Source organism: Mauremys reevesii, linkage group 20 (assembly GCF_016161935.1).
Source record: "Mauremys reevesii isolate NIE-2019 linkage group 20, ASM1616193v1, whole genome shotgun sequence".
Lineage (NCBI taxonomy): Eukaryota > Metazoa > Chordata > Testudines > Geoemydidae > Mauremys > Mauremys reevesii.
The window spans coordinates 23,627,916-23,694,815 of record NC_052642.1 but is presented as its reverse complement, the minus strand read 5'-3'; the positions used below and the strand labels follow the sequence as shown (position 1 = coordinate 23,694,815).

Here is a 66,900-nt window from a genome sequence, read left to right as displayed (position 1 = left end):
GCAACATAGGTTGTTGTGAACACATCAAGCCTGGCCACTGGTCTTTATGTTGGCTTCCCATAGAATACTGAGTCAAGTTCAAGGTCTCGATGTCTACCTGCAAGGTGCTCAATGGTGTGGGACCAGCATATTTAAAAGATTGCTTAAATGAGGGCTATGGGCGACATCTCCACTCCTCGGTCACAATGGGACTCGGTACCACAAAGGTAAAGCCGGTGTGTGCACCAGACAGAGCTTTCTCATGGGCTGGTTCAAAACTTCTGCAATAGGTATGTGGCTGGGAACCCTGAGGGGCCATATTTTGAGATGAAATTGGTGACCTGAAGGCTTTCTGCCAGACAGCATGGTGCTGAAAGACAGGGGATCCACCCAGGAAAAACTGAGAATCCAAGTTATCTTATTACCTGGAGGTGGCTTTGATGTTGGTGCCTATTTATTTCTCCACCCTATGAATTTTATCCTGAGACATGATTCCAACTCCTCTGACTGTTTCTTCTCTCCAACTTATTATCATCATGATTGGAAGACTAAAGGTATGTATATGCTGCACCAACAAAACCCCACATCAGCGAGTCTCAGAGTCTGGGTCATCTGATTCACGGAGCTCACCCTACAGGGCTAAAAATAGCACTGTAGATGTTCTAGCTTGGGCTGGAGCCTGGGCTCTGAAACCTGGCAATAGGTGAGGGTCTTAGAGCTCAGGCTCCAGTCTGAGCAGCAGTGTCTACACTGCTCATTCTGGCCCCAGAGCATGAACCTGAGTCAGTAACCTGGGCTCTGAGACTCACTTTTTTCTCAATCTAGATGTATCTCTGGATGAAGAGGTGTGTTCTACGTGTGCATCTAAAAGTGGCAGGTTTCACTGTCATTCTGAGTATTAATGGAGATGCCACGACAGCTCAGGTTCCTGCTCCTGTCAGTCTCACTCCTTGTGTTGACAGCTCCTAAGGGCTTTAAAAATTATGACCAGGATCTTGAATTTGATTGGGTATGGAACCAATGCAATAGCTAGAAGACAGGGATGAAGGGTTTGCATTTTCCTTTCCCATAGAAGAGTCAGGACGCAGTTTTCTGTGACAATGGAGCTTTTTCAGAGCGCTTTTGTACCATGATAAACCATTCACCTTCCCTCCCTGTGTTTAGACCTATCACATATTATCCATTTAATCTTAGTATTTGCACTACACGCATCACCATGGAATCTGAGTGCCTACCAGAATGAAAAAGCCAAACAGATGGTTTATCACAGACCTGTATTCCCTCTTTGCTCTTCGCTTCCAGGAACAGAAGTGTGTGTGGGTTTGTTTGTTTTGTATTTTTCTTCTCAGTTCTTACAAATGGTTTTCATATCCTTCTAAATTGCTGTTTAGCTAAGCTATAAATATTTAATTCTTATAGTATGTCCCAATAACTCTGTCCTTCCAGCCCCTTAAATCCTCCATATGATTCTCTGACTTCTTTCCTTCATGTCTACATCTTTAATGTGCTGAGTTGTTCAAAAGTAAATGCAGGAGTGCAGGTACAGTCTCCTCACCAGTATTAAGACAGTTCTTGAGGTCATTAGAGGCAGAAGAAATTTGCAGCATGGGGTGCCCAGGGGTAAGTGGGGTAATGTTGTGTATTCCCAGTGTCATCAGCACATGAGTACCCATGATCAGCATCCCCTAGGAAATGGTTCCAGCAGAAGCTGCAGGACCAGGGACGCTGAGGGGGTCAGAAATCCCAAAAGGGACCATCCATCTTCTGACAGGCCCTAGCCTACTGAAACCTTCACTGCTAATGAAACACTCACAGTGGTACTACAAAGCGAGGGGGAGTGTGGTCAAAGGGCAAAGTTCAGACCTGTATTTGTCCCAGAGAGATCTAAGAACTGATTCCAGCCTGAACTAGTGGGTGTGTTGGCAGCAAGTACATGCAGGGCACTTTCATTGCCCGGGGTGTGGCTAAGGGTAGAGCAGACTGAGGTACAGCTGAGTACAATGTACCTGTGCAAAAAACCTACGACACATCCCCTCCCACCCCCAATGTTCTGTCCCAAGCACGTGGCAAGTGTTTCTAAGCCACGCTGTTACTGTGGTCACTCTCAAGGGGCGGCTGCCCTTCGCGTCTCCATTGCTATTGCCCTCAAGGGGTGGCTCTGACTTCCCTACCCTGTGATCAGATTTCACAATCTTTCCTGAAACTGTCAGCTCAGCACCTGCTGCCGAGCGTGTGAGTCACAAAGCTGCTCTATGGTTCAGAGCTGACACTGAATTTGCTTTGCATAAGAGAGGTAAGTGCTATATTTGTTAATGAGGGGACGGTTGCCTGCATGTCTGTCTGGCTAAAAAGCAAGGGCACTGCAAAACCACAAAACACAGGTTTCCCACAGCACATGCCAATGAGTAAGTGGGTGGCTTGCAGTTAGCTCCTCCGTATCCCCTTAGAGTTTAATGTTGAGCCTTGCCGTGCCCAGACACACACCTACCCATGGAGCTACAGGCACACACATGTATACACACAAAAGAATCCAAAGGATTTACTCTGACACACACATATCCACTGTACAGGAAAACACCAGGGAATATGATGGGCACTATGCCAAATAATAAAACAATACAAATAACTTACATTTATAGAGTACATTTCGTCATAAAGGATCCGAAAGCACTTTTAAAGGGATATGCAAATGGTGCACAGGAAATTCTGTCACGCCAAGGATAGACTGCAATAGCTATCCTAGAATACAAAGCCATACTACAATAGAGTTTGGAACAGGGGAAGTGCAATCCTATAGCCTCTTGATCCTGCAAAAAGACATTACCTAGAACCTCAGCCAGTCAAAGATATGCTTTTTTATCACATCCTCTGAGGATCCTGGAGTGCATTCAAAAGCCACAGTGGTGTGGTGTGTTCTATCAAAGCTATGTGAACTAGAAACATAGCTGTGTCCTAAACTTCTCTCTCACAAATAGATACCCCTTGAGGGAGGGGCAGGGAATTCACTCCAGTCCCCAGAGATGTGTCCCAATGTTGATTCTCCCTCCCCCAGAGGGAGCCTTCTCTCCATGACTTGTGAGTTTTTAGCCTGGTTTACCAGAGGTGCTGAAACCATTTTTATAGTAGGGATGCTGCTCATGGAATCAATGGAAACTATGTATTTGGTGTCTGTTATTACTATTTCAAGCTAGGGGGCGCTGCCACACCCCCAGCACCCCTGTGATTCAGGCTGTATATTGCATTATTGTGAGTCACTGCAATATTATATGTTGTATTATTGTCCTAGTCCTACAGGACAAGAACATCCCCGCCACACACACACCACCACCACCACAATAGGTCCCTTTCCTAGCAGAGCGTATGGAAAGGGAGTTCCCCTCTCCTCCCTGGAGATGGTCCCACCAGGGCACAGGTGAGACACACAGGCAGTGGTGGGAAGCTTGCATTCTCTTGGCTTGCTTTACCTGGTCTGGGGATAGAGAGCTTCAGGTTCTGTGGCTGTCAGTTTGGCTGCAGCGTATTCGCCTTCAATGTTTTTTGAAGCAGAAAGCGATTTTAAATGTCTGTGCTGAGGAATACCAGAGCTTGGAGATAGGGGAGGGAGAGGAAGAGAATCAGTAATGCAGGGAACTGGGAAATCTGAAACTTCAACTCATCAAGGAATTTCAGAAACCTGGAATCCTTTCCAACATGGAACGAATAAAATGACTTACACTGTGATTCATTCAACTTTATGACTTGAGTTAATAATGACCAAGGTGCCAAAGCCTGGAAATAAAGTGGTTGGCATGCACTAATCACCAGGTGTCCAAAAGAAGAACTACCTAATGAACCTTAATCACTACTGCCAATGCTGGGCATTTTCTCTTATTAAACACGTTTATTGTTATTTATCCATTAATCAGATTACAAGGCTTTGGAAGTGTAAAGTTCAGCTCAGGGGTGGGCAAACCTCTGGGTATGGGGGTAGGGGTGCAGGAGTGGCTGAGGGCTCTGGCTGGGGGAGCGGGCTCTGAGGTGGGGCCAGAAATGAGTTCAGGATTTGGGAGGGGGCTCCAGGCTGGGGCAGGGGGTAGGAGTGCGGGGGCAGGGGGAGGGCTCTGGGATAGGGCTGGGGGTGCAGGAAGGTGCTTCAGGCTGGGACCAAGAGGTTCGGAGGGCAGAAGGGGGATGAGAGCTGAGGCGTCGAAGGAGGCCAGGGGGGCAGGCTCCGGGTAGTGCTTACCTCAAGCACTCCCAGAAACAGCGGCATGTCCCCCCCTCCAGCTCCTACATGGAGGCATGGCCAGGCAGCATTGTGCACTGCCCTGTCCACAGGTGCCACCGCTGCATCTCCCATTGGCTGTGGTTCCTGGCCAATGGGAGCTGCAGGGGCGACGCTTGGGGTGGGGGCAGTGTGCGGAGGCCCCTGGCTTCCCCTATGTGTAGGACCCGGAGGTGGGACATGCTGCTGCTTCCGGGAGCCGCACAGATCCATGGTACATGCAGAGCTGCGCAAGCCCCCAACCCTGCTCCCCAGCTGGAGCAGGACAAGCCCTGGACGCCACTCTCTGGTGGGAGCTCGAGGGCCAGTTTAAAACATCTGAAGGGCCAGATGCGGCCCCTTGGGCCGTAGTTTGCTCACCCTGGTTCAGCTGCTAATCAGAGACCATGGATGGATTCGTGTGCAATGTGCCATCTAGTGGCTGGAGATAGTTCTCCTAATTCACATTCCTGAGCGGAGCTATTTGTCATCTAGAGATTTTGGTGCCAACTTTCACCCGAAAACGTCCTCGAAGAGCCAGTAGGAAAACACATGAGATGAAGAAAAGTTCAACTGATAATATTTGTCAGAGGAGCTGCATTGCAGAACTTCTGCTGAATTAAAAGGATAATAATAATTCAACTGAATAAGAACTGAGTCAGAGCCTGAAAGAGAAACTGAATGGACACAAAACTGAAGAGAAAGAACAAAGGCAAAGAGCAGCTCATCCAAGGGTTCAGTCAATCCTGTGATGAAGAACACCCGGTATGTTATTGTCAGTTCTCCAGAGCAGGGACATGTCTTTGAATGTGTGTACAGCACCTAGCACAGAGGGGCCTGAATCTTGATGACTACTTGTAGGTGCTACTTTAATTTAAATAACTATGAATAATAATATTAACATCTTGTGCATCTTCTCCCCTATGCTCTGCTGCCCATGTCAGACCTGTACTGCAGTGTTACAGGATTTCCTTCTAGCTCCATCACCCCACTATGCTCTGTGTCTGAGCTCAGACTTGCAGTGTAGTTTTACAGGAGTTCCCTTGGTTTCCCCTCACTCAATGCCCAGTCTAAACCAAGCAGAGACCCCTAATGTCCATCCCCAAAATCAACCATGCAGCTTTCACCAATGATCACGTGCCCAAAACTGGTTAGACAACCTTCCCTTCCCAACTCTGATCTAGAACAGCTAGACTGATTTGGTTCATACCAATATCAACATGCAGCCAAAATGTCATGAATCTCAGACTTTACATGGTGTTTTGCTTCTTCAATAAAGCAAAGTGAGAAGCAGTTAGAAATGTCTCTATAATTAGGCTCCATATTAAGATGGACTCTCGCAGAGGATGTTAAAGGAACAAGCTATGTGCAAACACAAAAGCAATACACCTCCAGTGCAGACTGCGGCCAGGGCAGCAGTGCTCCTGTTGCCTAGCAAGGGGGCCCTGGGCAGATAATAATGGTTATGCTGCTGTCACTGCTGGGATTCTAAAGAGAAAGCCAAGTTTCCCCCTGTGCCGCAGGATTGTCCTGATGAGACTTGCCAGAAAATTCAGAAGGATTTGCTTTATTTGTAAGATGTCTGTCCCCTGAAGCAAGTTTGGATTTTCTTCCTTGTTCTATCTCTGGCAATATCATTCCTGCCACATGAAATATACAATCATAAATCATTTGCCTGTATTGCAGATACCACAGTTGTACAAAGCAGACTTCCTTGCACCTGTGCTCTTCCTTTCACTTCTTTCTGCGGAGCTGATCAAAGGGCTTTGTGATACCAAGAGCAACCACTGTTACTGAAAAGTCAGCACAACCTCAAGAGATACCACCTCTTCCCTTTGACGTGGTCTGTGTAATTTCTTTCGAATCTTTATAATTGTGGTCAGTTTAAAATTGTAACATCTCTGACACTTGTTCATATGACTTTCAGGGGCTGGATGGCTCAGGGGATCCTGCAGGCTGAGAGACTGGGGTGGAAAGCTTTTCTCCTCTCGTTGGCAGTGAAAGTGGTTACTTATCTGATGGCCATTCAGTGCTGTGTGTGAAGTGAATTGGAAATCTCAATCCAATTCTTGGTAGACAGGTATCCATACTAAAAATACTCACCACAACTAGAACTAATTGTCTGGTGGACAGTTTCCATAGAGAGGCCAGATACTGAATGGATCATGGAAACTGAACTCCTCTCTCTTGCTTAGAAGTGGTCCTTCCATGTCAGGGATGAGGCACACTGGAGGGAAGTATGGGAAAAATTGCTTTGCCAGAGCACATGCTGTACCTGTTCAGGGAACAGAGAGAGAACTTCGGCCTTCAAGGCTGTTAATCCAGTACTAAGCCTAAATTCAAGTGTCTAACTGCCCTTTTGCTTTCAGTACATCCGGAAACATGCCAGTGTGGCACCATCAGGCCAAAACAATCTGCAGTGGAAGTAGCAGGTTTGTAGACAGCATGTAGCAGGACCAATACAGAAAGTGGGTTCTGTGATATATTCAGAAAAGACTGCGGTATACAGCAGCCAAAGGGGCAAGTTCTGTATGCCGCCCATCCCTGGAAATAGCAGTTCCTTTCCCTGCATTCACACGGGGTATGTGGAAGTACAGGAGTTCATGGTCATGCTTCTATATTTTGGCAGAAATCCTCGGAAGGAAAGCATGCAGATTATTACCCTAGAAGTGAAATCTCTGGTCCTGTTTACTCTGTAAGCACACACCTGTGTCTCATAAATATGAGATTGCTAATGGGGGCTGGGGCAGGGACTAACATCTTGAGTTTCCTCCACACCAGGTGCATTCAGGTCTGTAATATTTTTCCAGCCACGATTTTGGATCAGTGCCACTTTTGGCCCACTGTACCTGCTGAACAGCCCCTGCAGGGAATGACTCCAGAACATGCCTATGCTCCCTGCTCCAGCAAGATCGGTTCTCGGAGCCCTGACGGGTGCATACATAAGTCAGTCAAATCCTGACACCTCTCAGACCAGCTGCAGCTCCTTCAAGACACAAGATGACATGGCACTAAATCTTGTGCTAACAATTTTGCCCATTTTTCTTCCTCTTCCCATCCCTCCAAGACGTAACATTTAATTTCCTGGTGCTGTCAGTGTTTGCAATTTCTACAGAACATAAAATGTGGCATCAAGAAAGTGCACTGCCATCTCACACTGCAGCCACATCATGAAGGATGCAGAGAAGAGAAGAGGGCATCCTACGTAAAAATAAGCTTGGTGTCTTTGTGTCCCAATACTTAGCCTCATGGGATATTAACCAGACCTATAAAATCCAGAAAGGTGATGAGCCTGACTGTCCGCAACATTCCTTAAAGGGTGGTTTCTCCTGCATGTGATTCTGGACAAATATGCAACAGACAAAGAGGAATCCACATAAAAAGGTCAAATTTCCCACAGAAACAAAATTATATTTCCCATGTGTTTCTTCTTAAATTGATGGCAAGTTGCTTTAAAGAACATTCTGACAATAGAAAAATGTTGTAAATGTCTCTTGTGACAAAGACAATTTTAATAAGTGCAAAAGCAGGCCCAGGTGATATGAGTTGCAGGAGACAGGGCCCACTGGTGTTCAGACAGGGCTGTGCTGATTTCCTGACTCTCTTGCTTTTGAAGTCACATCTTCTCTTTGGTAACAGTGATGTGATGCAACATTTCCTGGAGCAGAGCATGTAGTGAGAAGCAGTCTGAGCTAGTAAGTTTTACCATATAGGCTATGATACAACTAGGGCACAGCCCACTTCACCAGCTATCCAGGGACAGGCCTTTTAAAATAGTTTTATTGAAGGGAAAGACTAGAACATACAAAGAAATATAGTTGTGTCTTCATCATGCTTCAGTGCAAGCAGGAAGTTAAGTCTTGTGATACATTTTATTTTAATCTTTTGTTCATGACTAAATGGCATTTTGCGACTGTTTAGAGAACAAGCACTAGAAGAATAAAACTGGAAGTGACAGATTGTAGTGATGGGATGGAACTGAATTGTGTTGCACAGAATGGATGGAATGGGGTTGCTTTAGTTTAGACTATCTGAAGTGGGTGTAATTATATTATCATTATTTGGTGAGATCCGACATTGTGCTCAGCACTGTACAAGGTATAGAGGAAAGCCAAGTTTCTGCTTTCTGAAGTTTACATCTTCGTTGGGAGATGACTGTATGAGACAGCATGAGAGTGAACTGATTACACACAAATTGTAGGAAAATACTTCTATTTATTGGATTTTATTTAGATTTTAATTTGTCATGTAAGAAATATTTGCATGTGCAGCAGTTGTAAAAGAACTAAGTATGGCACCACCTGCCAGGCTAATAACAATAATTACAAATGTAATAAATTGTTCATTGGAAAGGTAACAAATTGTCAGATCCTTTGAAAATCACATTGGCCCAAGGGAATTCACCACAGACACATTCACCAGTGATGAGAAAATAATGGCAATGAAAGGACAAGAACAGTTTTCAGGACCTGAAACACTCATAACAGATCAGAAAACATTAAAACTCAGGACATTCCATGTGACTTGTCCTCACCTGTACAATGATCTGGAGAGAAGCCAGCTTGAGAGGGAATCTCGCATCTGATAAATCCTAATTTTCCTTCTCCTTAGGTCTACATGTTTGCACCATTTTACATTCTAAACACAGTGTAAGCTGCAGATTCTTTGATGCCTGATTGGCAGTTAGATAGCTGGAGCTGGATGCACAGAACTCTGAGAACATTTAGAGTGGGAAGACCCAGCAGATTTAGGCTGAAGTTTTCAATGTGCAGATCTTCTTATCTGGATTTCAGCCACATGTTTCACACCAAAGTTGGCAGAAAGGGTGAATCAGCCTTATTCCCATGAAACCCTAGTAGGCTGCACTCTGAATGGACTGCAGGGTTTGGAGGAATATGTAAGCACAAAAACACCCACTTAAGAAGCTGAAACAAACTTTATTGGAATAAAAGTGAAACATTCACTTGCAAGAACCTCTGGTGCCTCCTTAACTCCCCTCTACTTCCTATACAACCCTCGTCCCAACTTTGATCTGCACTGAACGGCCTTTGAGCTGGGTTCTTCTGACCATCCTGCATCTCACTCACTGAGTTCCCATTCTGAGCTACACTAGCAGGGGGGTTCGAACTAAGATACACAAGTATCTTAGTTCGACTGACCTGGCTGTCCTCACAGCGGCGAGTCCACTTCGCTTACTCCTCCTGCCGAGGTGGAATACGGCCGACGATTAGCGGATCGATTTATCGCGCCCAGATGAGACATGATAAATCGATCCCCAATACGTCGAACACTCCCCGCCGATCCGGGTAAGTTTCGCACCAGAGGCATGCTGCTGGTCTGCTAGACAGGAGCTCAATGAACAGCTTCCCCGAGTTGCCCAGTCTGGAACTTTACCATCCATTTTAACTCTGAACAAAACACACAATTTCACATTGTTTTAAACATCCTCTTAGGAAAGGACTCTCACTGTAGATAAACAAACGTCAATACTGAAAATATGGCCTAATTCTTTCATGGCCCTGCAGGGACTTAGCCCCGCCCTTCGCTGCATCCCTAACACTTCATTTTCAGTGTCTGAAATTGAAAAGCAAATCCAGGAATTTGTGAGTGCAAAATACTTGCCTCAGTCCCATCCCTTTTCCTCTCTCCTCAGGAAGAGCTGCAGACACTCAAAACCATGGGCATAGGAAGATGTCTGCTACTGAATCCTGAGCTGGTTCTCTCTCTGAGGCAGCAGAAGAGAGAAGAAAATCAAGTCAGAAGTGCTACATAAGCTGTTCTTCCTGAGGCCACTGGTGAGCTCACAGTCCCAGTAAGTCATCTAGGAGGGGCCCATGCGAGGCAGAAGCCTGCTTTTGTTCTTTGCTTTGTATTGGCAAGGGAGTGATATTGCTGTGGTTCAACACTCCACATATTTACATGATTCACTCCTTGTTTCACTGAACCATTTTCTAGTTTCTAAAATACCATAATACCTGCTGGGATTTTCCCAACTACTGTCTGCCCAAGTTCAAGATATTATGTTCTTCACTGCAGAAGAGGAAGACAAAAGGTGGGAATTCAAGCAAGAGGTGAAAATTCTGAGATGAGATGATGAAGACCCCCTGACAGATTTCTGGCTATATCAAAATCCAGCCTCAGACATCAGAATGAGCCAAATTCTCCCCTCAGATACGCACATGCAAATCCTATGTACTTCAACATGAGCTTGTGCATACGTATCTGAGGGAAAAATCTGGCCTGATGTCTCCAAAGTTTCATGCACATGATCTTAGACGGGTCAACTCAAGATACTGACTGATAGTCAATTACTTACACGCCACAATCTCCCTGCCAAGTCTGCAATAACCACAGATTTCCCCAAATCCAAGCCGTCTGTAAAAATTATGTGGTTGGGGTGCACCCCAACAATCTGTCCCGGGTCCTGTTTGCTATTGAAAGGTCATCCAGTAAGTAGCTAAGTAAATCCCAGCAGAGCATTCCTTATGAATGAGCCAGGTATTCGAGTTCAGCTCCTGTTTCCTATTTCAAAGGCAGTTCACTAGCTGGCTAGTTCCTAAGATATAAATCTATCTTGATCATCTGAAAAATTTGCCACTTTTACCTGTTGACACTACAAATACAACCGTGATTTTGTAACCAGCTCATGACATTTTCATGTTTCAAGAAACATATTTGAGTTGTGTTCACGCAAGAGCTTTTCCCCCAACACACCCAGGGGTTAATTATGTTTGTGTATCCATGCCTACCACACCAGCCTGTGTCTTTGTCAGTGCAACCTGGGAAAATCTGGGCAGCTATGCCATAATGCGTCAGGAGGTATAGAGTGCCAAGAGGACGTGCACACACTGGCACCAGCAGCACATGGAGCAGTGCTCTCGGCAACATTCTACTACACAGAGAGAAGGAAAGAAGGTGGACCAGCCATACTATTTATCGGGAATGGTTTGGGGTCTCAATTTACCATGAAAAAACAACAATTAAAAAAAAAAATCTGTGCTGAGCCAGTTACAAAAAGACAAGCATGTGGTAGCCTAAAAGCCTCTGGCAAGGGAGAAACCTGTTAGCTGCATAGTTAGCTAAATATTAACCATATTGCATGTGAGGAAAAACATGTTTAGAGCCACTAACCAGTTACAAACTTGGTTACAAAGTGTAGTGTAGACAAGGGATGCCATAAGTAATGTTACTTCTGACCGCAGTGTTCCTTTATACTCCCCTATACTTAGCTATTACAGGAAATACTGCAAATACAGAGATAAAGTTACTTATCCTGTGGCCAGGGCCGGATTAATGCAGGGGCTTTAGGGGCTGCAGCCCAAGGCCTCAGGCTAAGGGGGGCCCTGCAGGCCTGTGGGCCAGATGCGGCCCGGTGCTTCTTTTCATACCAGTCCCCGAGCCTCGGTGCCCCCCAGCCCGCCCCCTGCAACTCCTGGGGCCTGGAGCTGTGAGTGCCGGCTTGCCAATGTACCCCTGTGGCTCCTAGGTGAGTGGCGTTCAGGGAATCTCTGTGCGCTGCCCCTGACCCCAGCACTGGCTCCGCAGCTCCCATTGGCCACATTACCCGGCCAATGGGAGCTACGGGGGCGACACCTGCGGCAACAGGCAGCATGCACCTCGCAGAGCAGCCTAACCCTCTGCCTAGGGGCCGGACATGCCAGACACCTCTGGGAGAAGAGCAGCACAGAGCCAGGGCAGGCAGTGTCTTAATCCTGCTGCACTGCTGACCAGGAGCTGCCCGAGGTAAGCACCTCCCAGCTGGAGCCTACGCCTCGTACACCCTCCTGCACCCCAACCCCGTACCTCAGCCCAGAGCCCCCTCCAAGACCCTGCACCCCCACCTGCACCTCAACCCCATCCCAATCCAGAGCCCCCTCCTGCACCCAAACTCCCACCCTGAGCTCAAACCCCAAACCTCCTGCTGCACTCCAACCTCCTGCCCACCCCCAGCTGGAGCTGCATCCCCTTCTGCACCCCAACCCCCTGGCCCAGCCCTGAGCCCCCTCCCCACTCCAAACCCCCAGGGGCCCCACAAAATCTAATAGCCCGGGCCCACAGGACAGTTTATGCAGCCCTGCTGGTGGCAGTATGGTCTAGTGGCTAGAGCACTGGACTGGGACTCGAGAGACCTAAGTTCTGTTCTCAGCTTTGTCACTGATCTGCTGGGGGACCTTGTGCAGGTCATGTCCCCGCTCTGTGCCTCAGTTTCCCCATCTGTACAATGGTGATAATGATCCTGACCTCCTTTGCAAAGTGCTTTGAGAGCTACTGATGAAAGAGATCTCTGAGCGTTAGATATGGTTAGCAGCAGCATTATTGAAAGGCAATTGGCAGGTTTGTACACTTTCCAAAAAGGATCTAGGAGGCCCTGTGTGCTAAGTACTGCATTCCTATGCTTGGGTCCCACACTGGGGACTTGAGGCAGACTTTCTGAATCTTTGAAAAGGATTTGAATGCAAGTGTGAAATGTGTTTACATATTTTACAGCCTGAGAAGTAACACTTTACATTACCTGCAAGTTTATTTGATCTGCGCACAGAGCAGCATCACATGTCACTCACAGGCAAATCCTGGTGCCAGCTCAATCACAACACAGGAAAGGATGCTTCAGCAAAGAGAAGAGAATATGAAAATTGTCCAAGAGCTAAAAGGTGCACAGACTACTTACTATAATCCTGGCTCATTCAACACACTGAGAAAGCACCTCAAAATTTAAGACAATTGAAAACAAAGAGAGAAGATATCAAGATTTAGAAACAACAATCTGAATCAGAGCATGAGTGATCATTTCATTGTTTATGTCCTAGTATCACATGATGAAATCTGCATAACACACTCAAAATCATTAATGTGGCACGACAAGATTCGGAGGAGTCACCTGTTGTAAAGGTCTCACCTCTAGTTACAAATGTTCTTAAAATGCCCACAATCCCTCCGGTCCTTTAAAAGAAAATGATCGTAACTAACGTCTCACAAAGAATCAGAACACAACAGTATGCTCATAGAACGTCATTGGGTCTCAGCATTAGAAGGAGCTGTGGCAAAAGAGGCCAGAGAGGTGGGAGGAGGGAGAGAGAGGGTAAGTTCCCCATTCTTTCTCCTCCAATACCTAAGTTCCCAGCTTCGTTGCCAGGTCACATGAGTCAGACCAAACTCTTCTCCTTTCATTAACCTGTTATGTCTCTTGATTTTGGCCATAATCTCCCATATTCATGATTTTCTCAAAGAATCTTTTTATTTACCCACCTGCTGTGCTCTGGATGCTGATGTGTGGCATACTCTCTCCGTTTCTGTGCTATATCATCTCAGCTCCTTCATCCCCTGCTCTGAGTCTGCCGGGCTATGCATATAGCAAGACAGCTAAGAATGGAGGAGCCACAAGACAGAGCAAACAAAAGATAGCCCAGCCTGCCTAGCTACCACTTATCCAGCAGCTTCAGGTTAGGAAAGTTCTTCTCTGTTGTTGACACTATAATGGAGAAGGGAGGGGAAATTATGAGAAGCTCCCTTAAAATTGCCATCAGGTGGGGAAAGGGGAAGTTGCCAAGCTATTTCCAGCTCTGCACTAATCACAGTGGTGTGGGAAGACAGAAAGCTGATGACATTTCATAAGACTTCACAACATGATTTTAAAGTCTCCTTCTGAACACATCTTTGACCTTAACAGTTACCAACTTCAAGATTAGAAAATATTCCTCCTTGAGTAAAGCTAGAAGGGCCAACAGCTCCTGGAGCTATCCTGGTCCTGGCCATGGCATGTGCTACTGAACCACTGCAATGGCTTTAGCAGACCCAAGGTCACAGTGTTAGGAAAAACTAACCTATGCCAGCCATGACAAATTCTCTCAGCCACATAGCCCAGGCTACACACAAGCAGCAGGCAGACTGCATGTCAGAAAAAAATATTGTTAAATGACATGGTGGGGACATTAACATGTGTCTGGCCCACCTGGCAGAGTTTCATGTAGAACAGAAGGCCACAGGTTCAAGTCCAGTATCAGGCCTTGGGCTCATCCCTATCACAGAGACAAGATAGGGGAGATAATCTCTTTTCTTGGACTAACTCCTGGTAGTCAGAAAGACAAGCTTGTGAGTTTACACAGAATTCTTCTTCAGCAGTGTGAGCTCAAAGCTTGTCTTTCTCACCAACAGAAGTTGGTCCAATTAAAGATATTACCTCCCCCACCTTGCCTTTCTAATATCCTGGGACCGAAATAGCTACAACAACACTGCATACTAAAACAACAGAGCAGTATTTGCTGGGAGGGGCTGTTGAACTGCTGGAGGTGCTGTTCTTTAGACAAGATATTAAATCAGCAGTCAGGAAGTGATAGTTCATATTGAACAGTTTCGTACATTGTTTAATCTTACATTGACATGGCTTGATATTGCAATCAACAGATAGAAAGTTCTACAGATCTCAACAGCAGAACCCTGTTACTTGAGTGCCAGATTTGAAACCTACATTCCAAGTCAGCCCCCTTCAAGATTCCCACAGAATATTGCGACTCTCACATTTTCCTGAGGTTGTGAAAAACCAGAGGGCAAAAGAGAGAAACCCTTTGTCAGAGAGAAGGGCTTAAAATTGTAGCAAGGTTACAACTTGGAGGTTTCAAACTGCCAAATAAATGTACCTGAAATTGTTTCTGAGGGACCAAAATGGGCTGCAATGTATGTAGGTTAATCCAAGGTGTGTATTCCCTAGGGATATCTCAGAAGATAAAGAGCAAGCCCTGACTACTATTTAAAGGCAGTACAGCAGACGGTTAAGTTACACCCAGGTGTGTCTTCCCTGAGGTGATCCCAGGGGAGGGGATCCCAGGCCACTTTTCCTATTGAAAGGTTGCAGACTAGCTGGTTGGGTTGTGTCTGTAGTAATTTTGTAACCATATTGTCTAAACGTTATGATACTAAAATGATTAAAACAAAATCTACAAAGCTGCTCATAATGAGTAGCATAAACACTGTGGCCACCACAGCAAGCCAAAGTATAGCACACCACATCAGACACTATTCCCAGTCACATCAGAACCTGCAGATGATTGAACCTGGCCTCTGGTGGGCCACAACCGGGACAAGTTCCAAAGGGGGGATCCTCCGCGGAGAGAATTCCAGGGACTAACAATAATGGCCAATCTTAAATGCCATGGCAGGATTTCAGTCAGGTGACAAGTGGTCTCTCAAGAGGTGGGGCCTAAGATCATTCAAGGCTTTAAAGTTTGTCATAGACACTTTGAATTGCACCCAGAGAGCTAGTGCAAAGCTCTGAGCACAGGTTTTAAATTCTCATTGCAGCATGCCCCACTCAGAAGAGCACTAGATGAAGACTCTGGGACAGGGAACAAATTGGAACAAATAAAAGATCTTGATACTCCTCCAGATTCCACCCACTTGAGATGCCCAAATGAGAAGCCACTCAGTAGATATAGTGCATGCTGTCTGGGCGTCTTGGGATTGGCTCCTTCTTGAAAGCAGAAAAAAAGTGTTGTTACTGTCCTAAGTGCTAGTCGCCTCACAGAACCGCACTGAGACCCCACTCTCAGTAGATTGTGCAGATTTTCTTCACTTCCCTCTCTTTTCTTTTCCAAAACACCCTGACCAGCAGTGACATTGGTAACAGTGTTGACATTGTAATAATCCTCACTGGGCCCCTGCGTTAATGCTTCACTAAAACAAAAATGGGAAGTTCATATTTCTCAAAGCTATTTTTTCAGAAGCAACAAAGAATCCTGTGGCACCTTATAGACTAACAGACGTTCTGCAGCATGAGCTTTCGTGGGTGAATACCCACTTCTTCAGATGCAAGAATTCGTGGGTGTATTCACCCACGAAAGCTCATGCTGCAGAACGTCTGTTAGTCTATAAGGTGCCACAGGATTCTTTGTTGCTTTTACAGATCCAGACTAAAACGGCTACCCCTCTGATATTTTTTCAGAGTCAGCCAAAACATCACTACATTAGTTATATTTGGTTCACAATATAAAGGTTTTCTTTGCAAACATGAAGGTTAAAAATTTTCTTTTTTCAAAATGGAAACTTAGATTCTGGAGCACAAGCTGGCAGCTTGGAAGAAGTGCCAGGGCACTGAATAACTGCTTACCACCCCAATTCATACCCTGTCCTGGAGGAGTCCAAAGGGATAGCTCAAAATACAATTAATTACAGTAGTCTAGTCTGGATGTAACAAAAGCTGTAGATGATTGTTATTAGGTCAGCATTAGAAAGGAAAGGTCATCACAGTTTGATTTTTAAAAAAAGTACTGAGGCTACCTGAGAATCCAGGAACAGTAATGGATCCAATAAGAGCATCTTGGTGAAAGTGAGCATATGCCTTCAAACAATATTGCAGACACTGTCTCAGCCCACTCCTCTAAGTCCTCCCCCCAGCAAGCACTATTTCTCCCTTATCTAGGTTGACTCACAATCAGTTCACTTTCCTCCAAATCCCCATCTTAATCAGAAACTGGGAAATAATGAGACTGTAGGATCTGGGTTCAATGAAACAACTGTAGTGTGCAGCCCAAAACAGATCACAATCCCCCCTGACAGATTTACAAACACAACCTTGAGGAATGGTAAATGTGAGAGCCGTTGGGTAGGGAAAGCAATTATCCAATGCTACTATCTTCTGAGATCTTTCAGACAGGAAGGAGCAAATCCACTGAGCTTCACAAGAGCCTGTAGATCAGTGGTTCTCAACCTTTCCAAACTACTGTATCCCTTTCCGGAGTCTCAAGCCTGAGCCCCGTCGTCCTGGGCTGAGGCCTGAGCCCAACATCCAGGGCTGAAGTATGAAACTTAGCCTCATGGGGCCCCTGTGGCATTGGGCCCCAGGCTACTGCCCTGCTTGCCAGCCCTGAACATCAGCCCTGCCCTTGTGACCCCCCGCAACCCATCCCATGACCCCCAGGTTGAGAAACACTGGCCTAGATGAATTGATGTACCCCCGGAAGACCTCTGTGTATAGGTTCCCCTGGTTGAGACCGACTGTTGTAGATGAACTGACAAAACCCTGAGGTTAATAGTGTCAAAAGTTGCTGCTAGATCTAATCAAACCAGAATGGATAACTTTCCCTTGTCGATTGCGAGGAAATTATTAACTGTAGATATAAATACAGCTCCTATTCCATACCCCCTACTTTTTATAAGAATTAGATAACTTCACAGATATTTTCTATCTCTAATTTGTATGACTCACATTACAAAGTCAAATTAGGGTGCAGTGTTTGTACCACCACTTTGCCTTCCATAATAAAGGGTTTCTGCTTTATGAAAATACCAGGATCTTGTTCAATATCTCACCATAACAGTGGGACATAAATATGGGTTGTTTCTGCTGTTTTGTGGAATGATGATAATTATATTTAGCACTTATATAGGGCTTTTCATCTTCAAAGTGTGTTACAAACATTAATCAATCCTCACATCACCCTGTGGGGTAGGTACGTATCATTACAGTCGTGGGATCAGGTTTTTCTAGGAGACTCTAGAGTGTGCATGAGCCAGGTAAAGGAAGTGTATACAGACATGTACTTCTACACCTGCCCATATAAATCCACACCCTCTTGTACACATCGGTACAAACAAATGCACACCCACAAACCCCTTTACACATACACATGCACACCCACACAAATCCACATACTTGCAGCTCAGTCCTATTTTTATGCCTGTGGTGCTGAAGGTTTTTAGTAAGGAAAATTCCCTTGAGAACACTTGCCTTGTGCTGAGTTTCTTAGATTGAAATGGTCCAGTGTATTGACATTATTCCACAGTACTTTCCCATGATGAAACATCAGACCAAATAAAAGTATGGGAGACCCTATTTCTGACAACTGAATGCCTTTGCCAGTAGTAAGGTGACATCCAACTCAGGAAAACATGTTTTTAATCAACCTACTTAGGGTTGGAGGTTTGCAAAGCAAAGCAGGAGGTGGGCATTTCAAACTGAAAGAAAAGCAAAGAGGCCGAGGGGGGAAATTGCTATCTCCAGACTGTCAGAGTTCAATACCTGTCCAACTTCTCTCAAGAATTACCAAGAGTCTGTGCAAAATGAGGGGAAAAACCTGCAGCTTAGTCATTTTTGTATTCTTATTAAATGCAGGATTGCCTCAGGCTAAGAGGAGCTGATATCATAATTATTGGCTTGCCTAGCCAGCTGCCTTCCCTCACCTGATGTAAGATCAGATCTTTCCAGCCTTTGGGAGTCTCAGCACTGCTGAGCCTCCACTCTTTCCTACAAGGCTGTTTGCATGACCTAATCCCATCCTGGAGCAGCAGCACGCTGTTTTGCTTCAGTAGAAAGGTAAGAGGAAACCTCTGTCAACTTCATACAGCTTTTTAGAATTCACCCGTGAAAGCCAAAGGGAAGGGGGCGCAGAACTCTCTTATCTTGGCTCTTCTATTTAATCTGAAGTCTCTGAGGCTAACTCTAGAACTCCAGGCTGAGTTGGGTGGAAGGTCAGCATTTATATCCCTTTCCCCTCTGGCTCAGTCTAGGCTCTTGTCAGCTGTGAATGGGGAGTATTAAGAGGGGGAAAGAGTCGAGTAGACACCAGGTAAGCTCAGTTCTTTTTTTTTTTTTTTTTTTTTAAACTGGGAACAAGGAGTGTTGGTGGCTAATGTTTAAGGGAAATAGTGCCATACAAACGAGCCCTTAGCTGTCCTTGGCATCTGTACCAACTCCTAGGCTGCCAATTGCTTCATTATTACAGGGAAAATCCAGGGGGATTTACCATTACTTGAAAGTAATAATATATATTAATATTCAAAGGACAGAATATGGGAAGCATTCACAAGAAAATAAAATGGGTAACTCTCATGCCTTGTAGTATTAGAATGGGATTTATTTAAATTACATCTCCGATGGCAAGTCAAAAAACAGGAAAGCAAAATGTTTTGAAGTAAATATTGTGACCCCTGTTTTGATTTCAGTATCATTGGTTTTGCCTTTTGTATTTTGCAATTTCTGGGTGGTAGCTGTGAACTTCTTTTCAGCTTTGCTGCTGCACTGAAAGGCGTTGTGCCCATAATGGGATTCAGACAGACACACACATTTCAGGATGGACACCTTAGATTAATTGAGAACATTTACTTATATGATGGCTGCAGGCTGAAAGTTGGTTCCGTTTCTCTAAAGCATATACGTATGAAATCTGTAGCTGTCTAATCTGTCCCTCGACTTCAGAGTACCACAAAGAGAACCATGTGTGTTACAAAGGAGAGTAGTTATCAAACTTATCTGTAACAACCGGCATCGGTCATCTCTGACCCTCCTAAGTGACAGATGTGACATCAAATTAAATCTTCTTTGAAACAGAATTTACTGTACATGCACTTTGGCTTAATTTATCGTAATCACACATTTTCTAATCTGAATATTGGTATAAACTGGGATGAACTGGGTCAAACTATTTTATTTTGAATTTACTAAGAGTGTGAAAGAGAAAAAAGTATTGAAATATCTGGAGTAGAAATGCTCAGGCAGCTCTTAGGGTGCAGGTTTGTGCACCTTGCTCTCAAGCATCTAGTGAACTGTACAAGCAGGTGCATCCAGGTGCCATGCAAGTCAATAGCTCCTCAGTTTCGTTTACTTTACATCCAGATGACATGAGGTGGACTTGGGCAAGATTAATTAACATGTTCCATGTGGTGCATTAATGTGAAGAAAGAGGTATTAGAACCTTGTAATATCAGTGTCTGTACTGATCCATAGCTGATAATATACAGTGTGAGATGGTGCTAGTTTGTACAATGAGCACAAATCATTGTACATACACCTAGAGTAACACCAGGTTGCTAGACAGATAACCAGATCCACATACTTTTTACTTAGCTAGCAGCCAGTTGAATGCACAGAAGAGTATATGCAGGTGCCCAGATACCATGGTGATGGGCACGGTATAAGAACCTGAACAGAACTGAATCATTACTGTAAAACACAGGGCGGAAGGAAGAAATCAGTGGACAAGAGACAACTAGATAAGGCAATGCCTCTCAGTTCCATTCATTACAGTTCCAGGTTTTCTCCAAGACAATATGGTTGCTGTTCAGATACACCCCAATATCTAGGAGGAGACAAATTGAGAGGAGGCCCCAGGAAGGGCCATGTTATGCTATTTTGAAACAGCTACAGTGTGAAAACAGAAACAAGAAAATATAATAGTTTAAAGCTCCTAGAAATCAAAGATTAACAAGAAACCTTGTGCTGTGAACCTGGGAGAGCGACTGGAGAAGGGGTCCGCAATAGGACAACTTTCAAGAACAACTCCTATAACCCAGGTTGTTACGAGGCAGCGAGACAAGCAATGCTGTGGGGCTTAAAACAGAACCTCTCACATGGTACACAAGATAATGAAGGCTACACCCACCTTAGAACCCATTCACTGAGAGGGCCTCTGAGAGTTGGGACATTGTACCCATAGGTGACAACGGCCAGACCTTTAATATTAAGGGCTCCGGGTTCTGAACAGCAACACGATTCTCATGTGGTGTCTGTCTGAGCTCCATAGGCAATGGGAGATAGGAAGGCTCCTGTTTGGGAGACGAGCACAGATGAAACAGTGCTTGACATTTAGCATTTGAGTGAGAGCCACAAAAATAGCAAAAGGAGGCAACTCCTCAGCAGGTAGGAATTGACTCTTTGGTGGCCATGTTCTGAGCTGTTAACCAGAGACCCTGAGCCTCCTGGTTTGGGTTAAACACCCCTCCCTGATCTCTTGAACCTTGCAAAGAATTACCTTGAAATACAGAGAGATTAATTATGGAGATAATGCAGATTAAGTTAGTGGTATGAATCAAGCCCTCCTGTGACACACCTACCTTTAGGCATACCCAGGGCCACATCTTCCAAGGTGTTTCCATTATATAGTTAATGTGTATAAAGCAAATTGTTAGTTCTCACAAGCTAAGCAGGCTTGAAAAGGGTCAGAGTACTTAGATGGGAGACCACCAACAAACAACTATAAGCACGTGGCTGCTGGAGGAAGTGATGCTGATGATTCTTTCCTCTGAATCAGGCTTGAACCAATACCCTAGCATGGTGACCAGGGGCAATGTGCTACTTACATAGCAGATCAGATTTAAAACAAAGGTGTTGATCAGCTATGATTATTAAAGATACCATGACACTTTTCATAAGAATAGAAGAATTAACCACGGCGTCCTGGTCAATTTTAAAGTCAGGTCATCTATCTTGTCTGCTTTCCCAAGCATGATGTGCTGCTCTTCAACTCCCCTCCTCACTAGTCTCCCCTTACCCACACCAACAAAGCTCCTTGTCTTTGGCTAAAGGGCCTTGTACAGCTTAGCCCACCTACCTCTTTGCTCTCGCCTCTGTCTGCTCCCCTCTTGCACTGCCCAAGCTGCATGACTAAGCATCCCAGTCACCTCTTTCACACTGTCAGTAGCTTCCTCCATGTTTCCCTCTAAGCCTAGAGCCCCTGATGTGACTCAGTCTACCAGGCCCTCTAGCTACTTGAAAACACAGTCTTCCCCAAGAAGCTTGTATACACTAGTTCTCCCCTGAATCAGCATTTACAGAAATACAAATATTACTAAGCTATATAAAACCATTCTCCATCCTGGTTCCATTTAGAATGCAAGCCTTTGAGAGCAAGGATCACGTCTACCTACCTGCCCAGAAAGCACCTAACACACCTAAAATAATATGAATGTAAATATGTTCCAGTTCCTACATTTCCTAAGCAGAGCTGAATACTGCATTCCTCACTTCCTGTCGTAAAACGTTGTTGAATATTGCTGAGTGCTGTTAATGTGGTTGGGAAAGTGATCCCGGTATAGCCCTTGATGGAGTTTAATTAATGTATGTGAAACATTTTAAGTTGCTTGGATGAGACAAGGCTCTTGCAGTGCAAAGTGTTATTATCCTTCTGGCAGTGAAGTGCCAGAAAATGAACACAGCATGCCAGGGTGAGGGCTCATCACAGCCTTGTAATGAAGTTTAACATGTTATCATTTTGATCCAGTTTCCCTCTCTACTGCTGCCTCACCAGCTTGTCACAGCCTCTCAAAGGAGCCCAGCTAGTGTCAGCTTACTACTTCCACACTTACCCCTTGCTTTCCTCCTGGAGTGGGGTAAATATCCCTGCCCTGCAAACTCTAGCTGCTGGTTCAGCAGGTCTGCCAGGGCAGGTCCCTGCAACATTCCCCTCTCTGGGCAAATGGTAGAATGCCAGAAATATTAGACAGGAACCTGTTCTTCCAGGAATGTAAGTAATCCATTGAAAGAAATCATTTACTGTTGTCCCAGCTGGGCTAATTAAACTGCTAGGCACTGACCTCCATCCATGAGCAAGATTTCCAGAAAGGAACAGTGCAAACACCAGAGGAGAGAGGGAGCCTCATGGTTCCTCAATCAAAATCTTTCTGTCCCATGTTGGGCTGTCAACCCCATACCATTCTCTGAGGTCAAATCACAACAAGAAGTTTTCCCTTATGGACAAAGAGGTCCCCCAGACTCAGGACTCTCTTCAACAAGTGCATACAACTAGGGGAAATAATGTATTCCTTAGAGTTAGGGAGAGTTAAGCCCTGTTAACATTATCATAAAATTAAATCATTCTCAAAATAAGATTTACCTTGACAACTCTTGTTTTTCCACAAGATTAGAAAAACATACCTGAGGAAGTGTGAAAATCTCTCTGCTGTTCCCTGTGATTTAACTTAACTGGGTTTAAAATGCATAACCATGTTATTGCAAGTTAAGCTAATTTTATTACTGTAATAGTGTCCATACTTTCCCCATGGGAGATAGGGCACATGTGCTCTTTAATGCATAAAATCATGGGACAGGGTCATGTCGTATCCCAGAATTCCTCACACTCTGACTTGGCATTTCCCAAGTAGCTGTCTACTATAATTTAAGGCCATTAATCAATGGAATATATACCCTAGTTCCCCCTTTAAGAATATAGGAGCAGTGGGCTAGGGTTCTTTGGAATGCTGAGCAGCTGGAGAACCCCTGAACTGGCAGAGGCAGGAGTCACTCTGAAGTCAATAACCCAGATACTTGAAGTTTGTTTTGGTGATGTCCAAGAAATATTGTCCTCTGATCTCTTTCTGAGCCTTTCAAATTATTGCAACAGCAGCTTAAATACTAAGGCCAACGTTGTCAAAAATACCCTGTCATGTTGGAAGCCCAATCTTCAGGGGTGTTGAGCGCTAACATCTCTTATTTAAGTTAACTGGAGTCAAAGGAGCTCAGCACTTCTGAAAATCAGGTCCAAACGGGTCTTAAAGTTGGGCACAGAAAAATTAAAACACTCAAAATCAGCAGCTACTTTTGAAAATTTGGGTTAAAAATTAAAATAGATGTAACCCTTTTATTTATTATTGGTAGTAGTATCCTAGCACCTAGGAGCTCAAGCCCCCATTGTGCCAGGCATTGTACAACCACAGTCTCCGCCTCAAAGAGTTTACAATCTAAATATAAGATGAGACAACAGATGGGTACAGGTAGACGGGGGAACACAAGGAAGCAATGAGGCAGGATTGGTCAGCATGACAGGCAAAGGTCTCCACACATCTTGCTTTTCCCATAGAATTCTTTTTTGTTTTTCTTTAGTGGGGGGACAGAGGCGAAGTCTGAGTGGGACAAATTCAGAGATACCTATCACATGGAACACAACATCCTTCATTATGAGATTCCAGGACAAGGGCTTGGGATCTTTCTGTGATTTTAACCTAGTAATAGAATGGCTAAGGTCATGTCTATGCTCTGGGCGCTAAAGTAGCATATATTGTAGCTGAGATTTGCTCAGAGGTTTGCTCAGTTTAACTACAGCACTCAGGGGTTACGTTGGCCTTTTCGACACAGGAAGTGACGTTAATGCGCATAAATTGAAGCACATGAAATCCTTGGCATTAAGCTAAGCATACTAAGACCACTTTACTTCTGAATGAGACTGTCTACACCATGTTTAATGTGCTTTAGCTTATGTGCATTAACTTCACATTTTTAGTTAATTTAACTTTTCTGAGTGTCCCTATGTAGACAAGCCCAGCACATCTACATGACACCATACAGCAGATAGGATATGCCAAACAAGAATACAGCCCTTATACAGGCATGAGTCACACAATGCAGAGCAAAGCAAGAGAGATGATACCAGAGGGACAAATGAAGAGTAGCAGAGCGTAGAAAGGAAGGATTGTCCAGTGGCTAGGCCACTAAGCTGGGACTTGGGAGGCTTGGATTCAATTCCCTGCTCCACCAGCGACATCCTTTATGACCTTGGGCAAGTCCCTTAGTCTCTCTGTAAAATGGGGATAATAGTACTCCCTACCTCACAGGGAAGTTGTGTGGATACGCTCATTGAAGATTTTAAGGTGCTCAGCTATGACGGTGAAGTACATTGGATAGATTCTATACCATGCCAAATTTCTGCTTGGTTCTGCAGTGAGTGGGGCAGCATCAGGGAGCTGGTTACAGCTGCCTGAAGCTCTGCCTGTCTGCAGCACAGAAAATGCACCTTGCTTTAACCTCCACTAGCTACCAACAATTTTCAAGAGACAATATACAACTTTCTCCTTTGCCCCAATGCCTGCTCAGCCAGGGACTCCCCTATGCAAGGGAAATCCTCAGCAAGGAAAATCAAGCCAGATTCCATCCCCTATGTGCCATGAGAGTGGGCTGAGACTCTGTAACTGGAAGGCTTCACAGAAAAAGTGGGTTTTAAGAAGGTATTAGAAGTTCCAAGCACAGAAGTAGGGAGAGGTTCAGAGTGTGGGAAGTCAACAAAAGGAGCATTTAGGAGAGATGATTAAAAGTGTGAAGAGTGGAATAGGGTGTAGGCTGAAATAAGCACTGGAGCTGGAGCGGAGTGAGCTGCTTGAATTTAACATTGTAGTATTGGCAGTTGCAGCGTTCAGAAATCATGAGAGTTTGAAAAATGAATAAATGTGGGGTTCTTTTAAATTTCCTTCTGTGTTTTGTTTGTTTGTTTAACCAATTTGGGTTCAGGTTTCAAGCTTTCCTCCACAAGCATGGAGGTTAGAAGCATGCTTTATTTTTAAAATGAAAGCTGAGTTTCGCTCTTATTTACATGATTCCAGGAGCTGGGGCTTTTTTTTAAAAAATGTGACATTGTGCAAGACTTAGGGTAAAATGGTGAGAGCTGCTTACACAGCACTTAGGAAGAAAACAGGAAAGGCTTCAAGAAGGACTAGTGATGAGAGAAACAATGTGGGATATTCAGGGCAGAGGGAGACAAGTTTCTATTTCCTTCAGGCTAATTAAGCAAATCAGAGTGGATGTGTTAATTGGAATAGGAAGTATGTGTGACATACTTAGGGTTCAAGCAGGCACCAATGTTTTCATAATACAAGTGGGCTTAGGTTTCTCTTGCAGAAATTAATGTAGTCCTTTATATTTTTAAGCTTTATTTTCCCTTTAGTTTTCCATTTTCTTCCCCTTCTTTCCCCCCCATTTTTGCCAGCTCGGCCACACCACAAATCAAAAAGAATGTACTGAGCAGTATGAGATAGTCAGCCAGCTGGTCACTTAGCCAATCCCATCACATAGCCTGAAAGAATAGCTTGGATTTTCGGCCTGACAATAAAATGCATGGTCCCTCATACCAAACCAGTGGGCACCATACATTAAAGTGGTGCTGAGTTCTGCTGAGAGAAATATTAAATCAAAGGGTATTTATCCCTGCATTCAAACAGGAAAGTCTAAAATAAAACCAGTTACTAAGCCCACTTGCTCATGGCAGGGCATTGTTCTGCAAATGAAAACTGAACACCTGAGTAATCCCTCTGCTCAGGATCCTACTTTGATTGACATCTTAATAAATAAGCACTTAAGCCAGGCTTCAGCTTTCATTTCCTTATTTCTGATGTAAAATCTTTTCTTTTTTTAAATGGTGCATCACATTGTGCTCCAAAGGGAAGATAAAATGGTTCCAGTTTACCTCAGCAATACTCACCTCCCATCAGTCCTGCAGACAAATCGTTCATTTCCCAGGGGATCTGCACCATATCCAAACCCTAAACAATACCTGAGCTCTTGATTTCAAACAAACAGAAAATGATCAAATCAACAAGAACTGTATAATGCATGTCTGTACGGGAATTACCAGAAAATTTCTCCCCCCACCCCAATTCTCTTTGGTGTCTTTTGGGGCAGTGGTTGACACTGGTATAGGATGCCCACAGGATCATAGTGCCAACGCTGTGGTTTAGAGTTCATGTTTCCATTAGAAAATGAGCTACTCCACATGCAATTCCCCTGTTTGAATTCTGCAGGGCTTCCAGCACAGACCATCTTTTTAAAATAAACAAAAATGTTAAAATGAGTGTAATTGGAATGTTAATTCTAGAAATGTCCATGGGTAACATCTGATGCTTTTGAGACCATCTTGAATTAACATCTCAAATAAACAAATGAATGAATCAACCACATTTTAATATTAACCCAGCCAACCAAAACAATTTACATCTGTTCAGCTCCTGTGCTGTGGAGCCTTTTAATATTTTGAAAATGTGGAGAAACAGTAATTTATAAAGTAACTGCTGAAGATACATATGTTGCTCACTTCTTTAGTGTCCATAATACCATTACTTCATATCCTTTCAAATGGCACTGGTTACTTTGGACTCAATAGATGAGCTACGTATATAGTTATGAGAATAGGTCAAATCATCTCACCTGTCTCACCAGTGAGCCCCTGCTACAGAACAGTTCTTTTTGCTCCATTTCCTTATTCCTATATATTTTTTGCATTTATTTATTAAGGCTGAGCTATTTGAGGAGCTCCTTCACTCAGGCTCTTTGTCACTATTGGGCACACACATTCCCCCTCCAGCTCCCTGACTCAAACGGTTTCCCACACAGACTGACGGTTTCTCTAATGGAAGGAAGTGGTTACCCTCTTCATCAACAGGTCTTTATATTTAGAGGAATTAGCGTCCCTCCTTCCCAGACTCTGAACCAAATTTGCAGGTGAGTTTAAGCAAGTCCAAGAAACTCTAGACGGGGTCCAAATTGGTATAATTTATGTTACAGCTACATTAGGAGATTTGCCGGTATAACTATGCCAGCAAAATGTTATAGTGTAGACAAGTCCTTATATTTCTTTTCCTTCAATTCCCCACTGATGTTAGACTCCCTTGGGGCCTGTCTAAACACAAACTGTCACTGTCACTGAAATAAGTCAATTTGTTTTAATTCACATCTTTTGTAATTATGGTCTCATATCAGATTAAGAGTGTTCTACCTTGATTTATCGTTTTGCCAGTTTAGGCTAAATTGAAATAGAATTTTTAATCCAAAATAAGAGTATCTATACACAAATTTTCATCAAAATAACAAAAGGTGTAAACTAAAATCAAGAACGTCCTTTTACTAAGGAGCCAAAATCAGAGGTGATCTGTGGGTTAGGTTCCCACACACAATCTGTATCTATGAGAGTTTGGTATAATTTACACACTAAGGTGCTGAAAGATGAAAGAAGCTGTAAATTAAAGTAGCCTGTACCCTATCTTAACACACGCCTTTTGTCTCCTCACTGTGTAAAGTACAGCAACCTAAACTCCCTGGCCTGGTGTAGAGCAGAGTTTTGGGTCCTGCTGTAACTCAAGTTAATTGATTTCCACTTTACTCAAGCAGATTAACAGAATAGAAAATGCTAATCTAGACACTCAACAAACAAATGTCTACTGGGGATTTAGATTAGCATTTACAGTTGTCTTGATTATCTTTCTATTTTCATTCTCCATTTGTCGTCTCTTCCTCATCTGTGTCCTAGTTGCATTTGAGCCCAAAGAGAACAAATCTCAGGGTCCAGCCAAGCCCAGATGAAGAGGCTACTTTTGGTATTTAATGTTATTCTAACTGTGATTAGGAGAGCACAGAATGGGATGTAGTGAAGAGAATTTCTGAAGACTTCCTCTAAAATATCAGACTTTATTGTTCTGATGATTTCAGCGTATTTTAATACTTTGGAATTAAAAATTAAAACAAACGAAGACTTTTCAGTCATTAAAAGACAGGTGAAATTTGAATGTACTGCAGTCCTTATCTTATCCCCAAGTAAATTCCTTGTTAGGTTTTAGAGTCTTACTCCCTTCACAATAAGGATTGTTGTGAATCAGATGAATTTCTTTCCCCGGAAAGGCTAAATATAGACATAGATCATGAATCATGGAGACAGACAAACCTGCTCTGACCAATACACCAACCACTTTGGAAAGATAGTGGAGTTGGAGCCTAGCCTTAGAAGCAGTAAATCTTTATTGAATTATTTACTGGTACCATACTACACTTTTCTCTTTAAAGGCAGATTATTCTTGAGAGTCAGTTATGTCTATGGCATAGCGAAGAAAAGTGCAAGTTTGTAGAGGAGTGGCTTACACCACATTTTCACAAATTAGGATGGGGATGCAAGAGCATCACACTTATTTCTACCAAACTATGATAATGTGTAATTATAACCATCAAAACATGGTGCTTAAATGCCTAAGCAGAGCAAAGCAGCCAGAAGGGAGGTCAGTGATCTAGCTCCTAGTGTGAAGTATTACTAGAAACAGCAATGGTGTTTGTCATTTGTTCAATCATTTCCATATCAAACGTTCTCCCACATTAAAAGATTATTTTTTCTAGCTGCCCACCCTGCAAACTCAGGCTGAAATCAGAAAGTCAAAGAGGATGCACATCATCTCCAGTAACGTTCTGCAGCCAAATCATGGCCTTAGTTACACGTGTGCAACCCTATTGTCTTCTGATTATAAACTAGATTCGTAGATACTAAAGCCAGAAGGGAGCACTATGATCATCTAGTCTGACCTGTGTAGCACAGGCCACAGAACTTCCCCAAGATCATTCCCAGAGCAGCTCAGTTAGAAAAACCTCCAATCTCGATTTAAAACTTGTCAGTGATGGAGAATCTACCACAATCCTTGGTAAATTGTTCTGATGGTTAACGACATCTTTGTAACTCCATGGGCTTTATTGTTTACACCGGGGTAAGTGATTGGCCCTCGAACTGGACCTTTGTAAACAATTTTGTTGATGATGCACAGGAGCTGGGTTGGCTCCACAGAACTAACAGGAGTAAAAAGAGTACAAAATGGCTTTTATCACTAAAATCAGCTTATACCGGTAGTTCTCTGAATATACCTAGGGAGATCTGCTGAGCAGGAAGGTACCATTTCTACATAGTCACTTTTCAGAGTAGAACCATGCTTTGGAAAGGGAGCTTTCATAGAGTACAATTGGAAGGAAAGAGAATTGTAACAAAAACTTTCCCTGAAATTTTCTGTTCTCCTTTGTTAATCCTGCACAGTACTGAGCACTTCATCCCCGATCCAGCAAAGCACATACGCACACCTGCAACTTTAAGCACGAGCAGAGTCTTACTGAAGACAAAGCATAAGTGCTTTGCTAGACTGGGTGCAGAGTAATCAGCATCTTGTTGGATAGGATTGAGCCCAGGGAGAGCAATTCAAGTTTTGCGATATGCCACTTACTTTAATAGACTTGTTTAATTGGGTCATTTTCTTGTCTCTGGTTGTCGGCTCTGCTGTTTTAGAGTAGCACTAAGCATTATCTTGTTATATTACTCTGGGCGCCTGGCTCCCTAATTCTCCCCAACAGGAGCAAAAACTGTTCACTCAGAGGCATCTGCAATTTTCTCAAATTTGCGGGGATTGTTTCTTTCTGGATTAGATACCTACATCTTTTGTGCTATGATGTACTTGTGCATATGACAGGCTCATCACCAGAAGGAATTTTTTTAGTGATAATAGAGCTCTCTCTTTCCTAAAATCACTGGGGCCTGTCTATAAATGAGAAGAGTTGGGGAATGACATTCATAGTGGGATATAATCTGAGACTCCTCCTGAAACATGACCTGACTGCAAACTCTCCGGATCCCATGGGGTTATATTTGTATTTCTTTTGAAGAAAATGTTGTATCATGAAGAGGTATTTTTAGTTACTCTTAGTGTGGGACTGGGAGAGGGGAATCTATTGATAATTGAGGCTAAAAATACAATAGTAAAATTCACCCATGAGGAATCAACTGAGAGATGGCCTGGATACCCAGCAAACAGAAAGGGGACCCAGGGTCTGGAATTTACAGCTCTATGACTTGACTGTACGGGTCACTCTGGCAAGCAGACCCATCCCTTTGGGCATAGAGTCAACCATTCAAGGTGGGAGTATTTATTTTATTATTTTAGAAGGTCTTAAGAAGGCTGAAATATCTCCAAGCCTGGAACAGACAGAGATGGCACTTGCACTTCTGTAAGCGTGAAAGCCTTCTTTTATTCCTTGGGTGTGAGTGAGATTGAGAGGGGGTCAGAAGTATTTTTACTGAGGTCTGAGTACATTTTACCTGTCTGCTGTGTAATGGCTACTCTTCCTGCTCTTTATATTTGCCCCTTTGCTTGCTTTCTATAATGCTTCTTAACACAGGGGCTCATAGACAGAAGGTACAATATGAAGGGCAGCTAATGTCTCATGAACGGTGATTGGATAGTATTGTTGATATAGCAGTCAAAAGTGTGCTGGCTGCCTCCCCAAAGAGCTTACAGTCTAAACAGACAGCACACAGACAAGGGAGGTGGGAGCTGGGTCTGTGCTGTCAGAAGCAGGGCTGGCTCCAGGCACCAGCATAGGAAGCTGGTGCTTGGGGCGGCCAATACAAAGGGGTGGCACCCCGTCCGGTATCGGGGCGACATGTCCGGGTCTTCAGCGGGAATTCGGCAGCAGGTCCCTCATTCCCTCTCTTCCTCTTTGAGCTGCTGCCAAACTGCAGCCGAAGAGGAAGAGAGGGAGGACCCACCGCTGAATTCCCGCCGCCGAAGCGGCGCGATTGAGCTGCCGCCAAAGTGCCGCTGCTCGTCTCCCCTCCCTCTCGCCCCCCCCCTTGGGGCAGCAGAAAAGCTGGAGCTGGCCCTGGTCAGAGCCTTGTTTTTAACCCTTGTCTGTTAGCCACTTATTATTTAGGGTTTAGGGTTTTTTCAAACCCATGTTTATTTGATCTCACTCCTTCTCTTTCTCTCATCAGCACAATGTGGACATTTGATGAGAGCTGAAAGAACTCCTAGCATTTATATTGTAATATCCTTCTCCTTCTGAAAATGAAACTTTAGCTTTGGGAATAGGAAGGGCCTTGTTAATAGTTGGGGTTATTCTTCCACATAAATTGGTGCTTCCCATGGCACCTGTTCCTCCACATTTGGTGCTTTGTGTGAGATTTTTCCATGCATCTCTAGGGATAAACGACAGAAGCTTATATCCCTTCAAATCCCATGGTGTGCTTCTGGGAGACAGCTGGACTAGTTACTTGTTGCTAAATGGATGCTGAAAGGCATTTGATCTTGTGAAGTCAAAGTAAGTATTTAAGGGTCACCTTTTTTCAAGGGCTGTATCAACAGAAACTAGAAATTTGAGCCAGAATCTCTTCAGTTCTAACCACATGCAATTCCTTGTCTACACTGAGGATATCAGCCTCCAGTGGCCAGCCACCAGTACAAAACTCTTGTAAAAACAGGTACAACCACCAGTGTAAATTGCAGTTTATAGGAGCTTTGCCTGTCCACACTTGGAACTAGTAATGGTGAAGCTACACCAACGGCTGCAATAGGAACAAATCCCAAATGTAGACAAGGCCTTGAAGACAGCATCTTAAAGAGGACAAGAACTAATGCTCAAAAAAAATAATTCTCAGAAGTTTAGCAGCCACTGGAACTTGAGAACTTGTCTGGGGGAAATTCAGTGTCTATGTCTCTGCTGGCTTCTCACCTTCTTAGTGAACACATCACTGTTCAGTGAATCAGTTGCCCACGTTTTTTTACATACTCAACTTACAATTATACCAATAAAATTCCCAAATCCATTCCCTAGATCAAATAAAGGTAATTACAGAGCTCACTGTGGGCGATTCCCAGTGGGAGGGTGGGAGTGGCCACGGGTGGGGCTGGAAGGTGAATACTGTAAATGCACAACAGAGAAAATGGGAATGTACCACACCCATCGTAAAACATGCTGTCACAGTCAGCAACAGAAATCATTAGGGTGGATCTTTATACACACCTTTCTCATAAAGAAAGAAAGATGGCACAAGATCCCAAGATGAACTCACAAGCCACAGGGAGCTGAGTGTGACTCACTCACTGTGGGAGAGGAGAAAACTGGAGAGGATTATGAGACTGCTGAAGGAGCAATGTCTTCATCCCATAGGGGAAGGGATCTCACAGAAAACATGGACTGGGTACATTATATTGCATATTTTCATAGAGAATTCATTGGCTATGTCTCACATTCACAGCACCTCAATAGAAGACACATCAGGTGTGTGACCATAGTTTCTAACTCCCAGCCCATTCCACGTTATCCTGTGGATCCATCTCAGCCTTGTCACAGGACCAAGGCTTCTCCCCACTGCTTTTCTCCTTCCATCTGAACTGCTTTCAGCCTCACCATATGCAATGGCTTCTTCAGCACTGCTTCTGTCCATTGATTCTTGTCAGCCACAAGATAGTGCTGATGTCTCTTCAGTGTTTCTCCTGCCCATACAATGCCACTCCCAGCCACACTGCAGGAAGAAGTGTTGCTCCTGTCCAACTGCCTGGAGAATTCGGTCAGATTCATGCTAGTGAAGATGCAACATTGTTCTCTAAATCTGTTTTGCACTGTTTAAACCTGCCGGCTAAGATGGTTATCCTGGGAATGGCTACACTTCAGCTGGAAGTTTGCCTACCAGCTCAGGCAGACTGACAGGTGTAGCTGTACTTGAGCTAATGTACTAATAATAGCAACGGGCACATTGCATCAGGAGTGGTGCCAGGGCTAGTCACCCAAGTATGGATCCAGAGGGTCAAATGGGCTTGTACTTGGGCAGTTAAACCATGTTACCCCCCCATGTCCACACTGTTATTTTTAATGCACTAGCTCGAGCAGGCGTAGCTGGACTGAGAGACATGCTCCCAGCTGTAGGGTAAACATACCCACTAAGGGAAACATTCAGAGATTCTCTGTCTATTTAGAGTTGGGTCTGATAACATGGTCAAATCTGTGGTATAAAGTAATGAAATCTCACATGACTCACATTGAAACCAGCACAAATGCGTTCATCTCCAGAATAGGAGAGTGCTGAGCAATGGATGGAGATTTCAAAAATAAATTTATTTAAGAACATAAGAATGGCCATACTGGGTCAGACCAATGGTCCATCTAGCCCAGTATCCTGTCTTCCGACAGTGGCCAATGCCAAGTGCTTCAGAAGGAATGACCAGAACAGGGAATCATCAAGTGATCCATTCCCTGTACCATTCCCAGCTTCTGGCAAACAGAGGCTAGAGACACTTCAGAGCATGGTTTTGCATCTCTGCCCATCTTGGCTAATAGCCATTGACAGACCTATCTTGCATGAACTTATCTAGTTATTTTTTAACCCTGTTACAATCTTGGCCTTCATAACATCCTCTGGCAAAGAGTTCCACAGGTTTACTGTGCATTATGTGAAGAAATACTTCCTTTTGCTTGTTTTAAATCTGCTGCCTGTTAATTCATTTGGTGACCCCTAGTTCTTGTGTTATGAGATGAAGCAAATAACATTTTCTCATTTACTTTCTCCACACCAGACAGAGGTCTATAAAATCATATCATATCCCCCCCTTAGTCGTCTCTTTTCCAAGCTGAAAAGTCTCAGTCTTACTAATATCTCCTCATATGGAAGCTGTTACGTACCCCTAATCATGTTCGTTGGCCTTTTCTGTACCTTTTCCAATTCCAAAATATCTTTTTTTGAAATGGGGTGAACAGATCTGCACACAGTATTCAAGATGTGGGTGTATCATGGATTTATATAGAGGCAATATAATCTTTTCTCTATCTTATTTAAGTTTGAATAAAAGAATTTACATTATAACACTACTTGATAGCACTTTAATGAAGGCTGCAAATCAATTCCAATCATAACCCTATATTCATATGCTCATACATTTTCAATATATTCACATTTTATTGAAATTTTCCATGTGTTGGGTCTGCTCTAAAATAAGTTTTTCATCAAAAAATTTGACCAAAATCTGTTCCTTCATCTTTTTTTAGTTTTGGGTGAATGAAAAATAATTATTTTTATCTATTTATTATATAGGAAAAGTGAACAGCTTTTTGAACAGTACTATAGAAAAAATGGTTTTAAACTTGGCATGACCATAGCCCTCACTGAGGATTAGTGCCTATACTTGGCTTGGGGGGAAATTTAACAAAGTTGTGGGCATTTTAAAATTGCATACTGAGCATGCGCAGTAAAAAGATGGCTTTAAATCTAAAGATATGCAATTGCACAAAGAAGTTTTGCACATGTGGGCACACAGTTAAGTATGCACTGATTGGTTTAAGAGATTTACAAGCTGTACTGGTGAAACTGGCAGAGCTTGTACACTACACGTGCTGAAAAACTGTTTTTTCCCTTTTCTTTGCCTACCTTCCCAGATTATGTTTAAAAACCCTACAAAATGAAAGGCAAAAAAATTGCACCAGTACGCAGTTCAAGTTGCTCAGTCAAAATTATAAAAAGGTAAGAAGATTGATTTTTGGTTTTGCTGAGTTTACATTAAGTGAAGCACAGAGGAGGGACAATCCAAAAGCCAGTTGTTAACTAATAAATAAATAAATACCTAACTCTTATGCAGTGCTTTTCATAAATAGATGACAAAGCTCCCTGATTCTCTGCCTGGCCCTGTTAAAGGTCTGACCAATGTCAATCACCCTCAAAGAGCTCTTCACCAGCAGAGCACTGCTGGAGTTCAGTATGCTCCAGAAACTCCTCCTCCCAGTACCTCCCATCCCTTGACATGCCCCCTACTCTAGGGTGCTACAGGGAGGGGAGGGTAGAAGCCAGCTATGCGGGCTCTACATCTATTAGAGACTCCTTAACATCAATAGAATTGACCAGTCCACCTCTAGAAATGTGAAGCTAAAGTTCTGACACCATTGTTCAGGGCCGCCCAGAGGATTCAGGGGGCCTGGGGCAAAGCAGGGGTGCTTGTACTCACCCGGTGGCGGTTCGGGTCTTCGGCGGCAGTTCTGCTATTTCCTTCTGATTGCAAAGAACACTGAGTTGAAAACTGATTTAGTTTATCTGTATGCTTTCTAGACTACTATAAAGGGAAAAAGGGGTGGGAGGATGTCACAGAGTTTCGGGGAGCCAGGGCCCTGCACCCCCCGACTTCCTTCAATTCACTGTGACTCTCAGCCAGCCAGTAAAACAGAAGGTTTATTACATGACAGGAACACAGTCCAAAACAGAGTTTGTAGGTACAGACAACAGGACCCCCTCAGTCAGGTCCATCTTGTGGGGCAGGGAGTTTAGCCCCCATCCCTGGGGCTCCCTCCATTTCCCCAGCCAGCTCCAAACTGAAACTGCCTCCAGACCATCCTCCGGCCTTTCCTCCTTCCCGGGCCAGGAGGTCACCTGATCTCTTTGTTCTCCAACACCTTCAGTTGGTACCTTTGCAGAGGAGGGGCCCAGGCCATCAGTTGCCAGGAGACAGAGTGTCGGCCATTCTCTGTGCCGACAGCATCACACTGACCCTCTAGGGCTCTACAACAGTCACCCCCCTTATCCCACCATCTAGTACTTAAGAACTGCATAGGGGAAACTGAGGCACCCACATAGTATTCAGAGAAAACATTAAGAACAGCCCCACTTCGTCACAGGGGGAGAGAGAGAGAGAAGACCAAAAAGAGAAATGGGTTGGGGAGGACTTGGGGACTGAAGCTTTGTTCAGGAATGTATCGCCTGTTGGGTGCTTTGCAAAATGTATGTGGCCCAGATATGGATGATCCTGATGAGAGGAGAGACTAACAGAGAATCATGGGGTGCAAGTGGTTTTGGACTAGAAAGAATGAAAGAGGAAAACCCACAAAAGGTGCAAGGAGCCTAATATGGTGAATGGAATATAAATGGAAACAGAAGCAGGAAGCCATCTACGAAGAACTTGGTCCAATGTCTGCACAGCATGCAAAATCTGAAGTCTCCTGTCACTGAAGAATTAAAAAAAAAAAACCTAAGGAAATTAATTCCCAGGAAAGAAACTTCATTACCTGAAAATATCACTTACTTAAGCCAAAAAAAACAACAAAACCCCAAAACCCTGAACCGAATGTTGTATTTTTTCTCAAAACACAAATGTTAGAAAGTCAGAAAATTCCAAGTTAAGTTTCTGTTTTACAAACACCCCCCCCCAAAAAACATTCCAAAATATGCAGATGTAGCCAGGGTTCACCAAACAACCTCAACTTGGCCACTGTAACACCACCCTAAGAACAACTAAAAACTGTGATACCTTATCCATCCATCATACAGGTTTATTTCATCAGGGACCACAAAAATGGTCCTCTTAATTAACCTGTGTGATGGATGGATAAAAAGTGCATCAGCATTTTTTACTAGGCTCTGGGTGTTGCTACAGGACCAGAATTAAGGGTGCTTGTGTAACTGTGTATTTTCCACATGTAATTATTTTTATATTTGCTTTTTTTTGTACGGTGTAACCTTGCCTTGAAATTTCTAAGCTAACATATGTTTATACAAGATATTCTTACTTTTTTGTTTAACAATTAACTACCTTTCTGTGGAGTACAGAGTGAGTGAGCAGACTGCTGCCCCCATGAGTGTCATGGAATGTCCTGCAGCTACCACTGGAAACACCTTTTCAAAACAGAAGCACAAGATTCTGGATGTAGTTTGTTGCAGAGATAGTTGTGATGTATTTTGGGAAAGTTGCACCTGCAGTACATGAAAACCCTGCGGTGAAAACTCCCCTCTCTCCAGCTAGGAAAGTGTCCTCTCAGCAGGGGTTTGATGTTTTAATAGCTCCCAGCCTCTGCTACAGTACAGAGGGAGCATGGATGGGGTGAGAAAGAGACTGATTGCTTTTGTTTCCACTGCTTATTAGGACACACTAATAACTCAGTGCCCAGACCTGCATATGGAAAGCACTTACTGACAAACAGCCAATAATTTCATTTTTTTTTTCTAATTATCAATGTATGTTTCTACAACAGTAAACTTTAAAAATAATAATAAAAAACAAATTCCAGAAGGGAGTTCTAATGGTAGATGCAACTCACTTCTGCACCAAGAAGTGAATTTTATGGAAGCCATCTATCTATTTGGTAAGGCTTTTAGAAAGAACTGGGAGTATAGGGCTTTGGGTGGAGTGGGTAGTTTCTGTTGCAAAGCTTACTAGCTGGTATGTTGGCAGCACAAAATAATAAGAACTGATATATTTATCGATTTATTAATTGACTTACTGTCAGGGTGCCTAGAGCTCTTGTATAGGCTGGTATTTGGACCTTAAATCAGAATAATAATTTAAATAATCAAACGTATCACACGTGTATATATACATACATACACATGGACTCCATGATGCTGTAGCATAGTACAGTATGAGTTTTGGATGGCTGCACTACTCACAATAGTTGAAGCCATGAATAGGTTATACTGATCAACTCAAATGAGAGAATTATTGATAGGTGCAATAAGTAATGAAATAGCATTTTCTAATGCTTTGCCTAGTCTACTTTTAAAAGGCCCAAGCAACAGGATTCCCACCAGTTCCCTTAAGGATTATCCCACACAGTTCAATAATTTTCATTATTCCTATTTATATTCCCAGATGCCATTCTAAATAATTCTTCTCTCTCACTGGAGTTTATTCCCTTCATATTCTCACAGGGCATTTATCATGTCCCTTCTTAGGATTTGTCTACACGATGGTGAGAATGTGCACTGCAAGCAGTGATTTCTAAAGCGCACTAAGGGTCTTGCACATTAACTGGTCCATGTAGCCCCTGCTGATTCATCCTAAATGTTCCCTAGTGCGATTTAATGTATGTTAAAGTGCACTAGGAACATTTAGGGCACATTATGGTCTACATGAACCAATTAATGCACAACACATTAGTGCGCTTTAGAAATCATAACCAATTAGTGAGCATTAACCCACTGTTTAGACAAGTCCTTAGTCACTGCCTAGACAACCTGCATGTATTTAGCTCCTTCAAATCTTTACTCATATAGCAATTCCTCCAGCCTTCTAGTCATTTTAATTGCTCTTCACTGAACTTTCTCAAACTTGCTAATGTCTTTCTGGCACTGAGGTGTCCAGAGTTCAGTGCAATGTTCATAAGAATGGCCATACTGAGTCAGACCAATGGCCCATCTAACCCAGAGGTCCTCGAACTGTAGGATGCACCCCATATGGGGCGTAGAACATTCAGAGGAGTGCGGCAGCCTTGGCCCCCAGCCACTGCCCCCTTGCCCCATCCACATCTCCCACCCTAGAGCCACGGTCCCGCTCCCAGCTCAGGGGACGTGACCCTGAAAAGTTTGGGTATCACTGATGTAACCCAGTATCCTGTCTTCTGACAGTGGCCAATGCTGGATACTTCAGAGGGAATGAACAGAACAGGTAATCATCTAGTGATCCATCCCCTGTCATCCACTACCGGCTTCTTGCAAACAGAGGCTATGGATACTCAGAGCACGAGGTTGCATTCCTGACCATTTTAGCTAATAGCCATTGATGGATCTATACTCCAGGAATTTATCTAGTTCTTTTTTGAACTTGTTATAGTTTTTGCCTTCACAACATCCCCTGGCAACAAGTTCCACAGGTTGACTGTGCGTTCCAGGTGTGGTCTTTCCAAAATTACATAGATAGGGTGTCCTTGCTCTGACTCAATGCCCAAAACTACACTGCCCTATGGCATTGGAAATTCGTGGCTAATCTGCTGTCATTACCCTGAGGTCTCTGTTGGCATTACTGCCATCCAGGCTTCTTCCTCCTGTTTGAGATGATTTTTCTAAAATTAATCTTGTTTTGTCATTGCCCCACCATAATCATGTGTCTAAGTTCCTTCCCAATGTTTACCTCGAGTGTTATCAGTGCATATCATTAATCATTTGTTACTCCTCTCCCAAATCACTAATGAAGATACTAAATGAGACTGGGCTGAACCCCAAACCCTGAAGCACCCCACTAAACTATACTCCTATTTGATAAATTACCATTTGTCATTACTCATTGTTTATGTTCACTCTGTTAGTTCTCAGTTCACATGCAAGGCTCAAATCTAAGCCTATATGAAGTGATCCTATAGCTGGATCTGCTCAAGCAGACTTCTGGAGCCACGTGGAACCCCAGTGACTTCAACTACCTGCATATAAACTGGTCAAATGGCACAAGGATTACATCAGCAATTTCTTGATACCTTAAGTAATTGCTTTTTGGAACAACTAATGCATGAGGAGATGCTATTCTCAATTTAGGCTTAAATAACGTACAATAGTTATTTCAACAAGTATCTATAGTTTCTAGCCACTAACTAATAGTGGCCCCAGTAAAATTAAGTTCAGCACCCTCAGGGGATGAATCATACCAAAAACTAGCACAGTGGCACAAAACTTTAAAAACAGGAGATTGTTGTTTTTTTTAATGAAGACTTGTCAAAATGGTCTAAAGCAGGGGTCCCCAAGGCAGTGCCTGCGGGCGCCATGGCGCCCATGGGGGCATCTAAATGTGCTCGCGTCCTGGCCGGCGGTGGAGCATGTGCCGAAATGCCACCAAATTGTTGCGGCATTTCGGCGGCGACGCCTCTCGATGACGCCACTTGCCGCTGACAAGCGGCGTCATCGAGAAGCGTCACCCCCGAATTTCTGCAGCATTTTGGCATCGCCACCTCTCGATGACGCCGCTTGCCACCGACAAGTGACGTCATCGAGAGGCGTTGCCGCCAAAATGCCGCAGAAATTCGGTGGCAGTTCGGCAGATGCTCCACCGCCACCATGGTCCTTCGTCTGGAGCCCGCCAGATGAAAAGGTTGGGGACCACTGGTCTAAAGTGAGGAAAATAAAATCCTTAGAGACAGTGTGAAAGCTACTTAAGTGTACTATAACTGAGTCCCAGAAGCAACAGATACCTCTAAACAGAAAAGTAAGCAGGAAGGCAATGAGAAACTGGCATGGTTAAATGGCAAGTTAGGTTTGTGCAAACATATACACATAGTTCTACATATTGACATCTGAAAATATGGCTCTTCCAATGTTTTATTAAAAATAGAGAGAACTTTAGTTAGATGGATGTCATGCAGGGTGACCAGATAGTAAGTTTGAAAAATCTGGACACTTTTTTTTTTCGGGGGGAGGGGGGGAGGAGGGAGAGGCGACGGGGGGTATAGTTAACAATATAAGATAAAGCCCCTAATATCAAGACGTCTGGTCTCCCTAATGTCATGGGGCAACAAGTTCCACAACTCAGGGCCCACCACAGCAAAGGACAGTCATCAGCCAACCTGAGACACTATCCTTTAAAATTCAGTAATGTCTGAGTATAGATTTGTCAGGACAGGAGGACTCAAGAAGGGGGTCTTTCATACAGCCTGGCCCCGCTCTCTTCAAAGTTTTAAAAAGCTCTGATTCTTGTTGATACTGTTTCTATTTCTGAAGGTCGCCTATATAGTGATGCACTACTAGGAAGAAACATAGACATGGTAGGCTTTGGTACCAAAATTAGGGTTGCCTCTGAAATGCTAGGAATTTGGGAATGATGAGAGGAAAATATGTCACTCTAAATACCCAGCTGGAAAAGTGGAAATCTAAAATTCCATTGCCCTTCTGAAAACTTGCCTATAAAAGGATCCTGGAAAATATCCCAGATAGTTGTCTCTTCACCTGAGAGGTATCAGTGTGAGTTGGAGAGGAAAAAGATGATTTAGTGCTTTGGGGGTGGGGGGGAGAAGCAGATCACAAAAGCTGGTGTCAAGCTAGGATCAGTACGCTCCTTAAGGCAAGCTGCATGAAGAATGAATTACGAATTGGTGAACATCCAAACACACCTTCCTCTCATGAAAGCTGATCTCAGCCCCAAGGGATACAGAAGGCATTTACAGTAGCACCCACCATTCAGCACATCTCTGAGTGCTCAGACGGCCTGGTGCCGAGCTCTGGTGAAGTGTGTCGCCGGCAGAGTGTCTTCCAATATCCAGGAAAGACACAAAAACAAGGATTGTTTCAACTATGGCCTGGTGCCAGTGGCTTCAGTCATGCAGAGCTAATAGATCAGCTGCTGCTGCCCAGCTTACCCAAACACTAAGCTGAGGTTACAGTTTCTCGCTTTATTTTATTTATTTTTTTAAAGATAATTATCTTATCATGGGAGCCTGGGACTGTCATGCAACATTTACAAAAGCAGAAATAACATGGGATTTGGATAAATGATTTCAGCTACTCCTAAGGGAATAAGATACGTTTTTTAAAATAAAAGGGTCATTGTTTTCCGTGACAAGTTAGCTCTACCTCTAGGGAGTTCATATCCTTTCAAGTCCCCTCTCTCCCAAGAGCAGCTGTGTCATGTTTATTATACTATACAGTCAAGCCTGCTTATTGTCAACTTCCACTGAATGCAATTTTTTCCTCTTTTAAATGGGATTTTCCAATAAATGGAAAGCCAAACCAACCAGGTAGAAGATTTTTTTTCCTCAATCCTTTATGGATAAAGAATAATGTCTGTCCCCTCATTACCCATTTTCAAAAATCATAGAAATAACCTTAGAACAAAGAAAAACTACATCAAAGGCGTTAATGGTGCACTGAGTATATAGAAAAATGTTTGACAGTTGATTTTTAACAGGCATATAAGTATGATGTTCATACAAAATAGTTTAATTTAGTGCTGAGAATATACTTTCAAATTAATAGGCTATTCCATTAGCTATATTTTCTTAAGTGGGCTTGATCATGTTCTGAAAATCTGATTTTAATACAAGTCCTTAAAGGCAATTAACCTGACTAATCTCTAGCACACAAAAACAAGTGAGGAATGGGGAAAGCACGTGATCTGCACACACACATATTTTCTTGACATGCAGCAGGGAGGGAAGATACTTTGTGTATATTTTTGGTGGGCATTCCAAATGCAAAGGCAGATAAGGAGACAAAGGCTATGCATCTACTCCATGTGCTAGGGGTGTGATTCCCAGCTCGTGTAGACTTACTCATGCAAGCTCTCATTGAGCGCTAAAAGTATTAGTATACTCAGGGTAGCATGGGCAGTGGCAAGAGGCAGCCCAGACTAGCTATGCCAAGTACGTGCCCATAGGATTCAGGCAGGTTTGCACTTGGCACAGCTAGCCTGCACTGCCACCCTCCACTGCCTGTGCTACCCTGGCTACACTATCCTAGTGGGCTAACTCAGTGACAGCTAGCACGGATATGTCTTCATGAGCTAGGAATCATGCCCCTAGCTCAACTGGTTTGACGGTGTATTGTTACTAGGGTTGCTTCTAGTTCAATACTCAATAAGACACTTCCACTGCTCGGGGGAGACTGATTCTAGTCTTAAGATGACATGCAGGCTGTTCCTTTCATGCCAATCTCCAGGAGATAGCAAAACAAAACCCACAGGCTAAGGCTGGTAAAATTTGGCTGCAATTAAGGACATTATATTGGAAAGATCAAACAGTTAATTTTCCTTATCCACAGTGTACTAACTCCCCATATAATCCAAATGTATTCATTACCACTTTCAGAATGGCAAGCCAATGGCTTTCAAATAACTAGAGCCTGAATGTCCTGTTTCAGGCAGGACCTTTCCTGACCCATGCCAGGAACTCGATTGTAACACCTCTGAACATGGGGCCTATGGCAGACAGAAAAAGAAACTGAGGTTTGGATGTTATTTACTAGTGACCCTCAGACAAAGTTCTTCTCTGACTTGCTCACTTCAGTTACATCTCATCAAACTGACTTCTTGGAATCAAGTTACTTCTCATCCTGTATCAGTCTTACTGAGAGAGTCTGTCAAACGACTTCTTAAACACAGTATCACCAGGACTTCAGGGTAGCTGGACCAATGCTTCTAATCAGATTCTGAATTTTTGGTCCACAACATGAGGTAATTGGTCAAAATTCAAGTTTACAGCCTAGGTCAGCCACCAAGCGAGAAATGAATGTTGAGAACAGGGCTGCCAGTGCTGAACATCTACAAATATATCTGATATGGCCAAGTTGTCAGCATTTCCCACCTGCTCCTTTCATCATGTGAGTCAATAATTAGAAGCTCCCTCCCTGTCAGCCTCCAGATAAGCTGCTCAGAGATGATCCTGGGCCCAAGACATTCTGAACTTTAGCTAACATCACTTGTTCCTGATCTAGTAGAGATCTCACACTGGATTTCCATTCCCCAGAGTGTTTTATTCCCGTAGGCACTGCACACTGCAGCTGACCTACTCTTCATGAAATAGATTTTGTTCTTTGAACTGTAAAGGCAAAATAAAAGGTTCACATATTAAAATGATATATTGTTTTTAACCAAACCTAATAAACCCTGCAGTTATTTACCTAACGGCTGTTTAAACATGTAGCAAAACTCCACTGATTAACTCTTTATGTAAAGATAGGATTTTAAATGTGTACATCTGGATCCAACTTCCGTAGTTCCAACACAGCTCAGACATGACAGGATCTCTCTGTAGGGCAGCACATTCAGCACAAGGGCGTCTGTGATATACAGGATAAGCCATCACTATTACTGCCTGAGAGAGACTCTTAGGGAGGTCACAAAGAGCAAGACCCAGGAGAGCCTATAGCACAAAACAAAGCAAGACACTAGAAGATGCGACTTGCTTCTCTTAACACAAAGCAATAGTATCAGAAATGTCCCAGATCAAAGGTTAGGGGCAGATAGGAAGAAGTGAGTGATGACACTACATTAAGTGATGCTGGATCCTTACACATCTCAGCTACATGTAATGCTGTAAGGCAGAAGACAAAAGGTCATGTGCCTTTAACCAACGAAAAAGTGGAAGTATATGACCCCTCCCAATCTAAGCAGTGAAGAGATAAAGCTTCCCTTTAAATTGCCCTGCCCAGAATAGTATGGGTTCATCTGCATAAGAGCCTCTCAACAAAGCAGTGTTCTTATCCTCAGGTAACACTCCCCAAGCAGTGTAGCTTCATCAGTACAAGCATAATCCTCCATGGAAGAGCAGTGCACTCCATAGTAAGCCAGCATGGCTGTCACACCTCTCATCACAGCACTGTAGATACACCTGTATAAAACCTCTCCCTATGCAGAAAGTTATGGGAAAATGCCAGTGTGCTGGTAATTCTGTGTAGTTTTTGGTGAACAGGGTGACTAGGCTGGATATCTGCAGTCGGAATCTTCCCCAGAGAATCAGATGATTTATTTCACAATTCCAATTTTAGAAATACTCACAATCTGAGGAAGAGGAACATTGGTCAGGCAGGTATGCAAATGGTGAAGCCCAAGAGCTTTGTTTGGGACAAGAAAGGCTGTCCATTTACAGTAGACATCTTTTTAAAGCAGATATACACATATTCATTGTGGTTTTGTTCCATTACAACAGGATTTTTACCAGGCTGGGACTTGGTAATGGTTTCATTGCTTGAAGATCAACCTAATATTAAGTTCTCTTCTTCGGACACTCTGGAGAGTGACCAACAAGACAACCTCATGCAGACACAAGGGGACCCAAGCTCCCCCACTCAGCAAACTGTGAGTAAGACATGCAATCTTTTTTCTCCTTTCCAACAAGGACAAGCCCAGCTACAGTGCTTAACAGTTGGTATACTGGGACTCAGATTTGTCCATCCAAAGAAATAACACAAGAAATCAGAAATCTTTATGGTAACAGAAGGTACCAAGAATGCTGAATTGGTGTACAAGAGCAAACATTTAAATTATATTTCTGAAGTATCAAAAGCTTACACATGGTGCTGAATTGTAAGCCCTATGGTAACTCTTCTACTGGATTCTCATTACTCAGGTACAAAAACAGGCAACTTTCCTCTAATAGGAATCATAGTTACACCTCTACCTTGATATAACGCTGTCCTCAGGAGCCAAAAAATCTTACCGCATTATAGGTGAAACTGCGTTATATCAAACTTGCTTTGATCCGCCGGAGTGCACGCATCCCCCGGAGCACTGCTTTACTACATTATATTCGAATTCATGTTATATCAGGTCACATTTTACAACTTGTGGTGTTTTTCAAATTATTTTTATAGTTTCTTTACAGAACCACAGAAATTAGAGATTCAAAGGATAAACCCATCTTGTCCATCCCCTGCCAATGGAGGATATCACCAAGTGCTCAGACTTGGTTGTGACTTTAAGTCATGAAATGAAAGAAATTCTCTGGCTCTTACTGCTCACGTATTCAACCTGTCAGCTTGCTAAAAAAATAATGCTGTAATGTTATAGCTGATGATTTTGGCATGTCTGTGTCCACCACCTGGTTTGGTACATTGCATTCAACTACAGTGAAAGCAAATATCATGATTCCATCATGAAAATTCCAGGAGGTGGATTAACAGTATAGTTGTCCAAACAGCTTGGCACAGCTACCTCTATGATTTTATAATACTTCTTGGTGAAACAAAAAATGGCCTACCTGCAGACATGTTTCGCTTGATTGAAGAATGAAAAGGGAAGGACAGTTATAAAATAATATTAAAATTGGTTTTCATTCATACATCAAGCCAAAAATGGCCCGGAGTTGGATTTGCTTTTTGGATGAGTCAATGAACAGAATTTCTCTGTGAAAACCAGATTAGCACTGACTGCTGATGTTTAGTTGCAAGAAATGCTCAAATTGGCATCACACATCAGGATACATCAGCTTCCCCTTAACATCTCAATACAGTAGCTTATTGAACTAAATTAATACCTTTGATTGTCACAGCAGCAATGGGTGTAGTGCGACTAATCCATTCAAACTTGACGTGTATTTAGAAAAATTAAAAACTAGGACTCTTGACAAACAAGTTATTATGTAGATTAGTGATCGCTGAAACATTACAGGTTTTTTATGACATGCTGCAAGTTCTTCAAGGTTCCTCTCTCTGCAGGGAACACTGTATTTTCATGCAGATTTCCCTGAAAGATCTTTCTGAATCGGCAAGTCCCTCCCTGAATATGCTTCTGTAGCCCAGTGTTCACTGTATATTGAAAGTATCAGCTCTTGGAGTTCAGTGGTCTTTAAATGGATGCAAATTTTGCCTTGCAGGATAATCCCAGTTTCAGTTGCCAGTCGTATAATCCAGACAGCAGGACAGAAAGAAAGAGTTCAGAATCTTCTCACAGCCCAAGCCCCTCTTCTCCAACCCAGGATCAAATCCATGGGAGATTTCCTGCAAACCAAGGAATTCACTCTGGCAAGTGCAAATTTAAAGTCTCTCCCAATGCTGAGAAATTCAGAAGGTATAGCTATGAGGAAAGCACAGCAGGAAACTACGGCAGGTTCCTCAAGAGCAACAGGAACCCCTTCCATCCTTATAAGAGGGAGTTCAGTGAAGATGTCTTCCAAGAAACTCATCCAGCCCTCACACTGGATAGTAATTCCTTCAAAAATGCAAGAAGCGTTGAGGGTTTTGAAGAGCTACCAGGATCTACAGGCACTGGAGAGCCAGAGTCCTTTCCCACACATATTCAGAACATTTCCACAGAACCAACATGGTGCAACAATCACCAATACAACCTCACAGGCCAAGATCACAGTTCCCAAGTCATGGTGAGTTACCATAGTACAGAGGGCTATCATCAGGATCCTCAAATACTTTTGGAAATAATTCCTGTTATCCATGGCATAACTGTACCAACAATTAGTCTGTTCATATCTAGTATCTGTTATGAACTCTCACCAGAGTTCATATCTACTACTTTTGTTGCAGTTCCCCGTGCAACTCCCTTTCCTCAATTAAAATTAATTCTCAGTAGTCCATAGAAATCATTTCCCTATAAACCCAATATGTGGACCTGAAATATTCAACTTTCCTGACAACTAAGATTCAGGTAGACCTAACTGAGTGGTGGCTCCCATTTAGTTGGCATGCTAACGTGGAAAATTGTACTGCTATATGGCATGTTCACAAATTGTAATGTTTCATTTCAATACTATAGGCAGCAATAAACAAGCTTCAGGACAATCTAAGATCATATTACTATAAGGAGGTTTGGGCTCTTTGTATTTCATGCATGTTTTACTTGCTTTGAGATTGATAAAAGAGTAAATATAAGGAAAGGTATAAAATCTGTAAACTCCTTTAAATTGCAACTCTTTGAAATCCATTATTTCAATTAAGAGCAGGTTTCCTATCTACATTTCATCCATTGTTCATCAGAAAAAGAAAGTTTGAAGGCAGAACCCTAGTGACAATGAAAAGACGGTTACCTACCTTTCGTAACTGTTGTTCTTTGGGATGTGTTGCTTATGTCCATTCCAATACATGTGTGCGCGCTCCACATGCACGATTGTCGGAAGGTTTTACCCATCCGATGGGCTGTGGAGCCCTCTGGAGTGGTACGCGGTGTATATAGGTCCCTGCTGACCCGCTGCCTGCTCAGTTCCTTCTTACTGCCAGTGACAGTCGTTGGAGCAACCGGTCTCTTGCTTTGCCAGTGTTTCTTAGCGTTTTATCGTGTATATAGTTATTATTTTTCACTAGATTGTTAGTCAGTTTTATTAGTTAGTACATTTAAGTTGGGGGGTTCCCCCCGATATTTTCCCCGTCACTGGGGCATGCTGTGGCCCTAGCGATTCAAGCTATGCGATAGGTGCAGTAAGCCCAGAAGGGATCCGCACGCTGCTTGTCTAAAGTGCCTGGGAGGGGGTCCTTTGCAAGACAAGTGCACTGTCTGCAGAGGCATCAAGCACAGAACTAAGAGGGAGAGAGACTATCAAGCTCCTCTTGATGGAGTCTGCTCTCCTGCTCCAACCCGCTCAAGAGCTGGCCCCGACAGCCTCGGTGCACCGCGCACTGGCCTCAGTGCAGGACATCTCAGCACTGAGGAAGGGGTCGCATAAGGAGCATCGGCACCACTTCCCTATGTGGAAGGCCAGCTCATCAATGCGGCACCATTCACAATGGCCGGCCAGGGTCAAATCTCCTCCAAGCAGCCCCGCAGCTCGAAGCCGAACTTTTGAAGGTGCACCCGGGGACAGAGCACCAGCCCAAATCCTAGATCCTTGCCTTCCCTTTGTGAATCATCTGTCCCACTTCTACTGTGCCTGGGCCCAGATTACTTCAGATCACTGGGTCCTGAGCATGGTAGGGGGTGGGATATTCTATCCAATTTTGTGCCTGCCCACCTTCCCTGTCCCGCTTCAGGGACCCCTCTCATGAGCAACTCCTGCTACAGGAGGTGCCATCGCTCCTCACACTGGGGGCAACAGAGGAGGTTCCTCAGGAGTTATGGGGCAGGGGGTTCTACTCCCAATATTTTCTCATCCCCAAGCCCAAGGATGGGCTCAGATTCATATTGTTTCTGACTTACCTGAATATGCTGGTGAAAATAAGATGTGCATGTGACCTTTTAATAATGAATGTTGATTGTTTTTAATTTGCAGTTCTCTCTTATAAACTTGAAAATTACATTTCCATACTTGTGCTCATTCTGGCTATTCCTCTTATGCTGCTAAAGCAAAAATGTAGTTCCCTTTTATCACTTATACATTACAGTAGAACATCAGAGTTACAAACTGACTAGTCAACCACATACCTCATTTGGAACTGGAAGTATACAATCAGGAGGCAGCAGAGACAAAGAGTAAATACAATACAGTACTGTTAAACATAAACTACTAAACATAAATGGAAAGTTTAAAAAAATTGACAGGTGATGGAAACTGTTTCTGTGCTTGTTTCATTTCAATTAAGATGGTTAAAAGCAGCATTTCTTTTCTGCATAGTGAAGTTTCAAAGCTGTGTTAAGTCAATGTTCAGTTGTAAACTTTTGAAAGAACAACCATAACATTTAGTTCCGAGTTACAAACAACCTCCATTCCCGAGGTGCTCGTAACTCTGAAGTTCTACTGTATATGAATTCCTTCGAATAGTCCTAAGTGGTTAAAAGACACTGCAAAGGCAGTAGGAGAGAACACACTTTTTATATATAACACAAAAATATCAGTGATTATTTTTAAAGTGATGTAGCAGATTTAAAAGAAGATATTTAGAACACTGAGGTGGCTCTGCCACTTTGCATCGGTTGGTAGGGAGCTCAAATCTTAATCAAGTTGCAAGGATCATTTAAAGAATGCCAGCTCCGTGGTTATTAGAAATTATCCCACTGACTCATATATTATGTGTTTAAGGTATTGATCAAATCTGTCCATCAGTCTTTATAACATAACAGTATAATTGAAAGGAAAATTGAGGTTGAGCTTCTTTCTTTTTCTGAGGTAATCTCCCTAAATGTATTACTGCTATCTGTTCAGTCTTCACTAGTACTGGATTTTGCTTGGTATCTGTTGTTACTCCTGGAAGGATAGCCAAGGATTTTGAATACTGTATTCTTACCATGTCAGCATCCCTGAGGCAAGTCTGTAGGACTCTGGCAGTACACTAAGTGTGTGGAATCCTAGACAGAGAGATGGGCAGCAGCAGGGGAGAGGCCTATACTGCTTAAGCCTGACCAACCGATCTGCCTTTCTTGGCAGTTGTAGCGACATCTCCTATTCTACAGCTGGATTTTCTATAGCAATCAAGTTAGCTGATGCAGTCAGTCTAGTCTGATTTTCCTCTGCAACCTGTTTCTCCATATATTTTGATTCCCAACTCTCCCTCCAGCTTTGTGTATTCTTTCTGTTGACAGCCTAAAGGAGTGAGAGAAAGGCAGAAAGAGCTAAGGAGTGCAGGTTATTCTGGTTGGCAAAGAAAAAAGGACCAACAGAAATGATCATTTTCTGGATTTTTCATATTTGTGTTAGAGGATTTTAACAACAGCCCCTTTCTTTCTAAATAGCAACTGTACAAAAATCAGTAAGAGAATGTGCCTTCTAACAGCTCCAGCAGATGAAATACATTCCTGTTAATACTTCTTGTTTGAGTAGAAAGAAGTCCAAGAAGGGCAGAGAAAACATCCAAAGGCAAATAGGAGACAGTAACTGAAAGGCTCGATGTATTTCCACGTCTGTCGTTTTCTGTAATAACTCCTTATCTGAATATATTTCAGCGAGATTCAGAGGTCAAGCTTAAGACACCTCCACTGGAAGGGCAGCCCAGTCTGTACTGTTACCAGCCTCCAGTGCAGCAAATGTACTGCCCCTCACACCCATTTCACCAGGTATGTGCAATGTGTGGACAATGTGAATTGATTGAGTGTCCTACAATATACTGGTCTGGTGACTCTGACTATAAAACACAAGAACTGGGTGAACAGTATCAACTAATTCTGCACTTGCTGGGAAGTTCCTACATGAACAGTCTCATGTTGCTTATGAAAAAACTGACAAGGAGAAATAGAGATAAATGAATTTTAAACATGGTTACACAGAAAAAATAACCTATACAAATGTTTTGGTGTTGCTGATTTATTCTCTTACAATGACTCCTAGAGAAAACTGGTTCTGTTAACAAATTAAAAGATTTTACATTTGTAACTACCAGCTCCATCTAAACCCTGGAAACCCACTGTACTCTGACAAAGCAGCACAGAATCCTGAGGCACCTTATAGACTAACAGACGTTTTGCAGCATGAGCTTATTTACAGCTCCAGACTAACACGGCTACCCCTCTGATACTTGTACTCTGACAGTTGCAACAAAAATAAAATATATTTAATGTACCCTCAAACAAAAATACACAGAGAAAAATGTTTTAAAAATCTGGGTAGTCCACACAGCTTTAAACAGCCAAGTGCTGCTATAGCTACAAATCACCTTATCTGTTCTTGATTGCCATGAACCATTCATTTTGCAGCTGTCTCACTATTATAGTATACACCTCCTAAGATGTGCAGAAGGGGAGCCTACCTCCTGCAGATTTGAGAAGGTGCATAGATGTAGGACATCCCTTGAGTAAGTGCACAGACTTAGATGATTCCTTTGGGGGTCTTCTGAACTTCTAGTCACTGTGAGACTGCGCTCTGAACACCCACAGCAGGCCTCGGGAGGCTCAAGGCCCCCTGACATAGGCATTAGGAAGCTCATGGCCCACTGACCCCTATAAGCCCTACCTTAGCATGTTCTTGGGGAGTGTCCCACACCCCCATAAAACATAAGAGGGGCTATGGGCGTCCCCACCCCAGCCACATCCTCACAAGCCTTGGGAAGTTCATCAGTGCATCAGTACTCCTTGGCAGACTCTGTGGGAAGGAACAAACCTATTAAGGTGTGTAGGAGGTGGTCAGGGATGGCACCTGTGAGATTCCTAAGGCTCAGGTGGGGAGAGGGTTTAGTGAGCCTCCTGAGGTACACAGGCTTGCAGATAGCCTATGAAACCATATGTTCCTATTACTATTACCCTTGTCTTCCCTCTGCCTCCACTCCCTCCATTATGTTCTGTACCTACCTATTACCCTTTGTAGTTAATTAGATTATAAGCTCTTCAGGACAGAGACTGTCGTTTACTGCGTGTTTGTACAACACCCTGCACAATGGGGCCCCATTTCTGGCTGGGGTCTCTGGGCACTACCAAAATTCTATTAATGAACAGTGTGGAGGCTTGTCCTCTCCTACAGACCTCTGGGATCCACAGGACTGGGGCAATGCCCACCATATCTCTTCCCCACCCCTCCCCAAGACTCCTTCTCTCTGCAGCCCCCAACTCCCACACCATGCAGACATCCTACACAGCGTGCAGGAGCTGAATACCCTTCCAACAGACCTTAGGAAGTGTACAGGAGCTAAACATATACAGGGTGGATTTGGGAGAACAGAAGCCTTGGGGCAGATGTCAGAGAGATGTCCTTCTACCCTGACTATGTATAAGAAACCTGGCTAGGGCACAATGTCACTCCCTGGCATGCTGCTGTTTCTCATTGGAGCCACCAACTAGTCAAAATTAGCTTCTTAGTTCCCAACAAGCTAGGTTGATATTACAATTTTAAATCTTAATAACTTTTAAAATAATTTTCTCTTTGGTTCTCAGAACTCATTTCAACCTGAAGAGTTCAGTGAATCATAATTTCTCTGTGATTTCTTTTTTTAAGCTATAAAGTGGCAAAAAAAGCATTAATTCTCATGAACAGCTCTTTTTTGGCTTCATAATTCATGAGACCTTTGCCTTATTAGCCTCAAATTTAGTAGAAAAATTGCACCATCCATTGGTAGTCCAAATCTATCAGTGTTGAAGTGAACATTCCTTTTAAGTGGATCTGAGAGGAGTGAGTCCGAAACCAGACTTACAATGAAAGCAACTATGAAGCAGCTATACAACAGTAAAATCAGATTTCAGTCTGCTGTCATGGCACCTTTCTGCCTCCACATCATATAAATATACAGCTATACACTGCATGTAACTTTAGCAGAAATACCATTTTGGCTGCTAATTAATCTGCACATTCTTTTCATGTTCTTTATTCCCTATGAAGGCAGATGTGTGACTTCATGCCAATATTGTTACTACATGTTGGCATTAACTAGATTAAAAAAACCCTACAGTGTAACCTCTGAAACACAGAAGGGAGTAGCTGAGCAAGACAAGAAGGGAGTAGCTGGGCAAGACAGAACAAGCACTACATGAAAGGAAGTCTCCATCCACCTGTAGGCTGGCACTGTGACAAACCTCTCACATGTAGCTGGTTGCTATTATAATTTTCAGCATTTGCTCTTTTTATATTAATATGATAAAGGTAATGGCAATATATGCTAGCGCCCAGAGATGAAAATGACAGGCATGAGCAGCCGAGGCTGCAATAGGTAGAATTACTGTCCAGCACCAGACACCAAGGTGTAAGTGATACAAAATTTGGGAGAAATAGTATTGTAATGGAATGCTGTCAGTCTTCAGCAGAGCAGAACCACCACCAAAGCTTTGCCCTGCAAACCTCAACTGGAGCAGAGCAATTTGGCTTAATAAAAATTAAACACAAGCAAATGGGGTTTTTAGCCAGACAGAAGGTGTCCAAGTCATGCCTCACATCTCAATATAGAGGTGAGAGGTCAGCTCCCTCATTAATTCTGCCAGTAAGATAAAATGGTCTCCCCTTCCCCTTTAATGGGCACAAGATAGAAAATGAGTCATAAGGAAACCCATTCTTATGGACCTGAAAGTAACAGCAGACATGCAGCACTTACTGACATCACCCACCCACCATAAAACATGGACACCTTTCATGCCAGTTATGCCATGTCATAAGCAGTACAAGCCCATCATACCGGAACCTTCCCCAGCCTCCAGTCCCTCAAGAAGGAGCAATGAAACCAATAAAACAGAAATAATCTTTAAAACATCCAGTTCTTGCCTCTGGTAATGACATCACAGTCATTTCCATCTCAGTCTCCTTTCCTTCCAAAGAGCCACTGAAACCAATAAAATCAAAATTACTGTATAAACGCCCAGCTCTCTACCCTTGTAACAACTTTGAACCCAGGAGGACAAGTCAGACAGCCTTTGGAGATTAACTTATGGTAGTTCCGAGGGCTGCATCTTTGTCCGGTATGTATGTTACCGGAGCAGACGTAGAAAAGTGGAGAAGTTCCCCGTGTCCTGTTTGTTTCACTCTTGTTTGTCACTGTTGCAAACAAGTTAATATTTTCAGTATGTTTTTCTATGTGGTTCTGGTGGGATTGCACCTGGAATCAGGGCCGGTGCAAGGAAGTTTTGCGCCCTAGGCGAAACTTCCACCTTGCGCACCCCCTCAGCCCTGCAGCAGCTCCCCCCCCCCCGAGGCATCCCCCCCGTGGCAGGTCCCCCCCGTGGCAGCTTCCCCCCCGCCCTGAGGCGCCCCCGCCCCCCGCAGCTCCCCGGGGAGCCGTGTGGCCCCCTCCCACCCCAGCTCACCTCTGCTCCGCCTTCTCCCCGAGCACGCCGCCCCCGCTCTAATTCTCCTCCCAGGCTTGCAGCGCAAAACAGCTGATTGGTGCTACAAGCCTGGGAGGCAGGAGAAGTGGCGCAGCGACCGCGCGCTCGGGGAGGAACGCTGTAAAAAAAAAATTGGGGGCACCACTTTTTGGCGCCTCCAAATCTTGGCGCCCTAGGCAACCGCCTAGTTCGCCTTAATGGTAGCACCAGCCCTGCCTGGAATACTGCATTCAGTTCTGGGCAGCTCAGAACGAAAAAGATACTGGTAAACAGGAGGAAATTCAGAGAAAAGCAACTAAAGTTACTAGGAAACTGGAGGAACTGAACCATTAAAAGTATAGCTTGAGGGGACATGATACCTATTGGCAAATATTTGAAGTGTGTAAACAAGGAGCAAGGGAAATTATTGGTCCAAGGAGATATTAATTAGTAATGATAGGGTAAAATTAAGAAAAGAGAAATATCAGCTAAATACACCTCTACCCTGGTATAACGCGACCCGATATAACACGAATTCAGATATAACACAGTAAAGCAGTGCTCCGGGCGGGCGGGCCTGTGCACTCCGGCGGATCAAAACAAGTTTGATATAATGCAGTTTCACCTATAACGTGGTAAGATTTTTTGGCTCCTGAGGACAGCGTTATATCGGGGTAAAGGTGTATTAAGAAAGATTTCCTGATAGCGAGAGCTGTTAAAACTGTAGAATAATCTCCCAAGGGAAGCAGTTAAAACCTCATAGCATGGGACTTTTGAAAGGAGGCAGGATAAAGCATTAAACGGTGTGCAATTGAGAATACTCCTGCATGTTCTGCACAATAGACTGTAATGGCAGTTTGTTTTCCCATCTCCAATTTGCATAATTTTGTTACAGCAAAAGATATAATCAAAATGGGACAGCCATTGATTCAATTATTTACAATGCTTGGATTGGCACAGAGTTCAAATCTCAAAAATAAGTTCAGTTTCTTGTTCCTAGGCTGCTAGAGACTTGATGGAACGAATTGCCTCATTTTTCTCTCAGGCCAGTGGAAGAAGATGCTTTGCTTATTTTAGGATTTATTTGTTTTCATGTGTATTCTGACACCACTCATCCTTGAGAAGTTGCATCATGATGTCTAAATTTAGTCAGCAAGCAAGGAAGGCTTTGTGCTTACTTCGATGGCACAGAATGAATTTGCCCCATTGGGCTTCTGTCTTAGTTTATCTCATCTCCACTTTTAAAAAACATTCCTTCTTGTCCCCAGAGTTTGTTTTTTTTAGGAGCTTTAATCTTTTGTCTTATTTTAGAGTTTTAGTCTTTCATGGTGTATTTTATTGTTTGATGTATTTCACGCTGTTTTCTTTTTAATCTAGTAATTAATGTAATATTTTATTTCTCTGTGTAGTGCCATATTGGGTTGGTGGAAGGTATCCTCAGAAATATGTTTATTACTACTATTAATAAAGACAGTTTCTGGGAGTTTCTTGCTTCTATTGCTTTTAAGTCAATTAACTTGTCTTTTATCATGTTGTCAGTATTCCTCAGGAGGCAGTTATCCTGTAACCTATATTACCTCATCACACTATCCTTACCAGAGAATCGCTCCTCAAGGGAGTCAAGAATCCCAGCAGCCTCTGTTTCCTAAACCCATCTACTCCTACAGGTAACTACCTGGTTTTTCCCAAGTCTAAAAGTTAGGGGAACCATGCTATTTAGACACAGCTTGCCCCCAATACAGAATTTGCAACATAGTGCTTGCTCTCATTTATCTGAAACTTATGAATCATGAAATGTCCTAGATTCTGGAGCAAAGATAGAGGGAAAGTCATATGGAAAGGAGTTCACAAACATTTCACACTCTTTTGTGCACGTAAATAAAAAAACGCAGTATGTGTGTGTGACATACACACTCTTTAGTTTTTAATATATAATATTAAATTATGTGTTTGTTATCTCACGAATATGGGGCTCCTGATGTTTTTTCCAGGATATGAAATAATGCTAATTATTTTCTGCTGAATGTGGGCAATTAATGGGAAAGACAGGGAATATGTCTCACACACACTCTTTCTGGAAACCACACATACACTCTTGCTCTCTCTCTTTGGAAACACAAGAAACAGCTGGTAAGCAATGTTTTCTATGAAGTTAGAGTGTTTTCCTTGTAAAGTGTGTGCTTTTTTTCACTTTTGTACCATCTGCTTTTTCAGTGAAACTAAACCCTACGGCACTAGTGTTGTCTCCACAGTCCCCATTGTCCTGGAGTATCTGAAATAAATCTAGCTGTCCTGCACACATGAGGTCCTTTGGTGACCATATAACCTGTATTAGGGCTTTACACGGCCACCCATCTCCAGTGTCTGTGTGCCATCCACATGAAATCAATAGCAATAGCAAAGAGCCTAATGGGAACTCTTCTCCAGATGACACTTGCCAGAGTAAACTACTACAAGGTAACCTCAAGTGTGAGCCCTTTGTCATTGTCAGTCTGACATTCCCCATAGGGTCTTTGGCAGCCTACGTCTTTGAGCTCAGTGTTAACAAATTCATGCAGTTGCAAGACCCACCAAATTAAGTTTGAAAACCTGGGACCTGATCCTACACTTCATTACACTGGTTTTACACTGATGTAACTGAAGTGAGACCCTTTATGTGTAGAGCACCAGTTACCGCTGCAGTCCTTACACAACATAACAGATAGCCAGGAAATTACTTGTAACAGCTTCATGCAGCCTTTAGGAATCACCAGGATTCATCTTATTACAGTGAAGATCAAACAAACGAGTTGCACGTGTCTTTTTTTCTATTACTGAGAAACCAAATAATACAGGCTGAAATGTGAAGCTATCTGTAAAGGTCATTGTTTCTTCTTTGTTCCCAAAGCATCCTGATCTTCATGGCGCTCAAAAACAGTAAAACAGGGAGTCTCCCGGTCAGTGAGATTTACAATTTCATGACGGAACACTTTCCTTACTTCAAGGTGAGCTCTTCATTTTAAAGATTGCTTTCAATACCTTTCTGCTTCCCCCTTTCCTTGAGATCTGCCTGTCAGCACAGGGTAAGAGACCAGGTCCATTCTACCTGGATGGATAGTTTGCTTCTTAGAATAGAAGAGCAATATCTAACCAATGACATAGTATACATCTCCTAGCCCTTTGGTTTTCAAACTGGGGGGTGGGAGGTGAGGTGGAGGGAGGTATAAACACGCTGAGGTTATCAGGGGGCCACAAGCAGCACAGAGCAGGGATACTTCCAAGTCAGCTGCATCTTGCAGGCCACCACAGGCCTCATCTAGTGACACCATTAGAAGGCTGTAGCCACCACTTCACTGTGCTCAGGGAGGGGGCTCTGCTCAAGCTCGGTCAGGTAGGCAGCCTTGAGGCACCTGCACTGCAGAGGAACCAGATTTGGTGTGTGTCTGGTGGGTCTTGTAGGCTGTAGCTTCATGCATTGGAAAGCAGCAGGGCAAAGGAGGCAGAGCCTCCCTGGCAGCTGCAAAATGGTCTCACTGGAGCAGCAGATAAGAAGGGGAGGTAGCTGGGCACCTGGTAACTGCTCCTGACGGTGTGCGCATGGGGGAAAAGGAGGGGAATGAACCAGGGATGCCCCTGCCTCTCTATTTCCTGCAGGCACCCAGCACCCACCCACCCCCTGCCTCCCCTAGGCACCCAGCACCTGCCACCCCATGCAACTCAACCCCGCCTCCTTCTCTCCCCATCACTGCCAGTTTAGATGGCTGGGCTATTGCTCTCCTGTCTTCCATGGCAGATGGAAGGGGGCACATAGGACATGAATCTCCGAAGGGGGATACCGCCCCCCCCAAATAAATTTGTAACCTCTGCCTAGTGCATGAGTCTAGTGTGTACTCAGCACACTACCCTAGGCCTATGCAGAAGAGATGAGTATTATATAGGCGCAGCAGTTCTCAAACTGTGGATCATGACCCCAAAGTGGGTTGCGACCTCGTTTTAATGGGGTTGCCAGGCCTGGGCGTTAGACGTGCTGTCACAGCACTAGTCCAGAGCAGCAGCAACAAAAGACCATCAATCCCCATCAGCATCTTTATAACAGAGTTTAATGCAACATGCACTCTTATGTGATACTGTTGTGTCACAAGGGACTCAGCTATTTGGCCAAAAACAAACAGGAAATTAAACAACATGACAGTGACCTGGAAAAGTGTTTGTTTGTTTTTTTATAAGGCAAATCACAAGGAATCTAGAAGTTAGACAAAATATGCTGCTCCAGATCAAGGAGTAATTCAGAGTCTTGAATTTGTTCTCTAAAAAAAATGACAGTCGCCTTCCCCTTATTTTTAACACCAGGTTCATGAATTAATAGCATGCTAAACAAAGATGCCTCGTGGCACAATGCTCAAATTATGTGATCTAAAGCCAAGTATTGTATCTTTATTTGAGGACTATATTATTTTCTAGAAGAATAAATTCAATACATTTCAAATAAAAAAGTCAGTTTATAAAAAACATATCAAACTATACATTTTATAAACATAACCATAAACACTCCTGTATTTATTTACTAGTTACTGAAGTTACACTGCCTTATGCTTCACACCAGATTAATAAAAGAAGCTGCTCCAGACCCAATGCTGCTATTGCTAACATAAATACATAGAATTCTTAGGAGTGGGAGAACCTTGCTCCACAAAGTCCCTCTTCCTGTTCCTGATATAGTGTAAAATAGCAGTGAAACATCCATCCTTTCCTTAAACACATTTTCTGCATATATTCCACTACAGCCTTTGAGCATCAATTCCCCACTCCAGTAACAGTCAGAGAGAAGGTGCCATTTCTGATACCTTTCCCTCTCATTCAGGACTCCACAAGATGTCAACTCCTTGGAGTGTGAACAGTTCTTTTCTCATATGCTTGTGTCCCCCCACTTAAGTCACTTAAAAATCACAATGAGAATGAGGTTCTCCTCCTGCACTCAATCCAAGTGTGCTATAAATAGAATGAGAGAGGGTACTGCTGGGACAATCACACACTTGTGAGAAGAATCTTTTCGCACATTAGTTTTATAGTCAACTAAATTCCATAATTTCATCCCAAACATCCTTAAAATAAACATAGAAAATGAAAGAACTGTATCTTTTACTTTTGGGAAATCAGTTCTAGCTCTATCTTATCTATAAAATTACCAGAGTCGTCCACCATACAATAGGTTACTGCCCTATGAACTACTTGTTCTCTTTGGAAGTCTTCATCAAGATCCTTGTGAAGTCCCTTTATGTTATCCTCAGCAGTCAGGCAAAAATAGTTTTGTTTTTTCCTATCAAAAATCACTCAGTAGTTACCAGAACATGGAGCCAAGGGGTGGAGAAGCAATTACAGCTGGAGAGAAACCATATAGTACAAATGCACATGGGATCTTGCTGGGAGACATTAGATGACACAAGCCCAGTCAAATTAACTTCTACTCACTGCCACAGCAAACGCAATTTCTATGATGCAACAGTCTCATTTCTAGTTGAAACAGAGCAATCCAACTCCTACGTCCTAAAAAACATCCACACAGCTAAAGTGGAATTGCTCTTTGAAGTACCTCTCCCTTCTCTTGAGAGCCAGATTTAAAGAGAAAGAGTTTTGCAAGATCATAAAACTCTTTAAACTTCAAGAGGCGGTCACGATCAATGGGTCTGTGCAGAGTAACACTAATTTATGTATATATAAATTGGAGATAAAAATACCGCCAGTGGTCTGGAGGTTAGAAAAGTTTGTGGTCTGATGGGACCATAACACAAGGTATTTTCCCTCTCTTAAATTCTACACTCCCTCCCACCATACTGCTTGGTGTGAGAAAGGAGCCAGTCAGTTACCAGGTTTCAACTGTAGAACAGCAGCTTTGGTGATCAAAGCTCATTAATACTGGACAAGAAAAGTCTTAACTTAAAAAAGCAGTTACCAAGAAAAGATGCATCATTAACACATTGTTGAACCATTCTGACAACTGAACTGGATAAAGCGTTGGATTTTCCCTGACAAGCATCTTTGAGATCTTGATGTCAGAACCAATTCATCACCTGGCATCACTCTTCAGAACCAGTCCCCTTACTAATACTTTTTTTGTTTTAGATGTTCCTAAAACTATTTAAAAGCATGTGCCCCACCCTTTCTAAAAACCTCTGGGAAGCATACGCCACTCCTCACTTTCTCTACTGCTGAGCAGAAACATTAATTATCCTTACTAGGCAGGGACAGGGCAGACATAATCTTTCATTTATAGGGCTAGAAATAAAATCTCATATTCTGCTCTTTAAAAAGCTATATCACTCACTATCAAGTATACACTGGACGTAAGAGGAACATCTTTATTTTTATATTTGGAATTGGTTGGCATCGACTTAAAGATGACCTGCAAAGGGGAACAAAATTGGGCTACTGCCCCTATTTGCTGCTTTGTGGTGGATAAAGATGGCCCAATTTTTCTGTTTGTTTTTTAAAATTAGAATTAAAGTCCTCACACCCTGAAGACTCAGATAAACTAATAAAATGGTGATGTCAAATGAGCCAAGAAAGTGAAAGCTGAGCTATTAAGAGGGGAATGGATTTTTTTTCAGATTGGCTAACACACTGTTTTTTTGTTTTTGTTAACATCAATTTAACCTCTGTCACTAATTAATATTTTGAATAAAAGAAGCCCTTGTTAAAGATCCAGCACCCTCACCCATTCAATTAAGGTGTCAAGGATACTCAGGAAATAATCCTTATACCACTCAGTTGTCCTCCAACAAAGCTAAGGAAAACCAAATTTTAGATTCCTGATACCACTTCTCTTTTCAAACTTCAGTCCTACATAGACAGTGATGAAAAAAAATCCAGTATGTGAAATTATACCTGTAAGTAAAATCAATGTCAGATAGAAATGTTTCTTCTTGTTTTGCATTTCTAGACCTATACAATGGAGAAAATCTTGCTTCTGCTGTAGGTTTTTTCCTTCTACTCTCTCTTAAGTGCAGAATTTCCCCTCAGGGCAAGGAGGGAACAGTTTTTATCTCACTGATCAGAGTGCTTGAATAAAAATGGCGGGGGGGTGTTATTTTATTGAAGCAATTATATGTATTGTTCATCTCAGAACCTCCCAATTTTAACAATTGGCTTAAAAATAAAAGTAAAAAAGGATAGTAGTCAGGTGTGGAAACTGTTTTGCCTCATCTAGAAGACTAGTGACTCAGCCTAATAGTTATACAATTTGCTAACACACAAAATTACACCCACAGTACCATGCTAAGTCCTATTTGATGTCTATTGTGACACTCAGGTGAAGTCCAAGTAATGTGTAGCCATTAGGTTATTTGCTTGAATTTTTTCTAGATGGACAAATACATGCCGGAAACAATCTTGTGAAGGTCCTTTTGGGAAATGAACAGATCTGAACTAATGGCCCTTTTCCAGCTCTAATTTCTTTGGGCAGCCTCTCTTTCAAACCACTGTGTGTTGGCAGCTCTTTACCTTCATTAACAATACACAAAGCTATTCTTTCAGCAGAGAACTTGAGACACCATAGAGGTATATTTGAGAAACTATCTTCCAGTTCACGTCTTAGTTTGAATTTATTTTTCTAGACAGCTCCAGACGGTTGGAAGAACTCTGTACGCCATAACTTATCCTTGAACAAATGCTTTGAGAAAGTTGAAAACAAGTCAGGTGGCTCTTCTCGGAAAGGCTGTTTGTGGGCACTGAATCCAGCCAAAATTGATAAGATGCAGGAAGAGCTTCAGAAATGGAAAAGGAAAGATCCAGTTGCTGTGAGGAAGAGTATGGCAAAGCCAGGTTAGTAATATGCTAGAGCATTAGTTCTCAAACAGTGATCCACAGAACCCTTCCTAGCAGCAAGCAGTGTAAATATTTTGAGAATCAAGCAATAGAGGAGGATTTGAGTGCTGGGAAGGGACATGATCCATGTCCAAGGCCTCTTGCCTATTAAATGGGTGGCAGCACAGAAATGTAGGATTAGGGCTAAAGTAACAGCTGGTTTTGCTGAGAGACTTCCAAACATTCATAATGCTACAGATCAAAAGGCACACTAGAGCTTAGAAGTGTATTCCCTATCATTTCAGTGAAAGATGCATCCCATCTTTATATTTAAAAAATGTACTTTATGAAATATTCACTTGAGATTGATGGGTACTCCCTGGGTCTGTTTTTCCACACTAGGTACCAATCTCATTACTGTTTTAAGGTTGGCATTTTCCTCTCGTGTTCATTTTCTGAGCAACACTAAAATTCCAGTTGCAACCTAGGGAGACTCACAAGCTCAGTGTTGGGTAGGCATTAACAGCACTTCATCAAATTGTAATTTGGTTTTGTTCTGTTTTTGTCTTTTAGAAGAACTTGACACATTGATAGGAGATAAGGCTGAAAAATTAAGATCTTCAACGGTGTCCTGCAATCCAACTGGTGTGGCAAGTTCAACAGTTTCCAGACAGATGTCAGTCCAGCCCCATTCTATGTCTGAGCCATCCCTGTCGTCTAATATCCCACAGCCTTTACACGCTATTCATACAACAGGACCTCTACGTGCCAAGAACCCACTACCAAGTTTGCTTGGGGGACACCAAACTCCATGTTATACATCGCCACAGGTTTTCCCTCAGATCTCACCTACCTTAATGCAACAATCACCTGGTATCCCTCAGAGCATCTTCCCTTCTGCAGATACGCAAATTGAACTCAGAGCACAACCTAGCACCACCCAAGACTCACCCTTGCCAGCCCAGACCCCTCCCATACATGGTATGAAGATGTTGACAGAGCACTCCACAGCCAAGACAATGCAGGACACACTCATGCAAGAAGCAGACATGAGCAATGATATTGATGCTCTTAACCCTTCCCTGATTGACTTTGATCTGCAAGGTAAGTGCCTGATATTTCACTAAATGTTTATTTGCTATTTGTAAACTTATGATATCAAGACCTAACCATAAAAGAAATCTCCTTTTCTCCTTGCATGCATGGAAAAGCAACGACTAGATAAGTGCCATTAGTTCTTTTCTTTCCACAGCCAGAGAAGAGCAGTTCACTAGGATTCATTATCTCATGCAGCATAGAATTTAATATTACTTATAGAGAATGTTACCTAGAGAAGACATAATTTAGAACCAGAGCTTGGAAAACTGTTTCCTCCCTGCAGAATCTGCGGTCCCTAAATACTGTAATGCAATATGTCAAATGTAGCCCTCCACCTCATCACACATACTTCCTAAGTAAAAAGTATCCCAGACGTAGTTATTCGATGAATGTAAGATACAATATCACATGAGAACAAGAAAACATGTTTTTATTTGAGTGCATGGTACATAATTTTTTGTTGCATTCACCATTATTGTTACAATCGTCTTCCAGTTTTTGGCTAAAAATAAAAAAATTTAAAAAAAACGCAACTCACTTATGCAATTTACCACAGATGTTTGAGTGATCACTTCACTGACCTCCTACACTTGGTAAAGTTCACTGAAATGATTGTGTAGTGCAGACATCAAAGCTCCTGTTCTCAGCCAAACAAATCTTCCTTTGACTAGATATAGTGTTCAAGGCCCAAATCACCCTTCCACTGCAAAAATAATAATCAGTGGAAGAGCCAAAGTTAGGTGAACAATCTATGGCTTAGAAGAGGCTGTAGAGCTCCTGATGGATCATGCCATAGGAAGGGTGGGGTTTGCCCAGCTGCAAGGGAGAAGAGGCAAACCAAACATCCTCATGGAAATACAACAAAAACAGAGTACAGCAGTAGAAACAGAAGAGGCACAGTGCAAGCCTGTGGATCTAACAGGGTTGACTGCACATCATTATCATGGCAAGGCACTGGTGCAAAATATTGTTCCAGCTCCATTGACAACAAGATCTAAGGCAACAGGGAACAATGGTATTAGAAGCTGCCAGACCATCTCCAAAGGGTCAAAAAAGCCTGTAGCGTATAAATTTCTCCATTAGTTACTGATGACTAAACAGGTGGATTTCTAAGTGCACCGTTCTGCACATTTCCAAATACAAAATTCAACAGTCCATTCCTCTCTCTTGGCTCCTCACCCTTTCTAAATACCTTATTTTGTGTACACACATATTTGTGTTCCCTGTACTCTGTACCTTTGACCCCCCCGGCATGATGCCACCAAGCACCAGCGCTGCTGTTGCACAGATTTTTCAGCCATTCCATCTTAAATTACTCCCCTCTCTCTAATCTATGGCCTTTTTTATTCTACAAAATGATCTGACCTGGGGTTTGGGGTTTACTGTCTAATAAGTAATAAATGGGACTTGTTAAGTTGTCAAACATCTCACAAACTTAAGGCAAATTCAGTCTTCATTTACATGGAGTACGTCAAACTTATTTTAGGAAGAGGACTAAATTATATTTCACATTATGATGCATAAACCATGGTTACAAATTTTGGGAGACATACTCCCCCATATCCACAGAAAGTCTCGCGCAATAAGTGAGCGGAGAATATGGCCCTCATGCAGTAGCTAAACTTTTAGTTACTGTCACCTTTGCATTCTGCATCATTCAGTGAGAAAAGGCAGTGTACACTTTTAGAACAAGCAGCATTTCTGATGTTTGCTTAGTTGACCATTTATACATGCAGTTACTTGATCTGACCACATAACTGCAGTAACTCCATGTGCAGATTAAGCACACAATTGGGCACCAACATTATTTGAAAATCTGTCCCATTACGGTTTTGTCTACACTGAGCTGAGGGAAAGATTTCCACCCATGCTAGCTCTTCCATCACTCGCCAGGCTGCAGCTACACTCGATTTTAAGGGCCTATCTACACGTACGAGGCTGCAGTGGTGCAGCTGCACTTCTGTAGCACTTCAGTGAAGATGCTACCTAAGCTAATGAGAGGCCTTCTCCCACTGGCGTAGGTAATCCACTTCCCATTGGCATAACACTGTCTACAGGTCAGAATAACTACATCGTCACTCAAGGATGTGGTTTTCCGCACCCTGAGCAACAGTTATACTGACAAAAGTTGCTAGCGCTGGAAAGCCTCTACCAGCGCTGCAACTTGCAAGTGTAGCCAAGCCCTAAGTTCCACCAGAGCTAATGTATGTCTCCTCAAGGTAGAAATCACACCCCCAATCTTAAAGTGTAGACATACTCAAAGCATCATCATTAGTTATAAAAATCAACACCCTGCTGAGATGAATAGGGGGCAGTTTGCACTTTTAAAAGCTGTTGCTTCTTTCAGTTGAATATTCATCAGTTCACATTTTCAAAGGCATGTTCACAACAATATGGGCTAGAAATTAGTTTTAAATGAAAGTATACATGCCACTGAATGTGAATTTGTCAGCTGATGATGTAAAACAGTTCTTGCTGTTTTATCTCACAAGCGCTCAGTAGTAGATATGATGCATCAAGAGTGCACTCACTAGTATCTCTTACATAAAAGAAACAAAAGCAAACACACGCACACACAAAAGCTGAAGACTACATCAGTGTGTTGGTTTTGTTTTTTGTTATAGGAAATCTTTGGGAAGAACTGAAAGATGACAGCCTGGCTGTGGATCCCTTGGTTCTCATTTCAACATCCCCAATATCCTCTCAGTGCTTCCCTTCTCACTATCAGATGGATAGTAACAGCAGCAGCAGCAATAACCTCACCACTCAGAATAACACTCCACATAGCAGCTTACCTGACTTACAACTCACTACTCTTTACTCCGCCTTTATGGAATTGGATACAGTGTCCACAGCCTACTTGAATAATTCTGGATCCAAGCCTATAGCACTAGTGTGAACCACAAAACAACCCAGTTACATTATTTTTGTCCCAATACAGTCTTAATAGTCATACTGTTTTACTTACTTTTAGCACCTTCGGGTAAAATAAATCAGAACTGTGTCCATTTGAATAAGAACTATCTGCAGGAAATTCAAAACCGCTCTCATACTATTGGTAGCGTATATTTTTAAATGTTGAAAAAAATATGGCTTACTAGCTTAAAGCCAAAGTGATGTTGACCAATACAGACATTAATAGCTTAATCAAGCCACCCATCTTTTGTATTTTCATAAACCAAATGAGCACCTGGAGAAAAGAAACAACTATCAAATATTTTTATGAAAGGTATTTACAACTTAATGCGTAAATCAAGGCATACAGAAATAAAATCTTCTCCAAACACTTTTCTGAAGTTAGTGATGTCCACAACTTCTGCTGCAGACCACTACAGAAAATGCACATATTAAAAACATTTTCACAACTTCCTCAAAAGAAAGTTTGGCTGAAAGACACACATATACTGCAAACTATGGAAAAATTATGAGAGGATTAGCCTCCTGCCAAAATAAAACAAAAAGCAATAAATATACTGTAGCAGGAAGTTTCACACATTTTACTGTGTTTAAAAAGGAATCAAAACTTTTTAAAAAAATAAAACCAACAATTTAGTAGAATTTTTACGTGGCTGGAAAATTATTCATATTTAGTCCCTATTTTTATCCAGATGGGCTGAGGTGGAGGAGGAGGTATTTTACAAACTTTGAATCAAGATGTTGAAGAACACACACACACACACACACACAGAACCAGCCACAACATTTTTGTGAAGTACCTTTGTATTGGATACTGTCTATTAAAATAGGATTTGAAATGGTTATAAAAAGTATGGTGTCAAGAACTTTGCAAATCATTTCAAATGAGATAGAAATTATACTTAAAAATAGCTAGACCTGATTCTGGAAGAGGAAAAAAAGAGCAGCAGAAAATACCAGGGAATAATTTTTGTATGTAGAGGAAGGGTCTGGACAGAATACCAAATCATAATCCTTTGTGGATGATTATTTTTCTGACATCATGTCCATAGTAAGTGAAACCACTTTTGTCTCATGGAGTCTTAGAA

General features: G+C 42.8%; 1 protein-coding gene across 2 annotated transcripts; it reads left to right on the top strand.

Moving 5' to 3' along the window:
- The first annotated feature begins 13,242 nt into the window (after positions 1–13,242).
- On the top strand, positions 13,243–66,086 carry FOXN1 (forkhead box N1). 2 transcript variants are annotated; one of them, XM_039508138.1, is made up of 12 exons: positions 13,243–13,301; positions 18,327–18,527; positions 34,692–34,776; positions 42,996–43,162; positions 44,637–44,785; positions 46,302–46,805; positions 50,249–50,359; positions 55,559–55,686; positions 56,907–57,003; positions 61,609–61,816; positions 62,372–62,902; positions 65,521–66,086. In XM_039508138.1, the coding sequence occupies exons 5-12, from the start codon at positions 44,663–44,665 to the stop codon at positions 65,793–65,795; spliced, it is 1,977 nt and encodes a 658-aa protein (XP_039364072.1). In that variant the 5' UTR covers positions 13,243–13,301; positions 18,327–18,527; positions 34,692–34,776; positions 42,996–43,162; positions 44,637–44,662; the 3' UTR covers positions 65,796–66,086. The 2 variants fall into 2 exon arrangements, with proteins under 2 accessions (XP_039364072.1, XP_039364073.1); XM_039508139.1 differs by lacking the exons at positions 13,243–13,301; positions 18,327–18,527; positions 34,692–34,776; positions 42,996–43,162 and adding an exon at positions 44,487–44,516.
- Positions 66,087–66,900: the final 814 nt, after the last annotated feature.

Excerpts from the sequence above, each read along its gene's own strand:
- FOXN1 (XM_039508138.1), top strand. The coding sequence starts at position 44,663 with ATGGTTTCATTGCTTGAAGATCAACCTAATATTAAGTTCTCTTCTTCG. Across the intron at positions 57,004-61,608 it reads AACACTTTCCTTACTTCAAG|ACAGCTCCAGACGGTTGGAA; the intron begins GTGAGCTCTTCA and ends TTATTTTTCTAG. Across the intron at positions 61,817-62,371 it reads GAAGAGTATGGCAAAGCCAG|AAGAACTTGACACATTGATA; the intron begins GTTAGTAATATG and ends TTTGTCTTTTAG.